Source organism: Trichosurus vulpecula, chromosome 5 (assembly GCF_011100635.1).
Source record: "Trichosurus vulpecula isolate mTriVul1 chromosome 5, mTriVul1.pri, whole genome shotgun sequence".
Classification (NCBI taxonomy): Eukaryota; Metazoa; Chordata; class Mammalia; order Diprotodontia; family Phalangeridae; genus Trichosurus; species Trichosurus vulpecula.
The window spans coordinates 252,785,253-252,857,341 of NC_050577.1; the positions used below are offsets into that span (position 1 = coordinate 252,785,253).

General features: G+C 37.4%; 1 protein-coding gene across 1 annotated transcript; it reads right to left on the minus strand.

Moving 5' to 3' along the window:
- Positions 1-11,205: 11,205 nt before the first annotated feature.
- On the minus strand, positions 11,206-54,258 carry CAND1 (cullin associated and neddylation dissociated 1). The gene is made up of 15 exons (XM_036759358.1): positions 53,364-54,258; positions 38,647-38,790; positions 36,347-36,501; positions 34,284-34,407; positions 31,140-31,396; positions 30,954-31,059; positions 30,278-30,423; positions 21,343-21,635; positions 19,601-19,742; positions 17,716-19,209; positions 16,777-16,872; positions 15,294-15,463; positions 15,037-15,201; positions 12,297-12,404; positions 11,206-11,770 (listed from the first exon to the last, which is right to left on the minus strand). The coding sequence occupies exons 1-15, from the start codon at positions 53,429-53,431 to the stop codon at positions 11,546-11,548; spliced, it is 3,693 nt and encodes a 1,230-aa protein (XP_036615253.1). The 5' UTR covers positions 53,432-54,258; the 3' UTR covers positions 11,206-11,545.
- Between the last annotated feature and the right edge of the window lie 17,831 nt (positions 54,259-72,089).

The following is a 72,089-nucleotide window of genomic DNA, read 5'->3' on the forward strand; positions in this document are numbered from 1 at the left end:
TATTAAAATAATATGAAATTATTGGAAAGATGTCACAGGAGAGAGAACTTTGATTAGCAACCCTCTGACTGTAAATAACAAGGGAGACATAAAACAGGGAAATCTACATTCATTAAAGGTGTTACCATAGTCATGGAGGAAGTACAGAATAGAGTCCAAATAAAGAACAGATTCCTTATTTTTTTTTAAATTAATTTAGAACAGATTCCTTATAGATGGTAGTAAGGGTCCTATTTTTGGGCAGCATTATATTGATTGCATTCAGTCCCAGAACATCATAGAACCTCCCATTTCCTTGTCTGTAAAGAGAGGGGAGATTAGGATAGATTAGGCTAAGGTCTCTTCTAGATCTATAATTCTATGATCCTGAGATTCATGATTCAATATAGTTGAAAAATCCAGGAAAAAATAAGTGGAGGAAAGCCATCTGTTGTTATTGTATAGCCTACAGAGCTAGTCTTATAACACTATATCACTCTGATAGATGCTGCAGGTAGACGATGAACCAGGTCCAGATTCTAATAGGAGAGAGCAGGCTACATCGCATTTGGGAAATTGTACAATGCTGATTGATAACCTCAAGCTTTTCCCTGAAACACGGTTCATCTTCTTAACATCAGAGCCTCTAAAGAATATGCTCCCTGATTACTCATGTAATACCTAGAAATCTAGATAAGAGCCACCACCCCACCCTCCCGCCCCAGCCCATCAAGTGGACCCCTGGTGGAGGGTTAACAAGACGTCATGGAATGAGGAACCATGAATGAGAATAAGACATAGTGTTAAGGAGTATGCATGGGTTGCAATCGGCACAACTGGAGATTAATACTCACATGGTTTACCTGGTGGACAACTGAAGTATCAAAATGTAGTCATAAACTTTACAAGCTGTAAGAAAAGACACTTTGATAAACAAATTTTCACTTTACATGATTTACTTACGAATGCAAACTCAAGGCATAAATTTTAAGATTAATAATCAGACCTCTATAGGGCAATAGTAGCTTTGAGCATCTAATTTTTATTTTCACAGGACTTAACCAATTTATAATTTTTTTTTCACTATTATCAGTTGCTACTAGGTTTTTGAATGTGATAAACATCTACTAGGACTAAATTAGGGGTAACTTGCTATTCCTTTAAATGTTAACTATATGCAGATTTCTTAATATTTTTTCATGCACAGGCTGACCATGTGAAACCCTTCTAAACGTCAAGGGTTACCAAGTGCCTACGCCACAGTATACTGGAAAGCACGGGGGGCTAGGAGGTAAGAAATCTTGTTTTCAAATTCCCACTCCCAATCTACTTGCTAATGTGAACTTGGGCAAATCACAGGCTGCATCTCAGATTTCTCATCTATAAAAAGAGGATGCTATTTGAACGGCCCATCTCAAACACTTGTGAAGAAAGCATTTTATAAAGCTTAAAATGCCACAGACTTGAGTTTACCTAATGCCAAATAAAAAATAAACTCCTTAGACTACTATTCAGGGCTTACTACAATATGGTCAACTTACAGAATCATAGATCATAGTATATTTAGGGTTGCAAGAGTCTTGAGAGAATTTTTATTTCTATTTATGAATCTTTAACAGAAGGCAACTGGAATGAAGTTACTTCCAAAGTCGCATTACAAGTAAGGGGCAGAAGTAAGACTAAAATTTGGGCCACTGGACTCTAAATCCAGTGGTTTAATGAAGCTCAATGTCATATAGTGAAAAGGCATTGTATTTAGCTTGGTACATAGAATCTTGACTCTGGTATGTAGTACTTATGTGACCGTAGGAAGTCACAACCTCTCAGGGTCTATTTCTTCTTGAAAAAACTGGAGCTTGGAGAGGGTTGGTTTGATGATCTCCAATATCCCTTCTACCTCTTAATCTATGGTCTGATGAGCTTTCCAGCACTAATTCACAGTACTCCGTATCATACAAACCTATATACTAGCCTATCTCACCCTGACATCTCACTTCTTTGGTTTTGTTCATACCGTCCTTCATGCCTGAAGTCTTCTTCAACCCCCATCTCTCCTGACTTTCTGTACTTTCTTCAAGGCCCAGCCTCCATTATGAAGCCTCCCCACCTAGAAATGATTATCTCAGCACCTAGGACGATACTGAAATTTGGAGAAGAAAGCAATACCGTAACGAAACATACCAAAGAGAGAGAGAATCTTCTCAGTTCAGTTTTCCAACACTAAGATATTATCTAACTGGTTTGGCAGCATTTCATAATACCATAGGCTTTCATTAGATTGTCTTTTAAAAGACAATCTGGTCATAGCAGCTGTTTTAACTTGTGTGTGACCACTTTCAGGCCCAGCCCTAACATATCAAGGGAGAAATTCAACAGCAATCCTGCACAATATCTGAAAGTACAAAATCAGTTGGTATTTGGTCTATTAAATCATCAACCTTCTTCCTCCAGTACGCCAGATTTCCTTGCTCATTAAAGCAGCAATAAGAGTGGCAAAATCCCATTGGTGAAAACTTTAAAACACCTAAAAATGTCTATTAGTTCTTATGCAAAGAATTGACATCTTGAGGGGGAACATTCCCAAAATACTCGGTTTATAACATTGCTTCTTAAGTAATAGGTAGGAGAACAGCAGGAAAAGTCACAAGCTCACAAGGAGACTGGTACCTATACTATACTCTAGTAGGAATATTCTCCACCCTAGGTTTTAAGTTACATGTAATGGGCTGTTTTAGGTCAGGTTTGTGTTGGACCTTTCTCCTAAACACCCTAGTTTCTATTACACTGCTCTACACACAGCAGATAATAAAAGCATGATCGTGACATGGAAATGATTGCCAGAAGCCATTACTTTGGCTTGAGACCAATATCACATACAATTCCAACTAAACATCTGTGTAAGTCTACAGTAGCTAAGAAATTTGAACTAGAAATGTTAATTATACTCCAGGGGGCTTAAGAGTTTAAAGCTCTTGATTCTGAAGAATCAAAAATCCAATAAAGTCAGGTTGGTACTTATTTTTCTTAACCATTTGCAGGGGAGTTGAAACAGCATCTTCCAAACCCATCAACGTCCCAATGGCTGTAAATTATTTTTCAGTCCATCAATCATTTATTAAGTACTTACTATGTGCAAGCCACTCTGCCAGGCACTCAGGGATACAAGCACAAAGAATGAAACAACTCCTACTGGGCCCATTTTAAAATACTTGGTAAATAAAGCATTCAGTTTCTAAGTTCAACATGGTGGGCTCCCCTAAGTTTCACGCTTCCCAACCTAATGTCACTATAACAGAAAAAAGGTTCCCAGAAGAAATAATTTCTATTAGTGTCTATCACCACGCTTCATAGTTATGTTTGATGTGGTTTGGGTGCTTAAAGCTTCTGAAAAGATCAACAGACCCTCGGATCAAAATTAGGAAAAAAAAAGCTGATGACTCATAAGACACACATGTAAGAGATTAACAGATATTTTCAGATCCCTACCACAAGAAATTCCCTTCAAAAACACTTTAACATATTTGCCATAGCCCTAAAGGAAAAGATGCTAAAGTTCAAATTCACATGGTTTAGGATTTAAAGAGTTATAATTTGGTATGCCTTCGATAGTATCATTGCTACGTAGATGACTTCCCCAGAGTTAAAAAAAACACAAAACTGCCCGTGTATTTTAGAAAGTAAATAGATTAACTATCTTTTATTGAGAAGGGAGTAGATTGTTAACAAGTCCACTTTTAGCATCTTCCTCAAAGGATTCCTTCCTCTCAGAATTGTTATTATTTTGTGAAATCTCTATTCCAAAGTATTCAAATTACTTCCCGTGTGCCTCCTTTATCTTCACACACTCGTGTGAGACTCAAAGAGAAATTACTGTCCCTATTTTATACCTGGAGAAATAGGAATGCAGTTTAAGACACTGACATGAGATCTTATGACCTAATAGCAGACTAAATTGAAGTTCAAAACCTTCCACAAAACTCTGCTGAATCTGCTTAGTGAAGAGGGGAAAAAATATAAAGCTATTAGTGCCTTAAAATGTCAGAAATTGGTATTTAAATAGATTGAATACTTATTACCTTCATGAATAAAAAGGTCCTATGTGTACACATACTCATTCTATACAGTAACACACATATAATGGTGTCTATCTACATATACCCCCTTTCTGCAACTCTCCCCCCACCCCAGGACAAATAGGCATGTTCAACTACCAATTTCAATTTTGTAAAAAGATCTATTTGCATTATTTTTTTTTAAAAAGAATTTCTTTTAATTTAGTTCAAAATTTGGGTTTGTTTCCTCATCAGTACAAGTTTCTTCCAGATCTCAATCTAGTATACCGGGGAACAACATGAGCAAAACAGCAGTTTCAGCATTAAACCACATTTTTATATGCTGCTCATCTTGCAATGAAAAAATGCAGTTAAGATATAGGATGGTACTGATATTAGAAAACCATGTAAATTACTTAATTTCAGTAGGCTTTAGCATTTAAACATGAAAGAGAAATCACTTCTAATAATCATCTTGTATTTTCCCAACTGATAGACACAATCTAAAGTAATGGATTTTGTTTATGAACTATGAGAAGTTAACCATGAGCTCATTTCTGGAGACCCACCCCCCCAAAAAGCTAATTCAGCCCAATATTGTCAGTAGCTTCAGCACATAAAATCTGGAATGATTTTTAAAATATCAGGGTGACTATAAGCTAGGATAGTTTGCTGGCTATAACTTCGATAACAATCGATAAAAAATGATTGTCATTGGAAAAACAGAGAGGAGAGCTATCATAGTTTTGTAAAAGCTATGCAAATTATTTTTAAAAGTTAAAAAAAATCGTGCGTGTGTGTTGTGTGCGCGTGTATGTGTTCAAGAACATAAGCTGTTACATTACAATCCTTAAAGCTGTTCAATGAGCTATTGATATGAAGTTAGTTATCTATTCTAATTTCAGATTTCTCAAACTGGGGTGAACTCAAAAATCCTATGAAGCATTTTTACTACATTGACTCCAATAAACAACAAATTGCTGACTGAGGTCCAAAGTGAAGGGATAAAACCATAAAAATCTGAAATATGTTCAGTACTCAAAGTACACCTTAAGACTTTATCAATAAGTCACCTAAGTAAGAATTCTTATAAACTCACTTTGGAAAATGTATTTTCTTTTCTGTGAACATAACAAATTTATATGCTGCTCCTTTGGAGGAAAACACTATCTAGATAATATAAAAAGGGTTACGCAAAATCATTCAGCTAAGGTGGTGAGGCCAAACATGTTCAAGAAATCCTAACTTGATAGAAAATATTGCTCCCTATTTTGAAAAGCAGAGGGAATATGAATTCACTTTATAGACCATGAGGTAAAATAGCCTCATTTTGTCCGTTTTGGAAAGCAATTAGCCTCAATGCATTCATTGATCAGATGTGATTAGAGGGCTTAGGGGTGATACAGGCCTCAGGCCTCTAGGCACAGAGGTGGTAAACAACAGGTGAGGAATGAGGCAAACATTTTCAGACAGGCTCGATGCATTGATTTGTCGTGCTTGACTGAGCTTGTTATAAGGGAGAGTTCTGAAGGAGGAAGAGTCGCTGGGAATTGAGTTATGTAAAAAAAGGATCAATAAAACATTGTTTTCAAAGACCACTCACACCATGTTGAATTTTTGCAACTTCTAGCATGAAAAGATCTTTACTAATTGATCAAAGTAGTCCATTGGCCAAAAAATCTTTTCTTGAGTAACTGTTGCTTCATTTTTAGGTTTACCTATGTTCAATATGCTTTTTTATCATTGATATCACTAAAGGGTAACAGCAAATGTCAAAACAAAATTTAATATTATGATGCCATCCGAGAGAGCTGCAACATTTGATCTGCTACAGGGCAACTTGAAAACTTTAATATTAAGCAAAAACCTAATTAAACAGAATATTTGAGATTTGAGGTATTCATTTAAATTTCCTATTAACTTTTTGAGAATTTTAATATTAAGCAATACCCTGATTAAACAGAGTATTTGAGACTTGGGGTAGTCAATTAAATTTTCTATTTGACTAAAATTTAAAAGAAAAGTCCTATTTCAAACTATTACTTAAAGTGCTTTTAAAAATGTTAATAGTTCACTTTCCTTTTTAAGTTAAATACAGTATAATAAACTAAGGATCTTAGGGTATTTCATAGCCATAGCAATCATTAATTATTATTATACAGCTCTATAAATGGTCTAGGGCATTGGGATAAATCTGTACAGATTGTAGATGTCTTTTCAATGTTGGTGGCTTGAAGAGGCCTCTGATGTTACATTTGCTTGTTGCTCGCCTTTATGGTAAGACAAGTGTAAAGTTAAAACATTATTAGCTAATCTTTTGTACTCAAAAACTGTCAAATTTTAATAACAAACTTATAGCCAAATTATTTAAGCAACTTTCAACCTCTATGAGTTAACACTATTTATAGGGACAACTGGGGGCAGCTAGGTGGCACAGTGAGTAGAGCACCAGCCCTGGAGTCAGGAGGACCGGAGTTCAAATATGACCTCAGACACTTGACACATGTACTAGCTGTGTGACCTTGGGCAAGTCACTTAACCCCAAATGCCCTGCCCAAAAAAACCAAATAAATAAATAAAATATAGGGACAACTATTTTATAGCTGTCTTTGGGTCAGAAGGATATAAATATGCAACAAGTATAAGAAGTCAAAATTATACCTGAGTTCTTACAAAACTTGCCATTTCAAATTTCCTATTTCTTAAACTAGCCATAAATGAAAAACAGCCTACCTGTCTACCCCAGTGAAAAATCCTACTAACCAAAGTTGGAAAATAAAACTTTGAATACTCTGCATCTTACGTTTTCTTTTGGCTTTCACAAGCAACCTAGTTATAGACTCGCTAAGTAAAATTGCGTGGAGTTCACTGAAATTAAAAGTTGAGGTAGGGATACCCAGGAGGGAAAGTAGCATAGAATCCTAAATCCCCAAGCTGTAAGAAGTCATAGAGAGCCTCTAGTTCAGCCTCTACCATCCATCTCATGAAACTAATATACAGCATCCAGATAAATGGTCTTCGAGCCTCTGCTTCAAAACCTCTAGTGATGGGAAACTCATGATTGCAGTCAGCCCATTTCAGCTTTGGACACCAACCGTTTGTGGGGACTCAATGAAGACTGTGTAAATACATGTCTGTTCTAAACTAGAACATTCACATAGCCCCATTTTTACTGCTCATAGGGAATAGGTTGACAGAGTTACTGGAAAACAGAACTTAAGTGGTAAAAATCACACATGCACTATCATTGAAATGGAGTTCACATGACAAACTACTTCTGCAGCCAAGTAGGTAATTCATGGAACAGCAACATGAAAAAGGGCAATGTTGGCCTTAAGAGTCGAGTCACTGACCTGAGTTCAAATCCTATCTCAAGATAATTATTAGCCGTGGAATCAAGGGCAAGTCACTTAACCCCCAGCATGTTTCTTTGTCTGTAAAAATGAGGGGGATAGACTCAATTGCTTCTAAGGTTCCTTCCAGCTCAAAATCTATGATCTTATAAACTACTTACAAGTGATTGCCTACAACTTATTGCTAACAACTAGTACAGCCTAAGCTTTCCTCATTCTCTTTGATCTTTTTAAAAATAAGATCTTTATATAATATTTACAGAACAATTCTCAGCTGTTGAGGATATATCTATCACTGGCTCATCTCATCAATGTTCTCAATAACTTTGATGAAGATTTATAGAAGGCATGCTTATCAAATTTGCAGATAATGTAAAGCCAGGAGCAACAGTTACTGTTAGAGAGCAGAATCAGCATCTGATTTCCAGAAAGATTGGCAAGGTGGACCAAATCTAACAAGGAAAAAGCTAAGGTTAAATATCAAGTGTTCCACTTCGATTAAGAAAATTAAGTCTAGGATGGGAAAAGGAAGGCTTAACAGTAACTAATTTTTTAAAGTGCTTTCTTACTTCACAACAAACTTATTAAGTTAAATAAACTAATGCCATTTTAGGGAACACAGAGGCATAGAATATTAAGACCAATAGTTTATCTTGTGCTGATCAGGCCAAAGACAGTAACCAGGACTTGAAATCACGTCACATGAGAAATGCAAGGAATTGGGTCAGCTTATCCTTAAAGCAAAATGGGGAGGGGTAGGAGTGGAGCAAGAGGATGGGGACATGACACTGTATGTACCACAAGACAGATGTCTTAAAATATATTTTAAGGGCTATCATCATTAGATTTAGACCTATTCTGTATATCTTCAAAACAGACTTGGAACAAAGGGTATGAGGTACAAGATTTTAGCTCAATATAAGGTATAATTTTCTAAAAAGCAAAGATGTCCCAAACTGGAAATAAGTGACCTCTACATTAGGAAAGAGGCTTAACTGAGGTTCTTTTCAACTCTTAAAATTGCATGTCTTACTTAGGGAGAAAGACTGCTAAGAGAGCTGATAAAGCAGAAGAAAATAGAGGTCTCCATTAGGCAAGTCACACTCTTTGGGCCTCAGTTTACATATATATATATAAATAAAGGATTTGTCCTAGAATTTCCAAGTTCCCTTGAGCATTAACTTCATGTAATTATAATATTTCATTGTAAAAGTTAAACTGGGAAAAGCTCATCAGCTCTTCAAAACATTTTCTACCAGCATTAGCAATTGGTCTTAAACAACCAACATGAAAGAATCAGTAATTTGGGTGAACAAAGAGATGGGGATAAAGACACAGAGACATGACATCTCCCTCTTTACAGATGTTCAGACCATTTCTTCACTCAAATCACTACCTGCTTTGAGAAGCCAAGTTAACAGCTATCGTTAATCCTTCTGGACTATAACTTCTATTAATGTAATCACGACAAAACTCCACAATGATGAAAACTGAATATGCCCCTCGGATTCATTAAAATGTGTAAATTTGCATAAAACACTCTGAAAAATGTGAAATGTTTAAATTCTACTTCCATGCCTCACTGCAATCTAAGGGTGACCGTGGGCTTCTCAGAGGCTATGTCGGCACAGAACACAGACGCTAGCAATCGTTGTACCAAAACAGAAAGGCTTCAAGTACAGGATGAGTGACAGACTATATGTTATTTGACCAAAGACTAGCATTGCTAAGATCCAAGAGGCTTGTCATCGAGCTGGCTGCAAGCTGATGGTTTTTTTGGCTGCAAGGTACTAATGAAGAAAACAACTTTAAGTCATAGCAAGGTTATAATCAACATCAGGAGAAGCACTCAAAAGGACAGAATCACAGGTGTCTGAAGTATTAAGTAAAAGATGGGACACAGCACTGATTGTAGCCTAACACATAGTCTGGCGGACTCCTCAGACTCCCCTTTACTTTAGTAATGAGGAAACCAGGGCCCAGGAAAATTAAGGTGACATGCCCCAGTCACATGGATAATTGGTGGCAGAGTCAGGCCTAGAACCCCTAACTAATGTTCTTTCCATAACACTATCTCTAGTTATGAAGGTAATCAGAAGTCTGATTCAGCACTTAGAGGCAAGAGTAGGGAGAAGGAGGGTGACTGTTTTCTCATTTCAGTGCAACATCAACCATTCCCTCTGGTATTAAAAAATAGAATTCCAGATATATCAGAAAAAGCAGTCTGCAAGTCTCAGAATAGAACACGTGTTCCCAAAGTTTAAAAAAAGAAACCCTTGAGATAAAGAAAAATCCAAGATGTGAAAATGCTTGGATTTAACTTTAGGTAATTAACAATGACATCCACAAAAATCCATGCATGTCAACCTCCTATTCAGTCCTAGAGCCTGCAGTATTATAATTTATTGTGAAACCAGAAAACCGAATACTTATATCCACAACATCTACACCTTGATAATGCATAGTACATAATATACTAACATCTCTAAATAAATTTCTAATTACACGTCTAAGCAAATTATGTTAAAAGAATATCAACTGCCACGTATAAAAATGGCAGACTTCATAAAATTGCATTTCAATGAATTAGTCGGCATCCTTAATAATAGCAATGTGTTGTGCATTATCTGCAAATCCCACATCAGAGCATCAAGCTGATGACTAATTACTACAATGTGCAGTTAATTAATACTACTGCATACGCAGATGTTTAAAGCAGTTAAGTTACACAGCAGGGAAAAGAATCCTAATTCACAGTTTCAAAAACAAAGGGTGCAGTTTTCAAATATCTTTGCTTCCCATTAAAATTGGTCATTTAGTGAACCTAAAGGCTGCCTCTTTCAGTAGATGGGAACTACTATATTTGAACAGCATTAGGAGATGCCATTAATTTTCAGAAGTCACCTTTATGTTACACAAGCACCACACATTTGTAGGAAGAGGCTACAGTGTGAAATGAGGATTACTTAAGTACATGTTTAAAATTAGTCAACTAAAGAGTTACTGCACAAGATTCCCCCCACCCCACCCCCAATTCTTACATTCAGGAAAAGCAACTAATGCTTACCAAATACAGTTTATACTCCATAAAGGAGGAAAAAACCAACCAAACAAACCTTATTGGCTAATAAGTCCTGGTAACCTGATACAGAATTACCTTAAAAGAAAATTTTTTAAAGTTCATGCCATAAAACTTAGAGAGACCCAAAAGGATGAAGAATATGGCTCAAGAACTTCTAGGTGAGAAAACAAACAAAATGGATTATGAGAAAAACTGAATACTTAAACAATTAAATTTAAAATAAAAGTAAACTTAGTATTAATAAAAAAAAGTAGCAAAAGATGAAGAGAGTAAGAACTTGATTTGCTGAAAAATCTGAAATTTCTCAAACTGACATTAAGAAAACCAATTTAATCCCCTCTCCAGAAATGTTTTCTGTGCAAAAATAAATATCTGAAAATTGCACTGATACAATACTTATTTAACTTGTATTATGAATAAACTGCACATGCTGCCTTACAGACAATATATATTTGTAAACTTGCTCATGCAAAATTAGTGTGTACAACAGGGGTATTATTTGTTAATCCCCACACTTAAAAAAAAAAGATATCTTCTTTATGTCTGTTTTTCTAAAAAGCCAAAACCCTCTGCGGTATAATAAATCTTACACAGAAATTCTTATCTGCCAGCCAAAAGAAATAAATTTATATTGTTGAAACAAAAACAATAAAAGTTATACAAAAACATGGTATTTGTCTTGAGGCTTTTCTGATTTTGTTTTAAAACAGTAAAAGAAGGAATTATAAAAGAAAGAAAATTCATGGTCACAAAATTTTAACATTTTAATCCTAAACATTACAGGGCAAATGGATACTGGAACCTAATTCCATACTCCATAAATTCTAACTTTATTTCCATTTTAAATGTGGCTCAAACCACTAAAACATTAGTAGTTTTACAACCTTTGGATTATGGAAATACATATTTTTGAAATAAAAGCTACAAAAGCAACAATGGAAGAAAGCCAAACTGTCTCCATGAAAGAAAATAAAAGTGGAACATTGTGAAGTTTTAGATACTTCTCTTTCCATTTTTTATGATTAACCTGTCAATTCAGTGCATCGTTCAATGTAATGGTCCCCGTGTTGAATAAACATCTAACTAGTGTCCATTGATTCCAAGTTAGTGGAGGATGAATCTTTCTGGATACTTTCAAAGATGGCTGCCAGCTCTGGGTTAGAGCTGATTTGTGACTGGAATTCGCTCATCAGCGGACTCTTCTCCGCTTCTGGAATGGTTAGGAGCGCTGCTACCGCCCTCATGGCAGATCGCTTTAGCTCATCTTGTTTTTCAAACTCCTGCTTCACCGAGTTTGCCTTTACCTGCACCAGGGAGCAAAGGGAAGAAATAAAACATAATCAATTTCTTCAGGTTCAATATCTAGAGATATTTTTTGGATGGCTTATAAAATTCTGGATAATAATCTAGCCTACAAGATATGTAACCTCCAACTCCAGGCCTTGCCATCTGCCACGCTCCTCTACCCTGCCTAAGTTCTGTCATCTGACATATACTACTTAATGCTGCCCAGAGGGCTTTCCTCTGCCCTCTACAGACAAACTTTCTTTCATATAATGCCTCCCCCAATTAGAAGATGAGTTCCCTGAGAGCAAAGAGTTTGTCCCTTCTTTTTTTGACCCATAATGCTTAGTGCATGGTACACAATGAATGCCAAACAAATGTTTTTTTCATTCATTCACTCGTTTAATTAGGCAAAACATTTTGAGACTCAACTTGATAAGGAAATCTGAATTAGATTTTCCTACCTTCGATAAATCTGGATAATTAGAAAGCCTAAAAGCACCACCAAGTTCAATTTAAGTCATATTTGCTATCCTAAATATTTACCTTAGTTGTACATGTGGCACGTAATGGCTCAACGAGTCGGTCCAATCTCTGCAGTACTGCACTTGGACAAAGAGTAGACAGTCTTACCAGCATTAAAAATGTAAGCATCTATTAGGAACAAAAATAGACAAAAGTTGAGTTTAGTACAATTTTCTGAATTGGGGCTGCACTGTAAGGAAGTTCTAGATGTTCTTGTTAGAAATGACTAGACATTAAGTGTAATCCTTAGTAAATACCATAACCATCCTTCTTCTTGGGCTTTTAGTTGTTATAAAATAGGAATAGGAAAATATGCAGGCCACGGGGCCCAAAAATCTTTCCTTTTTTTTCTTTGAGGGTCTCAACTTATTAAGATCCTGATATGTCTCTGCCAATAAGAGGATCTCCCTTTTCTACTGAAAATAGTGAGAGGTAAATGGCTAACAATATACCACTACTTGCCCAGTTAGCCAAAGGCCCTAACTGAATATAACAAATAAGAAATATACAACTCTGCTTTGCTAATAATTTGATTCTAGAATCTAGTTTTGCTATCAATTTTGTAAGCCATGGCTAAATAATGGAAAAAAAATCATTCAGTTTTCTTAAACTACTATCCTTATGGGTTGGGAATCATTGCCATTAAAACTTCATTTTTTTCACCAGAGGTTTTTATTAGACTAAAAGAATGCTCTTAATCTAAGTACCTTAATTATGGATGAAAGACTTTATTTTCCTAAAGTAAACATTTTAAAGTTTTTTTTAAAATAATTGCTAAGAATTTAAGTCATGTAAAAGTTAAACACAGGCAAATTCTGATAATTTTTAATACTAATTAGAGATATACCTGCAAAACTATCCACCTCTTTCACATAGATGGGAATCATCCAATAACTAATATTTTGGAACAAAAAAGAACTTAGCGTCTTCAAAATCACATCTAATGAAAATAGCCAAAATTTCTGATACGAACGCTTAAAGAATATCTATTATGTACATGAAATCCTATGTTAAGGAAGCAAAAAAATAAAAATCTGGGCCCTTAAATTTAAGACTTTATGGCTTAAATGGGAAATTAGGACACATACACAATATTAACTACTAACACAAGGTAGCATGTGACGTGACAAATGAATGGAGTGATACCGCCAATAGTACTTAGTTGGTTGTCCTTCGTACTTAACGAGAACCAAAGTGACATCACTATGTCAGGGTCAAGGTTCAGCGTGTTTGACTGTGGATGATCAGAAGAGTATGAAGTCAGAAGGCTCTAGTTCAGGTCAGTCACAAATAGTCCATGTGAACATTGGGAATGGATATGTCTCTACATTTGCCTATTTCACGTCTCTTTTGAACTACTGCAATTCTACTTTGTGCATGGCACACAGAGCCTTCTTGGATGTGGACACACCACGCTGGGTGGTCCTGTGCCAGGGTCTCCCATGTTTCCCAATTGATTCCAAAGTTCACAATCATCTGTGAACACAAAGTCACGCACCAACTTTCTCTCCACTTTAGCCTTGGCTTGTAGCTTTTTTCCAGTTAAATAATTTACCACTGATGCTGCTTTCACTGAAAGTATTATTCTAAAAAGTAGAACATGCAAAAGTTTTTGTACATTTTTTGTGTTTGGCCACAGGGCAGGATCCCTGCTTACTGCAGTAAGCAGGCCAGGCTTTGGTGAAACAATCAACTTTTAGAGCACCTTTTCAATCCCCTTCCTCATACCAGGTGGTGAGTAGTGTGGTCCTTAAAAAAAGGCTGCTCGGACACTCAGGGGACTGTCAAATCCACTGCCACGTCAGTCCAGTTAGGAGATGACTCTATGATCTGGGCCACCTGCATGCAGGACTGTGACTACAGCTCTCAGTGCATCCACACCTGCTGCTTTGTCACTTGCTTGTCACCACAGGACTTTGAGGTAGATAAAAATGGTATGGGTGATGCCTTTTGACTTATTGTATAAATTGGATTTAACTGAGGCAGAGTTGCATGAAGTCATCACCCTCACTCTTTTCCAGTCATTCAAGTCCAACAGGCAAGACAACAGTCGAGATGACCAACGATGGCCCAGGACGCAGTGGGTAACCTTGGCATCTCTGATGTGTGACCAAGCTCTAAAAATGCCTGCTTTGGCCATCTTAATGGCCACTGGCACAAACTGTTCTCATCTGCCCATTCCACAAAGGGAAGTTTTCACATGCTTGGGTTAGGCACCCCACTGATTCACCGATGGGTTTAAGGTCCCTCAGTTACCCTTAATTTGGTCTAGCCAGAATGTGGACACTGCACATGCTACAGCTTCTTAGAGTCACAGGTGAGAGCTGAGTGAATCAGGTGGACACTAAAGGTGGCAAGCAGCCCTTACACCAGGGGTGCTAATATTTGCTGAACACCTATACACCTCAACCACCACTACTATACTAATTCAGAATAGGAAGAGATCACTGTGCATTTCAGTGGCGGAGGACATTGGTTCTACAGAGAGTACGACAAATGTCCATACATCACACAAACATTGGCGGTCTGCTTCTTCTAAAACACAATTAACAGTCGCTTGTGTCTGTGTTAGTATTACCACACACTAACTATACACAGCATGCTATGCCTACACACGCAGGAGCATTAATGCTTACACAGCCAACTGTGACCAGTAATTCTACTTTTCCATTAAACTGCTAACATATACTTTATTAAGTCATTTTAGTACTTCTCAAAGACTTTCTGCAAGATATTTTATAAGGATACATAAATATCTCACCTTAATATCATAATGGTCCTTCAAACCATCTTCGACGTGGTTTAAGAATTCAAAGATATCTAATCTATCAAGACAACTGTCTAGAAGTGTATACATACACTCAAAAGCTGCCTTTCTTATATCCAATCCATCATCAACAGTATGCTTAAATGGTCCCATTTCTACCTGTTAATAAGACAGAAAATTTGAGTATATATGTGAGTGCTTGTATAGTCAACTTAAACAAGCTTATTTAAGTATAATTTAACTTAACTTACCTCTCTTATAAGTTCCTTTCTAACTTTTGTCTCATTGTAAAGATGTGGAAGAACAGTATCTAAAAGATCCCTTATTAAGGATGGTTTGTTATGCGCTGCTGAATTAAATGTTACCAGGGCTACTCGTCTTACATTTAAATCAGGGTCTTCTAAAGTTTTTAAGAAGTCACCTATAAGTATTGAAAAAAAAGCCACTTAAAAAACAAAACAGACTGAAAACTTTACAATTATCTCATATTTCTAAATATGTTTCCTTTGATAATTACTCTTCCCAAACTTTATATCTAAGAGGAGGCTGTCATGAAACTATAAGTTTTAAAATGTGGAGAGAAAATGAGCGAAAGAGGAAAAAGGAATGCGGGTGGGGGAGACTGTGGACTACAAATTGGGAATTTTAGCAATTTCTTTATCCCTGTGTAGAAGCTGAATAACTTCCTTTTATGGTCTCCCATAGAAATCCTAACTCCCTTTACAGATGCACAGACACATAAATGTTGGAGTCAAAAAGCACAAAGTCTACAAACTTGAGAAGAATGATCTTCCCATCAGCATTTATCACAAACAAAGGTCTAGAAGAGACTATTGCTTTACTGGTCAGTTTTGCTTCATTATTCTTCTTTGTCACAATTGTAAATGACTATTTTATAAAACAACAAACAGCATCAATTTTAAAAAGATTAAGAAAGGACAGGAAACACTAAGGTGGTAAATCAATTGGATTAATCACTAAAAGCATGAAATCTGGAAAAGACATTAAATAGGTTCTTGAACAGTTTCCCCAGAAGATTTTCTTCTTTTAAAAAAAGAAAAGAAAAAGAAACAAGAATCACATTATTTGTCAGTATTTTATACAACTGAAACAACCATTTAAAGAAACATTATCTTAGAGCTGCAGGATGAATTTCAGATGAATCCAGTCCAAGGTAGGAAACTTAAGTTCAGAAATTTATGTGTCTTGCTCAAGTGTACACATTTAGTTAGTATCAGAGCTGGAATTAGAACCCAGATCTCTCTATAGACAATTAAAGAGCCCATACTATACAATATACCAAGTGTAGCATCAAATCTATGTGTCTTTCAGAGCACAGGTAAATTACACTGCATTTACTAAATTACTGTTTTCTACATCCTAAGAGAATTCATTCATCTCTAAAGAGTAACTGTAATTTACTCCATAAATAATTAAGTTCTTTGTTCAACAGATAAACAATGGAAGAATCTTATTTTTGTTTCCTCTTCACCTCCGTTAAAATCTTGCTAGTTTAGTAATAAGTGAAAAGAAGAAAATTGTAAGTTTACAGATTTAATTTTAGACCCACTACACTATATATCATATGGCCTCTGAAGCTGGATGTTGGAAGTTAATTAAACCAGGTTTCTAATCCCAACTCTGATACTACTTGTGTGACCTTAAACAAGATATCAAGTCCAAATATTTCCAAAATCCAAGTTAATCAGAGAGATAATCTTTGTGCATATTTACCTATGCAATTCTTTAGTAGTGGATCTATGGGCTGTGGATGGTCAGAAATAGTAAACTTCACAGCTGTAACCACTGAACTTCGGGCATAAGATGAGCCTGATAAAGAACAATAATTTATCCATAATTATTTTCAAGTTGATATAGTCAACCAAACTTTTTACTTCTTTAATTTGTATTTGGCATTGGCACTCTTTCTTCCCCCCCACTATTCTTAGGATAATGAAGACTCAAAATTTACTGACCGGTTTATAACACAGAAAATGTACTTTTGACTTTATATTCTACAACAGGACAACTTTGTCCAATTAAAAAATTAAAAAGTAACTATTTCCATAATCATTAAACTAAACCAGGGGGAAATGAATCAGGAAAAAATACTTGCTTGGCTTGGAAACTTTAAGTTTAATTTTAAAAGAAAAAAAAACTCAACGATATTAGTATAATGGTTCAGACACATTCTAAGTATTTTCTCTTACCTAAAGATTTCAAAGCAGTCAAGAGCATCATCACCTGTATCAATTTTTACTTCTCTAAATGGGTTGAGATACTCAAGTAAATCTGAGGAACGACAGCACTCATTTCAGAGAAAACACTTTATCTAGGACTATTAGGACTTTAAGTTTTTATAACCATATGTACTTAATAGTATTAAAGAGTAGCCTCATATATATTATTAATCCAAATGGATGACTTTCATTGTCCTCACTTATTACTATATATCTTTCTCAGTGATAAGTAACAGAAATCAGAAGTTTGGGCGACTTCATGAATTAAAATTATATTTAGTCAAATTAGTCTCTTACTGCTTCTCAGTATCCCAAGCCTCACATGCCAAGATTTTTTTTATACTTAATTAAAATATTTCACATATAGAATAATTAACGACTACCCACAGCAAAAGACATGTTCCTTTTACTCCGAAAAAGCTTGTGTACCTACCTGATACTAAGTACCCTTTAAGCCGTGGAAGCAGAGTTTCTGGATCAATTAAAGTGAGTTTGCCCAAGCATTCAGCAACAACGTTCCTGGTTCCTTCTTCTGCACACTCACAGTGTTTCAGCAGTAAGGTCCAGATGTTCTCAACATATGGTTTAAGGCCTACCACTGATGCAGAGCTAATAATTTCCTTCAAAGAATGAAGTAGAAGATACTGCCTCTTAGGCTGACTGGTTATTTCTTGTAAGACAAATGGCAGATATTCAGGAAGATTGCCAACACTAATGCTACCCAATGCATAGGATGCTGCTGATTTGACTTCTTCACTAGGAGATGAGAAGGCTTCTAATATTACAGATTTAAGTTCAAGTTGCCCACTTAAGTCAATGTGATGCCCAACTTCCCCAAGGGAAAGAAGAGCTAAGAGACGAATGGAATCAGTAGACCTTGAGTTCTTGACATCTTGAATAAATTGACCTACTACAGCTGGTCCCTCTTTAGGGCATGCTCGAGTAAGGGCAGCTACACATTTGGCAATGGAATAATAAGACTGCTTGTGAGTAAGTGCTGTGCTTTGAGCATAAACTGGGCCTGTCAACATACGTAACAAATCCATGTACCCTAAATTATTTGTTCCAGTTACAACCAAAGCTTGGAAAAATTCTAACATGGCGCTAAGTGCTCCTCCCTGCAGCAAAGGTGATCTCACAAGCCCGATAAGTTCATTGAGTATGGACCCGCTTATCTTTGAAAGGGAAGAGGGGTACACTTTAGCAAGTGTAGTCAGAAAGCTGATGGCCATCTGTGATACATGCATATCACTTTCACTGATAAGAGGTGGAAGCTCATCCAGGACTGCATCAATCATGGCAGCTGTCAAGCTGTCACTATAGTTTTTAATTAGGATGTCTAGAGCTGAAAGGGTACCCAGTTTCAAAGCTCGCTGGTTTTTCCTAAGAAACGAAGCAAGAATAGGTACCCCTTCTCCCAGGACAGGTCTTAAATCTATCTTCAAGGGGGACCCAGCAATCAGTGTCAAAGCCTTCACTGTTGTTAACCTGGTAATTTCATTCTTTAGTCTCTCCAAGAAAATCTGAAGTGTACTAGGCAGATCACTACCTAGATTGTCTCCAAGGCTGCAAATGATTTGTCCCATACAGGAGATAGCCCTCTCTTTGACTTCCTGATCAATGTCAGCTGCTTTTAACCGTTTGATGGTACAGGTAAATAAATCTTTGATGTAGGGAGTTGCATCAAATGAAGAAGGTTGATCTAAAGGACGAATAACTTTGACGAGCTGCTGGGTAACAAGAAGTGCCTCAGATGTGATCTTGTAGAATGGATCCCCAACACAAGCCACCACGGGAGGAACCAGTGCCTGAACATGAGGATGGAAGACTTGAGGAGAGTGGTTACAGAGTATTACATACAGGCATGACAAAGCATCTATCTTCAGATTAGATGAGCTGGATTTGTCATTCAATGAGAAAATTATTCCTAAAATGTTAACAAAGAAAACCCAGAATCATTATAATGCATTTTGTTTGGTGGGAAATACCTCAAGAGGTATCTGAATTGTTCAAATGGTTAAATAACTGAATTGTTCAAATTTCTTCCCTAGTTATAGTTTGCACAAACATCCATAAACAAAGATAAACATAAAAACTTAAGTTCTTTCCACTTCAGCTATATGCCAATCTAATTTTTCTTAAAAACAAATTACTGTGTTCAGAACAATCATTTAAGAAACTGAAGTTATGAATCTCATTTTACAGTTACAACTGTTTTCACTTTTCATTTTGGAGGAAACATTTTAAAACTAAAGATATTAAATTTGTAAGAAAAATCATCACAACTTCTAACATCAACTCTTTGTTACTTTTCCTACCTGGTACAAGTACAGGAATGTGCTGTGTGAGTGCCCCAGGTAATACATTTACCAGCTCAGTTAACATGTTAAAACAACACTGTCGAGTCTTCACACTTTTCTCCTTCATCTGTTTGTGAAGAGCTTTAACAATGTTGGGAACCTGTAATTACCAAAAACCACCATTAGCTGGTTTAGTCACTAGGATTTCCTCAGTGTAATTATCACAAATTACTAGGGAAAGGGCCAATGTGCAGGCCAGAATGCATCTTTTATTTGTTTCTTCAGTTAAAACTCTTTCACCATTTATCTCCAACTCAATTTCTTTGCTACAAAAATTTTCGGGAAGTTTCACACTTTATAATCACATTTAGCATTTTAAAAAAATATTAGTATTGGCTAGTTTTATATGAAAGAAATTTTGCCTACATTAAAATTCTTGGCTAATTCATTTCTGTACAAAAACAAAAGTCTCTTGGAACTAATCAACTTAGAAATCCAAGAAATATACTGTTTAATCTCTCAAGATTATCAAAACTGCTATGTAGTGAATAATTTTTAAATGACTCAAAGGAACATAAGAAACATGTTTAAAAGAGCACTGCTTTTATTTTAATTGGAGAATGTTCTAGCAGAATATTGTGAATAATAATGGTACTGACAAATATGGTTGAAGAAAAGGCTATTTCTGGTCATTTTGTAGTTTTCTAAAGGTTACACACAAATCTTTCCCTTCTGCTCTGCTTTGTAAGTATTGTGCCAAGGAAATAAAAACCACTCATTCAAACACACACCCCCAATCGTAAATGCTGACAGATGAAACCCAAGCCGAGAATACTTGTCACCAAGTTCCTAGCGTATAGATACCAGCCAGCTATCCAAAACAGGATCTGTTAATAAATATTCATTGTGAACAGCTAGGTAATGAAGTTTCTAAAAAATTCCTTAAAATAACCATCAGGCAAATGCACAATAGCAAGACAAAGGTGGGAAAATGGAGCCTCTCCCCAGTTCTCTGAAGAACCATCAAAATTGCTTCAGATTTCAGGAGGAAAAATATAGTTATAACTGTATTCCCTAAAGGTAGTAAGCACTGCACAGTAGATAGCATGCTGGACTTGGAATCAGAAATCCTGGGTTTAGATCCTGCCTCTGTGTGACACTGGTTAAGTCATAATCATTACCTAAAGCGTCTCAGGCCATTTAAGGGCATTAACACCACAAGTGAAAGTCTCCAAAGCACAATTCTATGCGTACCATCAGATGTATCACATCACTTTAATTTTGAACTCTCTGCTTCCCTGGTGTATTTTTCAATGAGTTTTCAATGCTAGAACATTTATGTACACTACAAAAAATATATAATTTTAAAATTATATGGACAATGCTAGAACTCCACGGTGAAAATGTAATGCAAAATCCTAATAGTTATAATAGCCAAATGAAATTTAAAGAGGAAGATTAAAGCTATTATTGACCAGTTAAGCTTTTCTTCCACATTAATTAATAAGTAGGTGGTAAGCCAACATGTTCTAAATCAGCATTAACATTTTCTGTAAAATATTTCTGTGGCCAGATGGCAAAGTACATGCATATTATGATCATTATGAAACAGATGATTCACAATCAAATTGAGATTTTCTATAATATTAGTAAACAACTTAAGTGGCCAACTTAAATTTGTGTGCATATAAGAACGATAAATAAAAGAACATTTAATGACAATCAGAAACTCTTTTCTAAAATTTAATTATTTAACCAACCTGACTCTGAAGCATCGTCAAAGGCGTCTCTCCTTGTTCCATTGCATCAGGATCACAAAGCCAACTCTGTACAGGACGAGTTTGCTTCAAGAGGGAAAGATATGCATGGAACACGTCTGCTTTTACATTCTCTTCACGTTCTTTAAATCTGGCTATCAAGGCTGGAGACACAGTCTTGTAGAACTCTGGAAGCATTTCATGTCGTGTGCTAACTACAGCATCTAAGCATTTAGCTCCTGCACGCCTCACTTTCCAGCTCATGTCATCATCGTCACTGTATTCATCATCACTCCCTGAAGATAAAGTTTTTTAAAAAATAGATTAAAAAAACCCCCCACCAATTTCAGTAGTGAAAATGAATTGAGATTCTTCACAATTGAAATGGGTATTCTAAGTTGCCATTAACTTACCCAGCAATTATAAAACAAAACTTAAGGAAATAACCAATAATACTTAAAAGACACGTAACTATAACACAATATCTAAGTAAACCTACTTCTTAAATCTACTTCTATGGAACTAACATGACTGTGTTCAAGTATATGCACAGAAATCACATTTTTTCCTGACGTTAGAATTCTCCAGATATATTAATTTAATATTCATCCCCCTGATGTTTTAAGGTATCATTTAATTTATACGGAAATCATTCTGAGTCCACATTCTTACTTCCCTGTCTTATTAACAGAACATATGAAATCACCCTAGCACTAGCTCATTTGGTGGTCATTAGCCTCTTGCACATAATCTACAGATCCCTCCATAAATACTGCCATCACCCAAGTTCAGGACTTTATCCTTCTGAACTACTGTAATACTTTTCCTTAAACAGCTTCCTCTCTTCAATCCACCTTTCACAGAGATGCTCTAACCATGCCACTTCCCTCCTAAAAATCCTTTCATGGAAAATATATTCCATTGTCTGGAATTTAGGGCCTTCCACCATCTGTACTCTAATCAGACCAAATGCGGAATATCATGTTCAGTTCTAGAACCTACAGTGTATGAGTTGAAGAAGAGAGGACACAGAGGAGGAAGCAATGGGCTTGCAGCCAAAAGACCTCAAGTCCACATCCTTCCTTAGAAGTTTACTGGCTCTGTGACTCTGGATAATAAAAATTGTTGTTTGTTCTTGAGTCGTTGCAGTTGTGTCCGACTCTTCATGACCCCATTCGGAGTTTACCTGGCAAAGATACCGGAGTGGTCTGTCATTTCCTTCTCCAGTTCATTTTACAGATGAGGCAACTGAGGCGAACAGGGTTAACTAGGGTCACACAGCTAGTATCTGATGACAAATCTGAACTCTAGTCTTCATGACTCCAGACCTGGTGCTCTATTTATTATGCCAACTACCTGCCCCATGGTACAAGCATTTATTAAGTGAAAATGAACTGAGATTTGTGCCAAGCACTGTACAAAGCGCTTTCCAATGATCCCTGTGATTCTCACAACCACCTTGGGAGGGTAGGTGCTGTTATTATCCCCATTTTACGATGAGTCAAACAGAGGTCAAGCCAAACAGGGTTACACAGCTTGTGAGTGTTAGAGGCTGGATTCGAACTTGGTTCTTCCTGCCTCCCCCACCCTCCTATCCACTCTGCAAGACATCTGACCTCTCTGGGCCTTAGTTCCGCCTGTGAAATTTAGGCGCAGGAAGTCAGTAGACTCTAAAATCTTTTCCAGCTTTAAATCCGTGGTCCTACATTTGGCCTGGAGAAAAGAAGAGTCGATGGGGACAAAATAGAAGTATTTGGACTTTCAGGGCTTATTCTGTTTGGCCTCAATGGGTGGATGCTTTAAAGAAGAAAACTTAAGTCTTGATGTCAGGAAAATGTTCCACCATTGAGTTATTCAAAGGGAGATGGGCCACAACAATGGCCCATCCTAATGGTATTTGGTTCTACCTTACTGAAGAACAGTTAGGGCTAGGTGACCACTTGTCACCAATACTATAGTAGGGATTCCTTAAAGGTACTGCTACTGGGGGCCCCCTTTCGATTCTCAAATCCCACGATTCCTTTTCTGGCCTAATATTTTGTATCACTCTTTTCAATGTACTATACATTTAAAAACATATTCGATGGCTAGCTGTTCCCGGAACTCAGCACAGAATCACAAGATGTGAGACTCAAATACACCTTGCCCAAAGTCATTTAGTCCAAATCCTCTTATCACTTTAAGTGAATGCCTTTCGTTTTTCACACAGCCATCATTTTCTGATCAAACTGTACATGCCCCAATAAACCCTTCTTTGTAACAAAGAAAAATCATTCTGATCACCTCTACAAACAATATTCAGCACTTACAGGTGCTATAAGCTGTAGAAACTTAATGTTTAACTTTCAGAAGCTGGTGGACTGTGTCCCAAAATACATATTATGGAATAAAATTACTGCTATATATGTCTATCATACACTGACATTCGTTTTAAAGATCTTTTCCATCATTTTGTTGCTGGCTTGTTCTGATTCCCCTCTCCTGCCCTTCTCTTCCTCTTATCTTCAATCTTTTATTTTCCTTTTAAATTTTACTGTTGCCTTTTCTTTTGACATTCCCACTACTGCTGAATCTTTCTTTATAATGAAAAAAAAAAAGCAACATGAAGGCAAAAGGCAACGGATACCAACCACCTGCAACAGCATATACTGCATTCCATATCCAGCCTCCCCACCCCGTGGGGAAGGTGTGTTTTTTGGCAATTCTCCAGGACTACTGTGTAGCTGACAATTCAGAATTTATGTCACAGCACTCACTCTCTGTGTACTGTGTTTAGTTCTGCTTTCTTCATACTGTAGCACTTCAGCATCCAAGTCTTCCCATGTTTCTCTACATTCTTCCTATCTGCTGTTGCTCACAATGCAATAATAACCTATCTTATTAATATGCTACAATTTGTCAGCTATTCTTTAACAGGTTTCCACCCATGTTTTTCTACCATAAACGATGGTGTGTGTGAGAGAGTGATGGGCCCCTTTAGAAGTCTGATATATAGAACTCTTCTCAGAATGTTTTTAAAAGCTAGCAATGTTTTAAAATGATGGTAAAAGCATATGTTCTGCTGAACTACTTCACTTGTAGTTCCTAATGAATAAAGAGTTCATCCTCCAGTAATTCATCCCCATGGTTCTCCAGTTTATCTAACTCTGCTTCCGGGTCTTGGTTACTTAGGCAGTTGCACTTTTTAATTTTGCAACCAATACTACTAGAAGGTAAGCTCTTTGCAAGTACGCATCATTTCACTCTTTGTATTTATATCCCCAGTGCCGGGTGCATAATAGACACTTAATATTTATTGACTGATAACACATAATTTTAATGATTACTGCTTTTTAACAGTATGAGATTCATTCATTCAAAGCTCCCATGCCTTTTCCCCCTTGGTTCTATAAAGGAAACCCTTATAAATGCAACTGGTATAATGTAGTCTATGAATTACTTTATTATTATTTGGCATAGCCTTCCATGAAGAAATTTCTCTCCTTTATGTGTTCACATATGTGACACAGTGAAAAAAATGTACTTGGGAGTGAGAAAAACCTGAGTTCAAATGCAGCCTCAGACCCTCACTAGCTGTATGATCCTGAGGAAGCAAATGACACTCTCCTTCAGTTTCTCATCTGTAAAATGAGGATAAGAGCACTTAGCCCAGATTTGCTATAAGAACAAAGAAAGGATAATATTTGTACAATGCTTTGCAAACCTCGAATGTCTATAAAAATGACTATTTTTCCTGTAAAAAGCATTGAAGTAGTATTGAGTCCTGAATATTTCCTGTGAGGCTGATTCCCAAACATTCTAATGCATTATGCATTTTCTCTACTCTTTCCTCTTTACTTTTGTTAGTGTTCTTGAGAAATCCTAATGGATTTGTGGGTTTATTTTATATTGGTTTTCTGTTGCATTATAGAAGCTTTTGGTGTTCTAGGTTTTTGTTTTTCTGATTCTCTCCTGTTTTCTAAATAAATAATGTAATGCCTTTAATTTCTCTTACATTCTTGCTATGGCCAGAGTTTCTACAACACATGCCAAATAAAAATGTAGAAAAACTAAATCTTCATTTAGTGCAAAGCCTTTCACTGTTTCTTCATTGCAAAGAATGCTAACTTGTTTTAGATATGTAGACAGTCTTTGTAGAAAAGGTGAAGATATGCTGTTTGTCATGTTAAAGGAGGCCTTTCCATGTCTGAGATTTTGGGGTCACATAAACACAACTGCCTCATTACTTATCTTTCTCTTCAGTTCTATAACCAGCGCTGATTTTTGTTTATCCTAGTTGGAAAACTGATCAAACTCATGATATAATATATAATCTCTAGGTCTGCAACTATTTCCGACCTTGTTCACTGCTCAGGGGCCCTGTCTTTACTTCATTCTTCTTAAAAGCTTAGGTTGTCTTGTTCCAGATGTTTTCAGAAAGGTAGCCTAGGCCTAGATGTAACCAACCATTTCCTATCCCTTCAGAATTGAACCATCTCTCTTTTTGCATCTTGAAACTCATTTTATTGTATTTTGTCTATTACACTCCAGTATCTAGGTACTTAAGAAATTATGGCCTCCTTTGTTTTAAAATTTTAAACGTGTATTAAGCTCTCTAAAGCAGAGATGAGGTTGATGTCTTATTCATGTCAATAAATACTACTAAAACAATATACACTCTTACTTTTTAAAATTTATTTTTCTTGGGGTTTCTGTGGGTTCTTTCTTTTGCAGCATTTCTAATATGGAAATATATTTTGCATGACTTCACATATACAACTAAAGAGCATGTTGCTTGCCTTCTCAAGGGATGGGGGCCAGGAGGGAAAGAATTTGGAACTCAAAATTATTTTAAGTGAATATTAAGAATTATTTTTTATAATTGAGAACTATTTAGCAAAATAAAATAAAAAGCTTATGCTCCCTACTTCAATGTTACAATCCATAACATTTAATCACAAAAGTTTTATCTGAAGTCTACTTTTCTGTTTTTTTTAATTTGTTTGTTTTGCAGGAGGAAGGCAGGGCAATTGGGGTTAAGTGACTTGCCCAATGTCACACAGCTAATAAATGCGTCAAGTGTCTGAGGCCGGATTTAAACTCAGGTACTCCTGACTCCAGGGCCGGTGCCCCCGAAGCCTACCTTTTTGCCCTGCATTTATGTGCAGTACTTATTTCCCTTGCATACATGTGTTGTTGTTCAGTTGTGTCTGACTCTTCCCCACTAGGGTTTTCTTGGCAAGGATAACAGAATGGTTTGCCATTTCCTTCTCCTGTATATAAATGTGGGGTTTTATAATTCTCATCTCTTAGGATGACTTACACATTTTGGCTTTCTACTATCGTCTGAATAATATGATGCAAAAATTTAATGTATACATGTAAACATTTGTTTTTAAACTCAGGGCCAAGATAATTTTCCCCATCCCTACCATGGAGAAAAACAAAATTAAGAAGAAAAAGAAAACTTAGTACAAAGGATTGGATTCAATATATACTCCAATTCTGCTAAGACAAGAGAGTGAAAACTCATTCGTGAACTCTCGCCAACCTTTGGAATAGTCAGCTCTATAGGTAAAGAAGTCTGACCTTTTAGTACAAATGTACAGATCTGACCAAGCCCCACAAAACTAAGGGGCATAGCTCAAAATTAAAGTGCCAGCCAACCCCTCCAAAATCATAATTTCACCAGATCAATTCTTTACAAACAAGTTAAACATACTAGCCACATGAGTGGCAAACTACGCAGACCAAGGTTTAGATCAAAGATCTACGTACAGGTACTATGCTAAGAGTTACACCAGCGCATATTAACTTGAATACAGTCAAACCAGCAACAAAGCTATCTGTCTAATCAGACGCAAACTTCCCCAAAGACAATTTTCTTTTCAAAGAAGGCTTATTCTAGTTTCATGAGTTAAGCATGAGGAATATGAATTTGCCAAGGCAAATCTATACTTGTGAATAACTCTTGAAGCAAGCACCATGCATCTACTACCAGCAGTCCCAAGCATCAGCAAAGTTCATCATTCCTGCTTGATGATCTGCTACTACAGGAAGTTAGAGACAAAAGCCAGAATAGGACCTCATCTTGAGGATATACCTATGCTCTGGTGAAGCATTTTTCATCATTTTGAGTGTCAGGGCTGTGGTTTCTTTCAGTCTATCCGCAGTATCAGCACATGTTAGTCCCACCAGGCAATACTGGGTTGGCATATAGGTCCTTTCAATTCTTAACATCACATTTTACAATAAAAATTCTAAGCCGTCACATAAATGCCACTCAAAAAAGGGGAGCTAGTAGGGGCCTTATGGATACCTGAACCCCTCTCTCATTGCCAACGGTGACCAAATGACCATCAAGAAGTTCACAACCTCTTCTCCAAAAACGAAGCAACAGCAGCCATTTCCTGCTTCAAGTCCAACACAATGTGCTTCTCACAGGCCTCACAATGTCCTGCAGAGCCATGCTGGTGATAGTGTGACCAATATTGGAATCTTTATAAGGCTGTCTGCAAGGCCGATGCAAGCAGGCACAGGAAAGGACATGACCCTCAGAGATGGGCACAGCATGGATGAAGCGAGAATCCATAATATACTAATGATACAGAAGCAACAAAGCTTTCAGCCCATAGAGGGCTAGTAAATTAAAAGCTTCAAATGTCTGCCACCTTCTTTCTAGGGGGTTTAGGGCAGCAACCATAAGCAGGATAGGTTGCTTTCAGGGGTTACAAGGTATGCCATATTTTTTCATATCATCCTATAGTTGGTGGCAATACCATGAATAGGAAAGCTCCAAATCAGTACAGCCAAGAAGCAGCATGCTTCTCTGAGCTTCATTCATCACTCACATAGATATCCTTCTGTCCCGCACCCACCATGAACCTCTGGCGTCTTAGGTGCCCAGCAGGTGTAATACAACTCCAAAAGCTTCATTCCCAGACAATACTGCTTTGCACGTCAGAGGAATCCTTGGTAAGAACTGGCACCACACAAACCCCACACCAAATCTTGCCCAGGCCAGAGCAGAGAAACCAGGTCTTCCTGCTATCCAGCACTCCATATCCTAACCCTGAACCCAGCCTAAAAGCAGAGCACAAATAGATACTGGGCCTCTAGATATCCAGCCACGTGTCTCTTGGCCTTGCCCCACAACCCTGGGAGGCCTAGCTTAGGACCACATTTTAGAATGTTTAATCAGATCAACTCTAAGCTAAGGCCTTGAGCACATTTACCATTTTACTGCAGAGAAGGATGTGACACTCTCCTGCTCTCCATCTAGTAAACTTTCTCCTTCAGTCACTATCTTTGTGATCTGAAACAGAAGGCTCTCTAGACAAAAACAAACCAAAAAAGCCTTGCCTGTTAATCCTCCCTACTCCATCATCTCAAACCTGCTAGCCCCTCCATTTCTTCCCTCCCTTTTCACTGTGCCCACAGAAATCTATTGTTAACAAGCAGTCATTCATATTAGGCCTCCTCCTTTTACAGATTCTCTGCAATTCAGTAAACCTAGTTCCCCTTAAGATACTACATAGATTCCTAGTCCTTTTCTCTAGTACTTGATGATGGACCTTCTGTGATCATCCCTCAGCAGTACCTCTTCTGTAGAATCCGCTCTATTCAGCTATCACTCTATCCAGATCCTGGTGGCAATTACCCCAACCGGTGCCCCCAGGTCAATCTCTTTCCTTTCAAGTAGTTCCTAACTTAGAAGCCCAATCCTTTGCCCTTAGAGGTCAATATCATGCTAAAGAGGGATAAACCTTCAATTTACTTCAGCTGCACAGAGATGAACTGAATTTTGATCTTATCACCCACAAATATTCTACAACCAAAACCCAGTGAATTTTTCTATCTAAAAATAATCATGTATCCTTCCATCTTTCCCTCTTCTGCAAATATCTGGACCTTACAAACAAACCCAGCTCACCCACATCCTTAAGAGAACTTTCATTTGTCCCCACTATCTCCTCAAACTATTTCCCCATACTTCTTACTTTTCAAAGGAAAACAACTAGAAAAGATATCTATATTCAATTATTTCTAACTAAAATTAAAAATTAAATACACTGACTGGCTTGAAAAGGCATACAAAATTTGGCCTGTTTATAGTCACTTAATAGCACAACTAAACAAACTGAATATTAAAAAATAAAGTTTTTAGAATTTTAAGCACTAATCAAATCATTCAAAAATCACACTGATCACATATTTATACTGGTTGCAAGGTGTTCCAAAAGTCTTGGTGCAGTTCAAAGCTCTAATAGTTTCAAGCTAACAGCTTCTAACAGCTCTAGTAACTGCAAACTGCACCAAGATTTTGGAACACCCCGCATACTCCCCACACTAACGAATGGTTGTGTGAGTGTAGGGAGTGCCTCATTCATCTTTTTTAACTCTTCTTGTGCCTAATATAGAGATGCTGAATTGAGCAGTTTAGAGCCAAAAATGATAAGTTTATTGTTTGTTGTCCAACATTAAGTCTCCTTCAGCATTGTGACTAACACTCAAGACCCAAGGAGGTCATAAACACTCCTCCTTTCAACAAATGCTCACTCTCCTAAATATAATCTGAATCTCCAAAAAAGGGGTAGAGAACTGAAAAGTGGTCATTATCTGGAGCAAAAAAACTGAAGCCCGTCCATCATGAACTTCCATTATGTGTTCAAATACCAGTCATTTCTACTATTCCTCTACTAGCAGAAGCAGTAACTCTATGTGTGGAAAATAGAGCTATTAAGAGGGGCAGCCTAAAGAGCTCTATCGATAATCAGGTAATCTTTTCATTACTAATGGAGGTTTATCAAGGTCAAATGACACAATGTTCTTTCAAAATAAAAATAAAATTATACGCTGATTTCTTTTAAGATACAAGTTTTCATGAATAATTTGGGAATAAAGCAGTTCAATTTTGAATGAGAAGACCAGTAACCTAAAAATATTAATTTGAGAATACCTTGATCATCATCATCACAGCCATCTGCATCCATAGCATTTTCATCTTCATCTTCATCATCATAATTATAATTGGGATCATAGGTAAGATATTTAAGACAAATATTTATAATTGTTGAAACATGGGGATAAACTTCCTTAGGACATCTATAAATAAAATTTGCCATTATATTAGAAGCAAGTAATCAACTTGAATAGGACATTTTTTTTTTTAGCAAAATACAGGATATATTTTTTTAAAAACATGACTTAAATTCTCAAGTCAATTTCCTCACAGACATATATTAACAGTGCCCAGGGGCAGCTAGGTGGAGCAGTGAATAGAGCACTGGCCCTGGAGTCAGGAGGAGCTGAGTTCAAATCCGACCTCAGACACTTGACACACTTACTAGCTGTTTGATCTTGGGCAAGTCACTTAATACCAATTGCCTTGCCTTCCCCCCCTCCAAAAAAAAAATTAACAGTGCCCAAATAGTAACTTGTTTGATCTCTCTGGAGACAGAGACTACATACGATCATTGTGCTGGTCATGACATTACATTACTAATTCATCTATATCTCTCTCTCCATTTATAGGCAAGCTCCTTATCAGATGATTCTAACCTTAATAATGTTATTATTTAATATTAAAATTAATATTTAAAAATGGCAAAAACAAATCTATCCGAAATACTTACCTTCTCACAAAAGATTCAAAGGCTTGAATGCAATATTCTCGTAATTCATCGTCATCTACATTACAAAATTTTACTACCAAGGGAATTATCTTCTCAAGATATTCACCTAACAAAGAAAATTTAATTTAGTGATATGCATGTGCACAGATTTAAAAACATACAAAATCTTAACATCAAATTCCTTACCTATTCTATGACCTGCTTGCCTACTAATAGCAGCAATACATTGTATGTAGGTCCTTGTTGTTGACATGGAATCATTTTTTGATAGCTCTGATAATAGATGCTCAATGAGATCAACAAAAACTATATTTCCACAGCTCATAACCAGGTGGCCAAGTGCAATGATAGTTCTCTTCCTCACTGCAAGCCTGGGGCTGGTCAACTGGGGGAGCAGACATGTCAAAATTGACGGATGGAAATTAACAAGAAGTCCTCCTTGCCTTAAAACAAAACGAGAAGACAACAAATGAATTCATAACAACCAACTGCTTATCAATCAATGAAGAATGTTTGACTTCTTCAGTTTTACCCCAACCAAATCAGATCTTTAAAATGAGTTGCCAACTTGTCGTAAATACAAAGAAGAAAGAACCAGTTGTAGAGGAAGGAATCATTGACTTTGTCTGTTTCTCTTTCACTATTACATGCAAACTGGAGAATGGAGCACCTTTTTTAATTCAAATCGTAAAAGGTGGTAGGGGCTTCTAGCCTAGCACTCTCCTTTACCCCAAGAAGAATTTTCAGACACTCCAAACCACCCATGAAGCCTCTCTGACAGAATCGCAACCTCCCAAATCTACACATTCCCCTTCTTAACAATTCTAATTATTAGGAAGTTTTTCCTTGTGGTGAAGTCAAAGCTGCCATATTTCTTTGAAGTAGCATGGTGCTATGAAAAAGCTGTGGGTTTCAGAGTCAGACCTTTGGTTGTCTTTCATCAAAACCTGTGTGATACTGGATCAGTCAATTTCTCAAGGTCGGTTTCTCCATGTGTAAAATGGCACTAGAGAAGATAACCACTAAGGTTCCTTCCAGTTTAAACCTAGGATACGTCCCCAAAGCCAAGTAGAACCCATTTTCTTCACGACATCCTTTCCAATATTTGAAAGGAACATTCATTTGTCTTCCTACCCAATCCCCAAGTTTCCTCTTTTCCAGATTCAATCGCCTTGTCATGCTTCTTTCCTTCTACCTCTCTGTTTCAAGACTAAGGCAGAGGATGCCGAAGAGCATCCCTCTAAGGTGCTGCCTCAGCTCTCTCCCCTCTCGTGGTGGTCTCATCTACTCTCACAGCCTTGATCATCAGCAACATGTAAACTGTATACGTGAATGTCCAATCTGCAACTGTAGGAAACATTAGATTATAACAAAACCTCTGTGGCTAATTCCCTAATCTCTACCCCCACCCTCAACCTCTCTAGGGGTCCAGGCCCAATTGCCTGGATACCCCATAAGCACCTCCAATTCAACATAAGACCAAACTGAACTTAGCACCTTCACCTCTAATCCCACCCCCCGTACCCATCAACTAAGCTCAAAATCATGGCATCATTACTACACTATTGACTCTTTCACCTTCACCAAATATTAACTACTACTACATCCATTCTCTTTTCCATTCAAACTTCAAATACTTTAGTTCAAATTCTCATTCCTTCTCACCTGAACTATTGTAATTAAGTCTAGCTGACCCTGCCTCCAGTTTAGCCTACACTCTGAATAAACTCTTAACAGTGTTACTTATATATTATTTCAAATGCACTACTCTAATCAAGTCAACCTTCTATTCAAAAACCTTCCATATCGTTATTCTGGCATTCAATGTCATCCTCTCCTTTATAATCTGGTTTCAACTGACATTATCTAGTCATACTATGTACTTTCCCTCATACATTCAAAGGCCAAGTCAAATTAAACTGTTCATTGTCCCTTGTTCCTCTCTTGACTTTTCTCATGCCTTTGCTCACATTCCCAATACCTGAAATGGACTCCTTTTCATTTTCACCTCATCTAGCATCTAGCACCTTCCTCATAGGTAGGAGCTTAATCAGCATCTACTAAACTGAATGATCTCTGCCTGCCTTCTCTGACTTCTTCCATTACCCTCACAAATAAAAGTGCTCATTCCCTCATTTTTTTCCTAACACGTTGGTTAGACCTCTTCCTTCTAGCTATCTGTATTGTCTTTTACCATTTATTTTTATATTTGTCACATCTCTCTTATTGGGCTATAAAAGTTTCTTGGGGGCACAACCTCTTATTTCACCTTTGTGTTTTCAATGCCTTGTACACAATTAAACTTTGCTGAACTGAATTGCTCCTCACATGGTTGCTATTCTCTTTACCACTACTGTTACTCACATCTTGTCAAGGTCCTTCTAAACTGTGGCACCCAGAATTGGAAAGAAATAGATGTGTGGCTCAATGATGTCAGTAGCCTTCTACTCACGTAACTTAAAAAAGTTTTAGCTGTTTTGACTGCATGAGCTTGAAGAGTTGGCTAAAGTTGCCTAAGGCTTCATACAAACTGTTTTCTGACCATGTTTCATTCACTCTGCTATTTTAATTCAAATCTACGAATATTATCTGTTATATTTCATCTTTTTAAATATAACCACACAGTTCATTCTCTCAAGATCATTTTGGACCATGATCATCATATAATGTGTCAAAAGAAGAAAATGAGTTCAAATTGTACCTCTGTTGATCACTACCTGTATGACCTTAAGGGGGTCACTTTCTTCATCTGTAAAGTGAAGGGGTTAGATTAGCTGGCTTTGAGTACACTTGTAGTTTTAAAATTATGATCCTATTCTTCCTAACTTTGGGACATGTACATAACTAACAAGAACACTATCTGTTTGTCCAAGTCACTGACTAAAAACAATACTGAAAAAAACAGGCCCAAGGAAAGAGTCATTTGGCACTCTCGCAAAGACCTCCCACCAGGGTGACATTCTCCTAATGACCAAGCTTTATTAATCAGCTAATGAGATCTCCTAGACATTCTTCCCAAGAGGCCCATTCTATTGCCTTTGATTATCTCTAAAGTTAGAAACGCAGAGGCTTAGGGTAAAAAAAGCATATCCCTGCAATACTAGGCATCATCAAATGAAACACAAGTATGCTTAACACAACCACTGTGGTCATGAAAAGAGATTTACGATGAACTTAAGATTTAAGTCCAAAGAACTATTTTGTAAGTTTTCTATGAACAATTTATTCCCATAATCCAAAGTTTTTTAAAGAACAGTAAGTTGTAAAAATATGGATTATGGTTAAAGGTACGTGGCATTATATACTATATACGTGAGGAGCCATAATTACCTGCTCAACATATCAGCCATAATATCCAAGGCTTCTAACTGAACAGAGACATCTTCCTGCTTCGCTATAGCACTTGTAAGACGTCCTGTGATCTTTTTACAAACATTAGCTGCTAACGCGGAGCCTTGTAAAGACAAGAAAACAGTAGTCATATTTAAATGAAAATGCATAAACATTAAATTTATCCCAGGTTTCAGTTACCTACAGTTATTTAAAATATTATATTATAACCAATAAAGACAACATTACAACTTCTTGGTTTGACCTCAGGAACTGAGTGAACCACTCACTCCAAGAAAGAAAAATGATCAACTAACAAATACATTTTTTTTTAAATCAATGAGACAGATGCCACTTACATATCCTGGGTAGGAGTGGCATGGTAAACAGAGAAGTATGTTTCCATATATCTTAAAAGGGAAGAGGGAGAGAGATTCAGAACCATCCTGTAGATTTGCAGTAACACTAGCCATTATTATCTTCTACTTGACTCCTTAGTCCCCCCTCCTTCCAAGTTCCTGGACTCGAAGCTCAAAGTGATATAAAAAGCAATTTTATCAAACAGTTGAAGTAACTACTAACCGTAACAAAATCCCAGGAATTTTAGAGGCTTCCAGAGACGATACCCACGAAGAGTTCTGCCTCTTATCTCTGAACTACCTGAGAGTATGCATACATAATCTGACCCTGTATATCCCACTATATCCCACTTTTTGCACTAAAAATGAATGAAATCAACAGTACCATTGCCTCTGGAAATGACAGGTCAATGGACTCCCCTAAAGATCCTTCTGCCATCCCAGTGATTTCTGGTCCATCTAGCCACTGTTCCCCTATGTGTTGTTTCTCCACATTACAATATAAGCTCCTTACAAACAGGGCCTGTCTCACTTTTGTATTTGTATCCCATTCATCTGGCACACAATAAGTACTAAATAAATGCCTTTTCATTCATTCCAACTCAATCTTTAAAAGAAAGCATTAGAAATGATCCACTGTCAATAGGTGTCACATGATTTTAAAAGATTTTTAAATTGGCTTAGCATTACTGACTTTATTATAAAAAGATTAATTCCCAGCAGATTACTTACTTAAGGTGTCACTATAATTGAAAAATAGGTAATTTCTTTTAAAATAGGAAAACAAAAAGAAAGAAGTAATTACCAATAGATGACATCCAACTAGCCAAATTAGGTGTTTTTTATAGTAAAGTCTACACAGAACCAAAAGTCCACAAAAAGTGTTAAAGGGAGGAAAATGAGGAAGAAAAATATATCTGACATAACATGAAACAATAAAGTTATTTCTGGCTATCAATAGGATGCTATTATCTCTTCAAAATAATGTCATTAATCCAAATTTCTCAATGGAATAGGTTCAATAAAATGAGACACTAACTTTTACCATACTGATTTTTGTAAATAATTGCTATCAAGATCACTGAGGTTCTAAAACTTGCAATGATATCTAATATTCTTCAAAAGACTAGAAACTGATTAGCTTCATTAATTACAACCGCTTAGTCCTTAATTCCAAGGCAAGATTTTTCAGCAAAGGCTCTATTTTAATTATAGCCATTAGTAAATGGAACAATGCTTGTTTTTCTCAGATACACTTAAATTCTAAAAATCTAACATTTCAGACAAGTGAACTAGGCTATGCACAAAGTTTAATATACTACCACTAATGAACTATCAGTTCTAATCAAGGCAGAAGACTCCCCTTATACAATTAATACTGGTAATATAAAGCTAAATAATACTTATGTTTCTTAAATTTTTCTTCCCTTAATATTGAAGTCAGCTTAAGTTTAGTCTTACTAAAATTAAACCCTGGCCAAATGCACAAAAGATCACAAATACTATTAAACCAGTATTTAAAAACCATATTCAGTAATAATAGTTTATATCTGCAAAAGTAAAACTCATCAAGAAATCCTATAATTGCTAAACATGCTAAAAATAGCTAAACAAATTTCAGCATTTTATCTATTCAAAGGGATACTTAAGGAGAATAGCTATGAATAAAAGCAATTACAAAAGAAATTAGACTAATTTTCTTACCACTGGAAGCAGGAGGAAGTTCTCCAATTACCGTTTTAAGGCCAATGCTTGATATATCTCGTAGTTGTTCCTTATCAGAGAGCATATTAGTACACAGAGTATCTACAATTGTCTCCACTTGGTATTCTTTCACTTTACTCACCAAAGGGCCAAGACTGTAATGTTGGGAGGGGGAAAAAAGGTTAAAAAAAACTACTAGTAAACAAAACTAGAAAAAAATTATGAAATACCTAGAACTTTAAATAGGTAATGTTCAAATATCAATACATTTGTGACTTTTTCCTTTCCTAAGAATAAAAATTTTACCCACATATGATAAGTAAAACGTTATAGCAATACTGTGAAATAAAATTTAAAAATAATAAAACAGTACTGATAAAAAGAGGTAGGGTGATATAGAGAATATAGAGTTGACCTCAAAGTCAAGAAAACCTGAGTTCAGGTCTTAGCTCTGACATACACTGGCTATGTGCCCATGGGCACGTCACTTAATCTATCAGTGCTCCAGATAACTCCAGATTACTTATGTAAGGATAAGGTGCAGAAAAGATGTATTGGTGGAGAAGTTCTTCACTTGGGAGGTCCCTATACAGATGAAATCATACATCCAGAACAAATATTTAACATGTAATATACACACATGTGTATATTTGTGCATGTATGTGTACAGATACAGAAAAATATGTATACTGTATATAAATGTATATAACCATACATGCATACACACACACATTTTCATTACAATAGTCATGTACCCCATTTGTAAAAAGTTAAGCATATATCCCCAGGGTATGGGGCCTTTTTCAATAAAACTCATTTTCAGTGAAAATAGAAGCAATAAAATATTTAATTCAGAATTAGAGAATTTTAGAATTTGTTTACTCATTTTACAGTTAAGGAAACAGGCCTGTGTGGTAGAAATGCTTCTGTTTCACCCCTAAAAAGATTACAAAAATTTAAAATGAGTTGTAAAAATGTTCATGAGTAAAATGTATAAGAAAAGGTGTTTATGTTATTTCCAATTAGGCTTGATTCTTCCAAAATGATTTCTAAAAACCATGCAATAAGATTAAAGAAAACTATTTATAGTGTTATAACAAAATTTTTAATAAAGACAAACAATAAAGTCAAACCTAAAAGACCAAGATGCCATTTATGCCTCCAGGGAGAGAAGTGTATTTGTCTACTAAGAAGTAAAATGATAATCTTAATGTAAAAGATGAATTGTGTAATAAGCCAATCGAAAACAGAAACATCAGGAATGATAGCACCACTAGTTCTGACCACAAAACAAATATGCAATGCTGAAAATGAATTTTCAAACATCACAGAAAAACTCCACTTTACATGTTCAGCCCAGGATTACAGTCTGAGAGTCTGGCAAGCACATCCAAAAGGTTCAATAGCGAGAAAACTTTTTGCATAACAAAGTATGCACTCTCTTTTTTCCCCTACACTTCACATTCTTCCACCTTCCATGAAATATTAAAAAAGAATATTGGAAATATGCCAGCTCCAGAAATCAGAAAAGAAAAATAGGAAGAGGTTATCTTTAATTAGGCAAAACAGGTGAGGAGTCCCCACAACTGAATAAAATAGAAACCGGTGATAATGGTAGCCCCAAAACTGGATTCATTAAACAGTTTCACGTGAAAAAAATTAATCCAAAAAGTTCATGTTACTTCATGCTTGACACTCTCCAGAAAATATTTTACTATAAAATACCCACGGTTTCAAGTTTTTGCCTGCCTCTCAAATTGAACCGACTCAGGTAAACTAGTCTAACAGTATTTCAAAAACAAAACCATCAAGGATTAACAGTCATTTGAATGAACTATACGCTGAATTTATTACACATTCAATAACATATATTAAATTCTAGGCCCCCCCCCCCCAAAATGTTCCCCATAGGTTCAATTTTTTCAGGCCAAAAAAAAAAAATTAGGTAATCTGCCTGAGGTCATACATTTAACAAATGAAAAAACTCTGACTAAAATGTAAGTCTAACCTCCAGGTCATTGAATTTTTCAAATGGTAGGCCCCCTTTAGATACTTCTAGGAGTTGCCTCCCTAACTTCTAATTACTATTTAAAGAAACATCAAATATATGTTCAACTGAAAATTGATGAAGTAGAACCAAGTTACCAACATACATAGAATCAAAATAAAAAAATTATTAATTCTTAGTAAGAAACTTGCTTAGCAAATAAAATACTAGAACAGCTTCTACGAGATAAATTACTTGTCAGTAATTACAAAACACTTGTTTATGGAGGAAAGGGGAAAGTGAATAAACTTACCATTTGACAGCTAAGTTTTGCACCTCTCCATTTTTATCTTCCAGCAATTTCAAAATCATTTTCACTACTTTTCTTTCACTATCATCATCCAACTTGATGGAATCTTTCTGTAGCTCTGTCATCAAATCATTTGTTGCCATAAACCTATCCAAAAAAAAATCCAACTGTGATAATAATACAGATGTTAACAAATACAATAATTTAACCTAGGGGAAAAAAAAACTCTGCAATTTCTATTTTGTTTAAAAACACAATTTTAAAGAAAGCATATTATTGTCATTTCTGAACAGATTAATAAAATATCTCATGTTTTAACCTCACACAACAAGCCATGGCAAAAGACATCTACGTTCCACTAATTAAGTGAAGTGGATCTTGCCCTTCCAAGCTACTGCCAAAAGCTACATAGGCTTCCACTTAATTACATGTTTTATGGTCAAGGGCCTAAAATACACATACAAGTCTTAAACATACAATAAAAATATTTTGACATTTGTTTAATAATAAATAAGTTTTCATGTAATTTTATAAAACAACCATAACACTATTACTATTAATGATAGGTGAGTTTGTTTTTATATCAAAATTTCCCAAAACATGGTATCACTGATATCGCTCCTCATAATTATTTTTCAACTAGACATCAGTATTTTGTCATTCTAAAGGAAAAAAACAAAAACAAATGAAAAAACAACCCTTTCTCACAGGATGTTATAAATGATAGTCAAATTTATATTGGTTTATCCAATAACCAAGTCCTTATTCACACTCAAGACAAAATGTAGTATTTTCAGATTCAAATGCTCATTTCATGTTATTATGACAAGTCTATTTTAACCATTCCTGATTATATGGAGAAAGATCCAAACATGTTATATTTGTTCATGGCAGATATGTTCCTTATTCATTAACATTTAAAAATATCCAGCTCTTTTAAAATAAAATGTAAATTGCTACAATTAAGTGATAGATAAGGAGGTTTTTCATTTGGAGGGCAGATTTTTAAACAGTAGGAACATATAAAAATATTATTTTGTAAATTATCCATAGCTAAAAATGTAGTCATTTTATATCGTTCTGGATCAAACTATAAAATTCAAGGATCTTAATTTTAAGTATGTCGTATAAAAGTATCTACCAAATACTATATTTTCAGGAGTAAATTTATGCTATTATCTAAGGTGAAACAAATTCATTTTAACCTTAAGAAAATTGGCAATTGCTTCTCTTAGCTCAAATGGCCTTCAGGATGCTTTGACATAATCAAGTCTAAGTGTTGCAATAATTTCACTGCTCTTTAATCTGCCCCCAGATCACACAATTTTTGCCAAAAGCCTTCCTTTTAAAAAGTAAGGTTGATTACTTTAACAGCCTAAAAAAAAACTGCCTACTTTCTCATTCATATTTCTCCGTAAGTATGAGTTGTGAAGCATGTAAATTGCATGGAGGGGTCCACATTTTTAGCTAGTGCTTGAAAATCTGCATTTTGTCCTGCCACCATTTGAGCTGTTGGCAAGGTCTAAAAGAATTTTCCTACGTTAACTTTCTCTTGATATAGTATTGCAAAGTAATAGTTTTTGTAACATGTTTCAACATATTGTACATAATCAAATGAGCATTTTCAAACCCCAAAGATTTTAGTTTCTCAACCGATCACAAGCCTACAGATGAGCCCCACCATATCATCTGCAAATGGAACCAAAGCTGATTTGCATATGCCTTTACAAGCATCGTTTGTACCCTATCAATAGCCAGTTACAGGTAGGACCAAAGTTTCTCCTATTGAGGCTTTTTGTACTAGGCCATTATTTAAGTAAGCTCATGTAATGAAAAAAATCTTTTTGTTACTGATAGGATTCCTGAAAAAAATTTGTGTATGAAGGCACTAGTTTTCTCTGGATAAATTCTCATATTGCTAAATATTCTGAACATACATTTTTAAGATGTCATTTCAAAGTGAGAATTCATGTGAACTGCAGCTAAAGCAATCATACACACGAAGCAAATTGATCTTTCCTCTTCATCAATAACAGTACTTGGGAATCCCAATCATACAAAGAGTGGATGGCATTTTATAGATCTGGACTTTTATTTTTTCACTCTGTAATACTGCTACTTAAATGTTTCTAGTCTTTGCTTGCATCAACTGCTTGGGTGGATTTCCTCTTCAAATTGATTATACATTAATCCATCACAAACATTATTTCCTTTATAAGAAATATAAGACAACAAATTCAAAACTTGAGCTTTTCAAAATTATTATCTATAACCACTGCATTTCAATTTTTTAAGCTGCAGGTTTTTTTTTAAAATAAGTTTATCATATTTACCATCATATTGACATATTTTGACTGGATGATTCTGGGGATTTTAGCTTCCTTGTTCAGAGGGAAGCGTTAGCTAAAGTCCAGCACCAGAGTGACAGGTTAGTGAGTGAAGAGGAGACACAATGAAGAGGTGTTGTAAGTATAGAAACTACAAGATATGATAACATACTGGCTATGTGTAGTGAGAGTGAGGAGAAAGGTATAACAAGAAGGATAGTGATACTCAACAATAACAAGAAAGTTGGGAAGAGGAGAATCTGAAGAAGTTGTACTGGAAAGTATCTACAAATTTTGGTATTAATTCAGTATTTAGGTATTTTTAATTGAATAATAAAGTCAAAATATAATACAGCAAGCTCAAGAAAAGTTCAAGATGCTCATTGCTACGGCCATTAAAAATGTCCTTGTATGCCCATCTATTGGGGAGTGGATGAACAAGTTGGGGTATGTAATTGTGATGGAATATTATTGTACTATAAGAAAGGAAAAACAGGATGGCTTCAGAAAAACCTGGGAAGACTTATATGAATTGATGCAAAGTGAAGTGAGCAGAACCAGGAGAACACTGTACCCAATTAACAGCAGCATTGTACACTGATCAACTGAATGACTAACCTATTCTCAGCAATACAATGATATGACATTTCCAAATTTTTCATTCATAATGAAAAATGCTATCCACCTTTCCATAGAAAGAACTGATGTGAGTCTGAATGCAGATCAAATTTTTTCTTTATTTTTTTCATTTAAGTTTTTGTCTCATTTCTTTCTCAACATGGCTAATATGTAAACGTTTTGTATGATTGCACATGTATAATCTGTATCATACTGCCTTCTCAAAGAGGGAAGGGAGAGAGTGAATTTGGAACTCAAAATTGTAAAATATATATGTAATTAGAAGAAAAATTAAGTTATTTTAATGTCCTTGCATAAACCAATGATATACTCTGAACCATTAATTTCTTTTAAGAAAGTTGTAACACAACTACCAAAAATTATTTCATAGAGCTAGGAAAAATAATAGCAAAATTCGTCTGGAAGAACAAAAAGTCCAGAATATCAACGGAATTATTGAAAAGAAATGCTAGGGAAGGTGGCCTAGCCATACCAGTTCTTAAACTGTATTATAAAGCAGCAATCGCCAAAACTACTTGGTACTGGCTAAGAAATAGAGTAGATCAGCGGAAGAGGTTAGGTACACAAGACACAGTAGTAAATGATTATAGTAATCTACTGTTTGATAAACCCAAAGATCCCAGCTTCCGGGATGAGAACTCACTATTTGACAAAAACTGCTGGGAAAACTGGAAAACAGTATGGCAGAAATTGGGCATAGATTAGTACCTCACACCATATACCAAAATAAAGTCAAAATAAGTTCATGATTTAGGAATAAAGGCTGATACCATAAGCAATTTGGGAGAGCAAGGAATAGTTCGCCTGTCAGGTGTACGGGAATGGGAACAATTCATGACACAAGAGATAGAGAGCATGACAAAACGCAAAATGGTTAATTTTGATTATGTTAAATGGAAAAGTTTTTGTACAAACAAAGCCAATGCAACAAAGATTAGGAGGGAAGCAGAAAATTGGGAAAGCATCTTTACAACCAGCTAGGCCTCATATCTAAAATATACAGGGAACTGAGTCAAATTTATAGGAATACAAGTCATTCCCCAACTGAGAAATGGCCAAAGGATATGAACAGGCAGTTTTCAGAAGAAGAAATTAAAGATATCTACAATCATATTAAAAAATGCTCTAAATCACTATTGATGAGAGAAATGCAAATCAAAACAGCTCTTAGGTACCACATCTCTCCTGTCAGATTGGCTAAAATAACAAAACAAGAAAATGATAAATGCTGGAGAGGATATGGGAAAATTGCAACACTTACATTGTTGGTGGAGCTGTGAACTGACCCAGCCGTTCTGGAGAGCAATTTGGAACTATACCCAAAGGGCTATAAAAATGTGCATACCCTTTGACCCAACAATATCACTTCTAAGGCTGTGTTTCAAAGAGATCACACAAGTGGGAAATGGACCGGTATGCACAAAAATATTTATAGCAGCTCTTTTTGTGGTAGCAAAGTATTGGTAATCAAGGGGATGCCATCAATTGGGGAATGGCTAAACAAGTTGTGGTATATGAATGTAATGGAATACTACTGTGCTATAAAAAATGATGAACAGGAAGACTTCAGAAAAACCTAAAAAAACTTATATGAACTGATGCTGAGTGAAGTGAGCAAAACCAGAACATTATATACAGTAACAGCCAGTATGTGATGACTTTGATAGACTTAGCTCTTCTCAGCACTGCAAAGATCTAAAACAATTCCAAAGGACTCATGATAGAAAATGCTATCCACATCCAGAAAAAGAAATATGGAGTCTGAATGCAGATTGAAGCAGGTTATTTTCTTTTTCTGTTTTATTTTGTTTTATGTTCTTCTCATGGTTACCCCCATTCGTTCTGATTCTTCTATACAACATGACTAATGTGAAAATGTTTAATAGGAATGTACATGTAAAGCCTATATCAGATTGCATGCCGTCTTGGGGAAGGGAAGAAAATTTAAAACTTATGGACACGAATGTTGAAAACTAAAAATAAATTAAGTTTTTTTAAAAAAGCTAGATTGTAAAAAATTATACCACCAGCCCAAAAGCTCCCCTAGAAGTAGATTCAAATGCAAGTTGAACAAAAAAAAAAATTCTATTTCAGGTATTCTCAAAAGTATACACTAGTCCTTTTCAACCTCCTCATCTGTCCCTCTTAGCATTCATCCAATTACCTCAGGAAATCTCCCTCCCTCCGTTTAATCTGTGAGGTGAAACACAATCCTAATCATGGTTGATAAGCCTAACAGTAGTAATGCTAGAGATATGCCTATGAAGGAAAAAGTCATAAATCAACACAAGCCTCCTATGTCAAATCAAACAACAAGCATTTATTAAGATCGTACTATGAACTGGGTACTCTGCTAAGCACTTAGGGAAATGACTTTTTTTTTTTAAGTCCCTACCCTCAAAGGGTTTATATTTTAAAAAAGGAAAGAATATATAAATAAATACATAGATAAATACAGGGCAGGTAAGATAGCTTTTATTAGGTCCAGGCACTATCAAGCTGGGGGAGGAAAGGGTTCCTGCAAGAGATAGTGCCTCAGCTGAGGCTTAAAAGAAGCAAGAGATTCTGAGCATTCCAGGTATAGGAGAGAGCCAGTACAAAGACATGGAGCCAGAAATGCAGCATCATGCCTAAGAAAAAAACAAGCAGGAAAGTCTGGCTATAGTTATCAGAGGGGACTAATTTGTTAAAATGTTGGAAAAAATAGGAAGGGATATACCCTCTAATTACTGCACTTCTCCCAAGTACCAATATTCAAGGTAAAATATTTTTGAATTGTTTTTCTGTCCTGTATAAACAATATTGCCTAAGTCTTGTTCTCCCATTTTCTGTTGTGCACACACATGAATTTCAGCTACCTAATGGGTTCAATCCACTTTGGTCCTACTACAGAACATTATCACCCTATTATTTTTTTCACTACAATAATTCCTCCAACTATTTACAAAGGCATGGGAAGAGGAAGGAAAGAGGTTTATGATAAAACCATGAATCTTTCGGAAGTATGGCTTAAAAAGAAGGGGGAGAGGGGATTGTGGGTTAACCACATATACACAACTATTTATAACATTTTCCCCAAGGGAAAATACGGCCAATTTGTAGATGTACTTTTGGTGTACAACCTTTTTACGAGGTGTCCCAAAACGTATTAAGCTAACTTAAAACTGCACTAAAATTTTTTGGGACACTTGTGTAAGTGAGGTCACGAAGTTTACAAAGAAAACTCTCAACTTGAATCTAAAGACATTAACAAATTCTCCTCCCCTCTTCTTGCTGTTCACGAAAGGATCTCCCCAGGAACCTAAATGTATATGTTCTTTTATCAGATAGCATTCTACTACCCACCTCCCTGGCCTTTGCATAGACTGTCTCCCAAGCCAGGATTCTCCCTGGGCCTCTTGGAACCTCTAACATATCTTCAAGACTTAGACCAAGTGATATCCTTCAAGAAGCTTTTCAGGATTCCCAATATTGTTAGCTCCTACCAGTATTCCGTATTCCCTCAGTAGAACGTATACCCCTTGAGTACAGGTGCTATGTCACTTCTGGATTTGTATTCCCAGCACCAAGCAATGTACCTGGCATATAATATATACTTGATAAATAGTTGTTGATTTATTAAATTATTAACTCATCAAGAAAATTAGTGTTCATAATATGAATGTTTTAGACAAGTTAGCAGTTACAGCACTGAGGTTTGCAAAGCACTATTATTATACCTTATTTGATATTTAGTATTCAAATATACGTGATCACCAATTATATAATACGTATTATGCTAGATACTAGATTATGTTAGACACTACTAATATCTTACCTAACAGAAATTTCCTAAAATCATCATTTCAGTTTTTCATTTCAATATCCAACCTTGTCCCTTCTTAGTTACTAACTTTGGTTTATTTAGGTCTTTATTAACAAAAAGTTTAAAGAAAGGAAGGGCTTTCCATTTAGTTATACAAAAGGGTCTCAAAGCAATACAGGCTTCCCCTCAGTAAAGGTCTTTGAGCAAAAGCTAGATAACCACTTGTTGGTTATGTTGAATAGGATTCTTTTTTTTTTCAGGTCCCCTTTGAAATGGATGACATCTGAGGTCTCCTCCAACTCAGTAACTGCTGTACAAGCAACAGCTAGCACCATTCAGACTGGATTATAGCTTCTTAAAAAACATACTGAAACAATCCTCAGGACTTAAATGGTCCAGGGAGCTAAGGCTCAAACCACTGAGGCCACCTTCCTCATGTTTGACGGACCAAAAAAAAAAAAAAAACAAAACAGGCCATAAAAGAGTTAGGAGCACCTTCCTCAAGCTATCTACATTCAGAATTCTGATAGTAGTATCAATATGGTCAACAAAGGCTAGAAAACTGTGCCCAAATGAAGCAACACTGCATCCTCCCTAAATACCCGTCTTCAGGCTATGGCTAAGTAAAATTCCTTTTGTTAACTCTTCAGCTGTCTACCACATGTCAATTTTATTGCAACTAGCGGACAAGCCTGAGTCATGCCTGGCCTACAACTACGGAGGGAACTGGAGCAGTAAGTAGTGGTAGGAATTGAGTGAACCATCTTGTGGTTCTCCATCTTGTGACTCAATTCTAGAGCTAGCTCAGCTCCTTTTCTATTCAATTTTGGGTCTAAGCCCTATTTCTGTCCTGTGAGAAAATTTTATTCCTTGTTTGTACCTAGCCCCACGTGGCTAGGAAACTAGGCCACCTATTCCTGCTGCTTAGAGACCCTTAAGCAAGGCCCTAGGTTATAATGAAGAGCAAGTCAGACCCAAAGACTGATACAAGGAGTTTTCTCACTATTATACATCTCAAGCAACACATATGTATTATCTGAAAACTGGCCCTGTACTGATTAATCAATTATTGTTTCTGTGTTCCTCTGATTGTTTATAGACACTTGGGGGAAGTGAGAGCTCTCTTCTTCTGATTTTAGGGAACTGTACCAAGTCACTCTCCAACCTGGAAAGTCCCTGATCTTTCATCCAGATTACCTAATGGTGTATTGTTTCCTTTTAACTAACTGGCCTTATTTGATTGTTTATGATGTGTAAAAAACTGTCTTCCCCTTTATTGGGGGTCCAGACCAAGCTGAGGAGGCTTGGTCCCAATTTATTATGCAATCAGCATACACTGCTTAATAAACTGATATGCTCAGAAGCTCAAACCTTTGTTCCCTCAGTCATTTCATCTTTTACCTGCCACACTATGACTAACTAGACAGTGAGATACTTAGTCAAACACTTCTACTTCTGGTTTCTATTAATTTGTTACTCAATATAATCTCTGCCCAACCAGGCCAGCCCTTCTCTACAAGTCCTATATACTTAATTACCCAAACAGAAAATAAATGAACCTTGTTATTTAGATTTTAACCCTCATTAAACTCTGACTCCAGTGTCTCATAGCATGTAAATCTCCACAGGTTAAGACTAGAGAAGTAGATTTCAATCTCTGGCAGGGCTTACACCAGGATAGAAAAGGCTTCCAGTACAGGTCTAGCAATGAACTGCTGTATCTGTCTTCCAAGGACTAGTCCGGTAAAATTTGGACAGGCTTATCATCATAAAGTTGGCCAGTAAAAGATGATTTTTTTTCCTGGCAAAAGGAGACAGATTTTGAAGTCACATGTCCCTGACATGAAGTATCTGATTTTAACAAATTCATTTATACCAAACCATTAGCCATATCTGGAAAAATGTGTATTTTTAAGCCCTTTGTCCCCAAACTTGGAATGAAAATGTAATTTCTTTGAAAGGTAAGGGAGCATCAAAACTAAGTAGCAAAGAGTTTGTTGCTGTTGGCTTTATGGGGAGGGAGGAGGAGCTGTGCAGTGGGGCTTCCTTTGCCAATGAAATTATTTATTACCTTAGGAGGACCCTAAATATTAAATTCTTTTAGTCGTACGAATTAAAGCTGAAAGGGGACTGAGAGAACATCTAGTTCAATCCCCTCATTTTACAGATAACTAAACCAAGGCCCAGGAAGGATAAGTGACGTACTCAAGAACACACCGATCATTTTAGGGTGTCTAGAAGTAGCTAAGTCAGAAGGTACTATGGTCAATCTCTTATTCCCCACATACCTCCACCGGCTTTCCAGGGAAAGGTAGGCCCTTACTACAGATGAGCTGGCATTAAATGTATCTTTTAACTGTAGTCACTAAACCAGGATACCAGCTGAACATGTGTTCTCTAAACTGTCCAGTCTCCCACTCCCTTAAACCTAACATTTCTCATCTATTACTGTACCCTAAGAATCTTGTGCATCCAATAACTTTCAATATAACTGGTTTCCTCTGTAACCCTATGTAGTGTAGGCATTTAAAAACATTACTGTTAGAAGGGGGTCTGTCCATTAGGTTTTACCAGACTGAAAAGGGATCCATCATAAAAAAAAAAAAGGTTAATAATAGTTGCTCTACAAAAATCTAATATTAAATTACAGGGTACTGGGAATCATACAACCTAGGTTGATGTCTGGTCTTGGACAAACAAGGCGCTTTCTTCACATTTCACTTTCCCTCTCTGCAGAACGTCTACATGATAGAAAGTTCTATGCTTATGTCAGATATTTTCATTTATTATCCCCTGAAAGTTCTGTTTCCCAATCCTCAGTTTATTTGTTTATATTTCTTCTACCTGAAATTCTTTCCTCCTTTACAAAATTATCTATCTTCAGGCCTGTGTTAAATCTCACTTGCTCCCACCCAGATGCCTTCCCTAAATTCCCTAGCTCAGAAAGATCTTTCCTTCTAATCAATCAATAGAGAACTTATTTTCTTTACTACTTTTTTGATACTTAATTTACATTACCTTGTAACTTAACTTTTCAGATATTTCCCCAAACTAGATTATAAACATCTTGGATTAAAAAAAAAAAAGTCCTTGAGGGCAGAGATTTTGTTTCTGTTTCACTAGCATCTACCATATAGTGATTAATAAACACATAACAGATCCATTGATTTAGAGCAGGGTCCTTACTTCATATGTTCTTGTTGTCTATTCCCCTCAGCACCTAGGACAGAGTCTTGCATACAGCAAGAAAATGTTGAGGAGCTATCTGAAGTTTAAGTTCCTTCATTTAAACTAAAGGGTCAACATAGTCAAAATGCCTCCCTTGGGAAGAAGGGGAAGGATCTAAAAAACAATTTTGTTTCCTAAAATACTATGAACATATTCAAGTTTGGAATTTTTCACTAAACTAAAATTTCAGTTTCGCTATCTGAACACTATAATATACCACTTCTTTAATTGCCTCAACCAAAAAAAATAAACTTTCATTCACACAAAGATTTTTCATAATGTGGCTTATTCAAAATAAATTTTGCTTTAACCTCACTGAGAAAAATTACACTGACTAAAGTCCTTTGTGAGCACTGTCACTATCTCTGCTTATCCTTCTTCCTGGACAGAGCATTAGTCCAGCAGAAGACTGAAGAATCTACTTTACTAGCACCCAGAGTCCAAAGATGCTATAAAGCACAATGACTGCCAGCTTAGCGAAAAGATGGCATTATGCTGGACTGATGCTCTGCAGGTATTTATTCAGCACCTATCAGGTACCCAACATTATGGAGCCAGCATAGGATATCATGAAATATGAGAGAAAGGGGAAAAACATAAGAGTGCTTGTCTTACATTTCCTACTAGACTGTAAATTCCCTAAGGGTAGGAACTGTGTCTTCTCATTTTGGTATTTCCAGTGCATTAAAGACATAGCCACTTCAATATTTGTTAAACTGAAGAATTGTAAGGGGATGGAGAGAGGAGGTGTCAAACAAAGGTAAGTAACTTAGACAACTTTCCAAGTATTTCTTAATTATACTTGTAAGTACTATATTCTTAAGAGTACCCATAGTCATTTGCCAACACCAAGTATAAACGACTGCTGTAGGACCCAGTCCGCTGCTCTTTTGTGCAGGTAGTTTGCAGTAGCATATTTGTTCTGGATCATAAAACCGGTACAAAAGTTTTAAAGTCAGCTAAATTTTTTAGCTGAAAAATATAAACAAAGAAGTTGGGGAGAGAGGAAGTCCAGTGTTGCCATAAAGCAATAGATCCTAACTTCAATCCCAGGCCAAGTTACCAAGAAGCTACAGGAAGGTATCAAGCTATCCTCTTGAAAGAAATTTTAAGGAGCAAAGCAAATTGGCTAATGCACTTCTTGAAGTGCAGCATTAAGAAGCAGCTACAGCTTACTTGCTGCCTGCTACTACCCTCTCAAAAGTTCTTCTCTCCCCCTTCCATCCCCCCCCCCCCCCCAGCATCCTTAGCCTATGCCCGATCTGCAGCGAGTACAAGGAAGACTGAGAAATCCAAGAAGACACCAAACAGGTGCCCTCAACTGTCTTCACCTAGTGGTGTTTTCTGGTGCACTAAGGCTTCTTTTTAAGTGGTAAAATAAACAAATAAATAGACGGGAACAGCAAGAACTGAGGACACTTTCATAGTGAAATACTAGCTGCCTCAATGAAATTGCTTCCTTCACTAGGTGACAGGACCCAGGATATTGATCTCTGCTTTAAAGTTATTCCCAAAGAACTAGGCTTCCTTATCTCTCTTATGCGGTTCAACACTGGTTTGATGAGGGCAAAATAAAGTTTAAAAAAAAGCTTTCCTCGAAAGAACCTTGTGGAATTGGTGGGCTAAGTATTATTATCCTCATTTTACAAAGGAGATAAAAATGATGATCAATTTGCATGCAATATATTCACTGCCTCATTCATTAGAAAGTTACTGAGCAATACTATATGCAAGATTATGCTGCTAGGCAAAAACCATGAACCAGCCTGTTCAACAAGTATCTCTATAAGATATAAGAAGTCTACCTTAAACCACTTTAAAGGACTTTAAAGGAAGATGATAAAATGTAAAGAAAAATGGATTAAACAGATGCTGTTTTTAAAACTACTTTGAACCCCACTCAATAGTTTTACATTTTTTCTTATTTATTTCCTATTATTATTATGTGCTGTACAATTTGTAGTATTTGATGCTCATATTTTGTCTACTATGGTCCAGGGGTGTGCTGGTAAATGTCTAATAACCAGTTCTAAAAGTACAGGCCACATTTTTAAGTCTAACTAATCTGCATTATTAACATTTTCTCCATCACTTTTTAAAGTCTAGACAATCAAAAAAGAAACAAAAAAAAACCCAACAAATTAAAGCCTTGATATTTGTAACTTGCCAATTTCTGAGGTATAAATGCTCACAATGAAAATCTAAAAGATTATGCCAGTTAGAGCTGACTCCAATATACTCTTGATGTCTACAGTCCAAATTGAATTTAGCATGAAAATTCACAGAATTTTTGAGTTGAAAAGGAACATGAAATTCAATAAACTTATTTCATGGAATGATGGAAAGAGCATGGGTCTAGAGTCAGAACCTGACTCAGAGTTCTGAACCTGCATTCAAATTCTGCTGATGCTTATCCCTGTGTGACCTTGAGCAAATTACTTAACTTTTCTGGGGCCTCAGTTTCATTACGGGTAAATGGAGGGGATAAGATTGGATGGGACTGTCTCTTAAGTCCCATACTCTCATTAATATTAAAACTACAGACATTACATATTCCTAAAATATTTTGGATAAAAAACTTTATCAGATAACTGGATAATTAAATGAGGATATATGAAACAGAAGAAAAGTAAAAATCTTAAATTAAGCCAAATTACCAGAATATTTAGGTATTCAGGAATGTTTGGAAATTCATCAAGTCTTTTTTCCGTATGTCTATCATGCTCAGTAATCTTAATTTAAATAATTTCCCCAAACAATGTTCTGGGAAATATTAGACAGCAAGCAGATCTTACTTATCGAAGTATTCCCCCAAAATAGGTTGTCTCCAAATGATTTCAAGACACTGGAACTTAAATAAAATGGTTACTAAGCATCTACTAGGTGTAAGGGCCTATGGCATACAAATCTGTTTACTTTCCTCCAAGACAGTCTTAATTGCTTAAAGATTTTTTTTAAGGTAAAGAAAACACATAAAAAAATTGCAAATTACTTGTTTTACTTTCATTTAGAATAATACCTGTAAAACACACTTAAAATTTTTCCACAGTGTTTTACCATATGCTTCAGGATTAGAGGTAGATCTCTCCACCACCACCACAAGCAATACTAAAATCTGGAACTCAATACCACCAGAAGTGGGTATTTTACTGAACAATTTGAGAAAGAAGGCAAATCTAAAAATCGCACCATGCACTTGCTCAATATGCAAAAGTTTCAAAATTAAAATACTTAAGCTTCAGTGACAAGTTGGGAACCAAGGAAAAGTTCAAAGAATATGAACAATTTTTTGGTTTTAAAAGCCTAACAATTTACATTTTGACCTATAATTATTATAAATGAGGTTTTCAGAAAAAGAAAATCAATCCAAAAGTGAATGACCCTCAGGATTAGTCAAAAGCTGAATCTTGCATATGGGACATAATGTTCCTGGTGGAACAAAATTACTTTAAAAAAAAAAATCTGGTCAAAATGTCCCAGAACCAGAGTTTCAATCTACTAGGTTGTCTTAAGATCATAAGAATAAGAGCTTAATTAAATTAGATTCAAATTCTTTTTCTCAGGACTTTCTCGTTTCACGAAATAAAAACACTGCTTCTGTTTCTGGCAAGGCTCGTACATTTTAACGGGGGTGGCGGGAGAAGAAATAATACACAAAGAACATGAGCTTCTTCAAACTCATAACATTCACTGAACGCAGGATATCCAGACACACAAGTCTTATCTCAAAAAGCTTCATACCATAAAACTTAAGTACCAAAGAGATCAAAATAATATTTTTTTCCCTTTAGCACATAGTCTGTATTCAATGAGTAAATGCTTGATTTTATACTAGGATCTACTATTAGACATAAGAAAGGGCGATGGCTACAAGGTACAGCAAGGTGTCAAGATCTCGTTCTCAGGTGGTGTAAATGGAGGGAAAGTCTGTCGCCTTTACTTGAACGGGGTCGACTCAGTCCACGAGCGTTTATGAGGCCTTTATTAGAACATGCTAGAGATTCCAACTCGGGATAGGGACACAAGTAGCAAAACATTAAAAAAATTTAAAGCGCGATCCCTGCTTTCAAGGAGCTCACATTCTGATGCGGGAGACCACATGCAAACAGGCCCTTGCAGAATAAACAGGCGCAGGGTTAAAGGATCCAGCTCCAAGTCCTTCCTGCGGGTCCCAGATCTCCAAGCCGCCCCCCGTCCCGCCGGCCTCCGACTCAGGAGTGACGCCGCGCTGTGATTTGGACGAAGGTTCGGAGCAATTAAGGACTGAGAACCACCAACACCCCGCTCCCTAATATTTAATGTAGGGGGGAAAGGACGCAGGCGGGAAAAAAAAGACACCCCACCACCACCACCAACATGCTTCTTCTGGGCAAGTTTCCAGCACCCCCGCCCCCAGCGCCCCCAACCCTCCAATGAATCCAACCGTTCCCTGCGCCCGGCCGCGCTCCTTGCTCCCTTCCCGAGGAGGGGCCCCCGGGAACAGGGCGGCCTAGGGCCTCGGGAAAGGCCGAGCCTCCAGGGATTGCCCCGAGCGGACTGCCGGCCGGCCCGACCTTCCCCCGCCCCGCCCCCCCTCACCCCGGCTCCGGCGATAGATCGCAGCTCCGGGGCGCGCCCGGGCCGGGGCCTCGCGGCGGGGAAGGGGCAGGGCAGGGCCCGGAACAGGGAGGGAGGCAGCGGCGCTGCAGGGGTGGGGCCCCGCGCGGATCTCGCGGCCTCACCTGAAGTCCTTGTCGCTGGATGTCATCTTCTCCAGCAGATTGGAGATGTGGTACGAGGCGCTCGCCATGTTGACGGCCTCGGTCCGGGCGACCCGCCGATGCCGAGACTCCTCCTCCTCCTCCCCTGCTCTAGCGCCGGAGCTCGCGGCCCGGCCCGCTCCCGCTCCCGGCGCTGCGGCGGCGGTGATGAGGGAGGCGCCTACAAGGGCTGCCCCCTCCCCGGCGGAGCGCGGGCCTGTCCCGGGAGGAGCAGAGAAAGCGGCGCGGCCCGCCTAACGACAGCGCTGCTCGCGAGGGGCCGGTCTCATGGGCGGCGGGGAGGGGGTGGGGGAGCGGGAAGTCCGGCGAGGGCCTCTCCCGGGAGCCAGACGGTCCTACCCTGGCCTCTCGCTAGCTCCCTTCCTCCCTGAGGCAAGCGGCCAAATCCCGCCTCCTGCACTCCGGGGGCGACGGCGACCGCGGCTCCCGCTGCGTACTTAAGTACCAAAGGAGTACGGAAACCCGGGGTCAAGGGTCACGGAGGCTCCGACGAGCGCGCCCCCGCAGCGGCCCGGATGGGTGGCTATCCAATTGGCCCAGGGGCGTGTCAGTCTGCGCGGGGACGGCCGTGCGTAAGGCGTGACTGGGACGGACAGAGGGGTGTTCTCTCGAGACTTCCAAGCGACGGTTAAAGGGCGCGGGGATGCAGATTAGAGAGGTATGGGCTAGGAAACGGTAAAGGATGGGTTTGAGCGTCATGCGCATAATTGGGAGTAGCAGTGTGGGATTTTAGACACGGAGAAAAAGATAAAGCCCCCGGGCTGTGTTAATGAAGGAATCTAGCCTAAGTTTAGAGTCAGGGCTTTGGTGTGGGACGCGTGGCCTGCGGCATCTTCAAGTGCAGCCGCGCGAAGACTACGAATCCCATCATGCCCTGTAGACGTCATATGCGGACACGACCTGATTGGCTGCTGCCGCTGTCAGCTTCTAGCTCTCCCGCCCCTCATCCTCCCTTTCCTTCTCGGACGGAGGAATGAATGCCGGGATTCGTGGGTTGGCCCAAGACGCGGGGACCTCTGGGTGCTGAAACTGGCGAAGTTCTGACGAATCACTTCTGGCCGTGAACGAAAATTGATTCTGCCAGGGTCGCCCTCTGGCTTCTGTACACGTGCCCAGGCGGGGCGGCCATGCTTTTTCCGCCCTGTAAGGGACTGTACTTGTGTTATCCAACCCAAACCAACCTGCGTCTCCTCAGCGCCTTACAGTGTTCCACGGTGCTCAGCGTACAAAGACCGGTGGTTCCTTCCCTCGACGAGCTTAACGTTTCTACTGGGGATGATGTGGGCTGAGAGAAAAAAAAAAAAACTTTTCCCTGCCCCCCATTTATGGAGACGTAGGGACATCCTTCATAAACCAGGAACATTCGGCTTTATTTTGTTGATTCCCGTCTCCCCGAGCACCATGCCCCTCCCCCCAAACCAAAGGCACAATAAAGCTACTTGTGCCAAAAGATTAGGAAGACCACTGAGGTGTTAACTGAGGCCTAGGAAAACGAGCGCAATGAATTGTCCCCGTTTTTAGCACGGTTTAGTTTGTTGGGTCTGCATGGAGGCACTTTCCTGGCCCTTCTGCTCATCAAATAAACCACTAATTTATTGAATGCTAGATTTCTAACCATTCAAAATCTCTCATCTATTTTCCATTTGTAGGATGATTACTCTTTGGAATTTTGCTGCGAGTTAATGACTAATATAGGTGAATTTTGACCTTGCAAGTTCCATTGCTGGGTTTAGGTTTCAGTTTAGTAAACGTTTGTGAAGGCCTACTATGTGAGAGGTATTAGGCTTGGTGCTGGGGAAGGGAAGATGGCTATGACAAGGCATTGTGATGACTGTGGGAAAAGGGCTCTGCCTGAATGACCTTGGAAATGTCACTTAATTTCCCTGGACCTCAATTTTCCCATCCCATGAGAGTTGGATCATGTCTAACAGATCAGATAATCTTTAGGTCCCTTCCAGCTCTAAATTTTAGAATTCTAGAAATCCCTGTTCTCAGGGGAGTGAGGGTGAAAGATATATACCCATCTTGTATTTTCCTTTTCTACCACCCCTCTAGTTCAGCCCCTGTTTACTTCATGGACAGACCACAGCCTACAAACTGGACTCTCCACTTTCAGTCTCCCTGTTCCAACCCATCCTGTATCCTACTGCCAGATTAATCTTCTTAAAATAAAACTTTTAGTATGTTACTGCTATTTGGAACTTTTGGTGGTTCCCCCATTGTTCAAGGCTTGAAACTATACTTAACCTGGAACTACAATGTGTAGAGCCTTAAACGCCAGGCTTTTTCCTGTTACTTAAGTTACTTAAATTCACCATTTAAGCTAGACTAGGCCTATGAACTTGCTTTAAGTATTTTCTCCTCTGAATTAGAATAGGCAAGGAAGAAACAAAGCTATCAGTCTTTACAGATGATACTACAGTATACTTAAAGAGTCCTAAAGAGTCAACTAAAAAATGACTTGAAATAATGAACAACTCTAGCAAAAGTTGCAGGATATAAAGTAAACCTGCATAAATTATCGGCATTTCTACATATTATTAACAAAGCCCAGCAGCAAGAGATAGAGATATTCCATTTAAAGCAACTGTAGACAACATAAAATACTTGGGAGTCTACTTGCCAAGACAAATCCAGGAACTATATGAACACAATTACAAAACACTTTTCACACCAAATCAGATGGAAGTAGTTGGAAAAATATCTGATGCTCATGAATAGGCTGACATAATATAATAAAAATGAAAATTCTACCTAAACTAACTTATTCAGTGCCATACCATCTAACTACCAAAAAATCATTTTATAGATCTGGAAAAAATAATAACAAAATTCATCTGGAAGAATAAAAGTTCCAGAATATGAAGGGAAATATTGAAAAATGCCAGGGAAGGTAGCCTTGCCATGCCAGACCTAAAATTAGTGGCAGCAGCCATCAAAACTACTTGATACTGGCTAAGAAAAACAGAGATGGATCAGTGAAATAGGCTAGGTACATAAGACACAAGAGTCAATGGCTATACTAATCTACTGTTTGATAAACCCAAAGACTCCAGCTTCTCATCATTTAATAAAAACTGTTGGGAAAACTGGAAAATAGCATGATAGAAATTAGGCATAGACTAACGTCTTACACCTTACACCAAGACAAGGTCAAAATGAGTATATGAGTTAGACATAAAGAGTGAGACTACAAGCAAATTAGGAGAGGAAGGAATAGTTTACATGTTAAACCTATACAGAATGGAAGAATTTATTACCAAACAAGAGATAGAAACTATTATAAAATGCAAAATGGATAATTTTGATTACATTAAATTGAAAAGTTTTTGCACAAACAAAGCCAATGCAACCAAGATTAGAAGGGAAAGAGAAAACTGAGAAACAGTTTTTACACCCAGTGTCTCAGATAAAGGGCTCATTTCTAAAATATTAGAGAATTAAGTCAAATTTATAAGAATACAAGTCATTCTCTAATTGATAAATGGTCAAAGGATATGAACAGGCAGTTTTCAGATGAAATTAAAGCCATTTATGGTCATATGAAAAAATGCTCTAAATCACTATTGATTAGAGAAATGCAAATTAAAATAACTCTGAGGTACCACATCATACCTATCAGATTGGCTAATATGAAAAAACAGTATTTTCTCCTCTGGGCTTTTTTACATAATGTTCCTCTTTCTTGGAAAACCTACTAATCATAGTATCACAAGTTTAAAGCCAAAAAGGAAACCTTAAAAACCATCTCATTCAATCCTCTCATTTTACGAATTAGGATACAGGCTCAGAGAGGGCAAGAGACTTGCCTGTGGTCACACAGCTATAGGAGGTAGAATTTGAACACAAGGCTTCCTGACTCCGACTACAGAATCCTATCCACCACACCAAGTTCTCTCTCTTTTTCACTTACCTAACTCCCTACCCATCCTTCCAGGCTTAGTTAATGCTGCCTCCTCTGAGAAGATTTTCCATCAGTAACTAGACCACTGAAGGTCACAGTGAACTCTCCACTAAAGTGCTTCAGTATTATTTTCTATAGCACATATAATTGACAGTATCTTTGTGTTGTTATCAGTCTATGAATTAATCTTCCCAGGAGACTAAAATGTTCTTGGGAGCAGGCTACACAGAATATACAATAGTGGAATCATATCACTTTAGAGTTTGAAAAGACTGGATAATTCCTCTAGTCAAACTCAATTTACAATAGTAAATTTAAGATTTCAAGCATTTGTGGTTTTAATAGTATAAATGATCCCACCACTGGCAAAGCTTATATAGCTTTTGAGAGTCCCTGTGGACAAAAAAACTCATCATCCTATGAAGTATCTGGTGTTGAACCTCTTCAAATTTAGGGAAGCTGATTGTTAGGCAACAGAAATAAAGTCTGTCACCAGGCCAGTAAGTGAAGGCTTTCCAATGTGCTGGTGCCTGCCACAGTTTGCTCTACATTGGCATGGCCTTCCAAAAATCAGGGTCACCTCCATGCCATGATGAGATCTAATAATCATCAATTATTGTCCTTCATGCTTCGTAGAGGACCAAAATAGCATCACTGTGTTGGAGTGAAGACACGGTGTGCCCAACCATGGCTGATCAGACCAGTACAGGCTCAAAAGGCCCTGCTACAGGTCAGGCACAAATGATCCATAGGAACACTGGGAATGGAGATATCTTTAAAGTTTTGCATCTCACATTGCTTTTGAGCTACTGCAATTCTGCTTTGCTCACAGAATACAGCACCTTCTTTGATTCTGGCATACCATGCTGGACAGTCTGTGCCAGTGTCTCCTTTGTCTCAAAATGGATTCCAAAGTTCTTCAGAAAGACCTTGAGACTGTCCTCGTATGGCTTCCTCTGACCTCCATATGAGTGTTTGCCTTATGGTTCTCTGTACAATAGTTGTTTAGGCAGACAGGACATTTGGCATTCAAACAACGTGGCTAGCCCGTCAGAGTTGCTCCCTGCAGTAGAGTTTGAATGCCTGACCTCAGTGTCCAATGTTTCCGGGTAATCTTCAGAATCTTCCTAAGACAATTCAAATGGAAGCAATTCTGTTTTCAGGCATGGTGTTGGTAGACTTTCCAGGTTTCACTGGCATACAATGATGAGGTCAGCACAATGGCTCTGTAGACATTCAGTTTGGTAGGCTGCCTCTTCTTCTCACACTTGCCTTCAAAGCCTCCCAAACATTGAGCTAACTCTGGCAATGCATACAGCCACCTCAACATCTATGTGTACATCCCTGGAAAGTATACTGCCGAGATAAGTGAATTTATCCAGAGTATTCAAAATTCCTCCCTTTCCTGTAACCAATGATCAGAAGTATAGATGGTGTGGTGGTGGCCAGTAAAGAACCTCTGTTTTCTTAGTGTTAATTGTTAGGCCAAAATTAGCACAAGCAGCAGAGAATCAATTCATACTTTGTTGCATCTCAGCCTCAGAGGCTGCATTGAATGAACATCTAATAATGTGACTACCCTGAAGGCATTTTACAGAATGCCTTTGAAAATATTTATTAATTATTTTCTTGGGGGTTCTTAACCATAAAAGCTTGTGACTTTGGAAAATATAAATACAAACTAAAGATATTTTACTTATCACCTACAGCCAATACCTTATTCAATAGAATAGTTTCAAAAACAGCTCCCTATTTGAACATGATAGATCCTCAACTCCTATTTTGAAATGTCTCTGTATTCCTTCACTACGATTATATTTGTTGATCGATGTTGTCATGTCATTTACAATAATGTTATATGTGGTAGTCTTGTCACCTCAATTGATTTTCAAGTTCATCGTAGGGAGTGACCAGATCCTATACTTATCTTCCAAACAGTTACTACACTGTCAATCACATAGCAGGTACACAATAAATACATTTCGACTGACTGATTTGCGGCTAACCTAGCGGTTGACAAATTTCAGGAACCGGGTAATAGTAACAATTTCATTACAGCCCCTACATTGTCAACGACATCTAGCTCAATACTGTACTATAAAAGTATGCTTTGTTCTTCCCGCTCATTTACTATGACAATAATTTAAAGAGGAGTCCGCAGTATCATATTCGTAGGCCCTAGTAAATGCCTATCTGGTAGACCCTTGAACTTCTCATCTGCCCCGTCCTACAGCTCAGGCTTAAGCTATAATTACAAAATCAGAGTTGGAAAGACCCTACCTGATGAAGAATTCTCTTTATGATACACCTGGCAGATAACCATCCAAGTTTTTTCTTAAAGACCTCTAGTAAGGGGGAACCTCCTACCCCCTGAGGCAATCTATTCCACTTTTGGTTAGCTGTATTTGTTAAGAAGTGTTCCCTTATGTCAAGTAAAGTCTAGCTTTTTTACAACTTGCTACAAGTTCTGAGGACAACAAATAAGTAAGGAAGAAGGTCACTAGCCAACAGTGCTTTTGTCTAGTACATTTGTGATTTAGGAAATACTCTATCCTCAACTCCCTTTTAAGCCTTTCCAAAAATACTTTCAGAGCTTATTGTGGTGAACCTTTGGCAAACTAATTTGAATGTCTAAGGTGGGAAACTAATTTTCTATAGTGGCTTGCTTCATTTCTTTGTGTATTTCTTGAAAACTATAAAATTTATCTGGCTTCTAAATTTTGAGATTGGTTTCTAGATTCAAAGTACATTTGTCAAGTCCTTAATTAAACAAGTAGAGGCTTTAACTACATGTGTACTCCTGTTAAATTTCTTGCTCCCAATGACTTTCCATTGATCTAAACCTGCAAAACTTCAACTGCCTTGACCTGTTTTCTCAACTCCTGCTCCAGGGCTACTGGGCCTCACTAAAGAAAATCACAAACAGTTAAGCTTGAAGGCTTTCCAATTTGCTAGTACCTGCCACAGCTTGCCCTGCTCTGGCAGAGCATTCAAAAAACTAGGGTCACGTCTATGCCATGATGAGATCTAATAAGATGACTGTACTCAAGGCATTTTACAGAATGCCTTTGAAAATATTTATTGATTATTTTCTTGGGGGTTCTTAACTATAACATCTTAAAACTTTGGAAAATATAAATACAAATTAAAGATATTTTACTTATTACCTCAACTAATACCTTATTTAATAGAAAAGGGTAGTTGTGACTACCCATTGAAAAATGTTGTATAACCTTACTGCTGATATACAATCCTTTTCTGTGTTTATGGGTCCCCTATCTCATGTTGCATGGTTTTCTAATACACCAATAGTCTGTTCTGTAAAGACTGGAATAAGAGAACTTGTTTCCTGAGAGAACTGAGTTTAACCCTTGTCTTACAAAGAAAATTGAATATAATTCTTAAGAAAAGACTTTAATTGGTATCCTGAGATAACTGAATGTTGGGACTCTTAAGTTCCTGGGAATGCCAGGACTTAAATTCCAAAATTTAAAAATCACAGTACTGAAGAATTTGAAGAGACCTCAGAGGCTTTATAGTCAAACCTACATATGAAAAGAATCCCCACTATAGCATAATTGACACGTGGTTGTTCAGCCTCTGCTTGTAGATAGCCAAGAAGGGGGAAGCCACCATCTTATTAGGGAGCCCACTCCACTTTTAAACAGCTATAATGGTTAGGAAGCTTTTCTTGATATCGAGTCTAAATTTGCTTCTTTACAACTTCCATCCATTGCTCCTGTTTCTGCCCTCTCAGGGGCAAACAGAGCAAAAGTAATTCCTATTTCACATAGCAGCTCTTTGGACACTTGAATACAACTATCGTAAACTTCCTAAGCCTTATTTTTTTTTTTTCAAAATAAACCTCTCCAGTTCCTTCAACCAATCTTCACATGACATGGACTCAAGGTCCTTACCATCCTTGTTGTTCTTCACTGGACACTCTCCAGCTTATCAACGTCCTTCAGAAACCATGGTGCCCAGAACTGAATACCATAATTAGTAGACATTTAGAAAAAGAGGCAGTGGTCACAAAGAGTAAATGTGGCTTTATTAAAAAATGGAATAAGCCAAAGTCACTTCACTTTTTCACATTTCACTGGGAATTGAAAAGAATGACCTAAATATGTTTTAGACTTAGGAATTTGCTAAATGGTCAGACCCAAAAAGTAGTCATTAATGACTCAGGTCAACTTGAGGGTGATCTTTACTGGATGGCCTAAGCAATCTATACTTCACCCTCTGCTATTTAATTAATGGTTTAAGAAAGGCATAGATGACACCTTTATCAAATTTCCATAAGGGTTAGGTAACACACATGATGATCAGGACTGAAAAAGAACTCAATGCACTAAAATATTGGGCCAAATTTGACTATATGAAATTTAAGAGGGATAAATATAGTCTTATACTTAGGTTAAAAAGTTTTCACAGGTACAAGATGGGAAAGGCATGAGTAGACAGCAATATACCACAAAAAAACTCAGGGTTTTATTGGACTGCATGTACAATATGAGTCCATAATTTGATAGAAAAGGCAAAAAATATTTTTTCATCTGATCTAAGGCTGCATCAAGAAAAGTATAGTGTCCAGACTAAGGCAATAATAGTTCCATTGTTCTATGCCCTAGTTATTATACCATACATGAAGCACTGTATTCAGTTCTAAATGTTAACATTTCAGGAAAGTAAGTAGTAAGCTAGACAGCAGAAAGCAGGGATATTTAAACTGGAGAAGCAGCAAAGCAGTGATAGGGTAGTTGTCTTTAAGTAATTGAAGTTTTATTATACATAGGAGGGATTAGACTTGTTCTGTTTGGCCTCAGGGGCCAAAATGAGGAGAAAAGAGTGGAAATTACAAAAAGGTACATTTAAATTATGTAAGGAAAATCATCCTGGCAATTAGAGTTTTTAAAAAGGGGTTTGGTCTACTATATCAAGATATATGTCAACACATCTGGGAATTCAAAAGTAATAGATTATTATTGACAAAAATATGAAAGATTTAATTGAACAGAACACCAAATGGAGATTGTAAGCAATCCACTTTAAGAAAAAGAAATTGAACTAGCTCTGAAGGCACTATAGAAGAAAAAAGTCATGGTCTAAATGGATTTACAGGACAATTCTATCAAACTTTCAAAAAAACAGCATCTATACTACACAAATTATTCTCAATGTTTGAAAAATAAAGCGCTCTACCAAACTGCTTTTATGAGACAAATATAGTCCTAATACCCAAACCAGGGAAGGATAAACTAAAGATAGAAAGCTATAGGCCAATATCATTAATGAATAATCACAACAATGGATAATTAATTTTTTAAAATTATATCGTGGCAATAAGACCATAGCAATATATAAAAAAAATCACTAAATGTAATCAAGTTGAGTATACCAGGAATTCAGGGATGATCTGTCATTAGGAAAACAAAATAATAATCACAATAGCACTTACTATGTGCCAGGCACTGTGCTAAACACTTTTCAATTTTTATCTCATTTGATCCTCACAATAATCCTGAAAGGTAGGTGCTATTATTATCCCCATGTTACAGATGAGGAAACTGAGATAGAATATTATGTTTCAGAAACAGAGTCAGAATGCAGATCAGTTTGACTGGACTGTGAAGTACAGGGAGGAGTATAATCTACAATGCATCTGGAAAGATAAGTTAAAGTCAGCTTGTGAAGGGCTTTAAAAACTAAATATAGAAGTTTTTATTTTATCCTAAAGGCAATGAGAAACCTGTGGAGTTTCCTGAATAGGGAAATAACATGTTCAAACCTGCACTTAGGGAAAATCACTGACATGAAGAACAGAGAGATCTGAGACAGGCAGACTAATTAGGAGGCCATTGCAATTATCTAGACAAGAAGAGAAGAAGTTCTGAACTAAAGTAACCACTATGTAAGTAATGATAAGATTTGGTGTATAAGAAATATTTGGAGGTAGAAATAGCAATATTTGGTAACTTATATGGTTGAATATGTCCATTTAAGAGGAGTGGCTAAATAAGTTGTGATATGAAAATAATGGAATACTACTGTGCTGTAAAAAAATTATGAATATGACAATACCATTAGAATCATGGAAAGACCAAACTTCTCAGATAGGTGAAATCTGAAATAACTGAGGAAACAAAGTTCAAACTTCTGAACGTATCTGTTTATTAAGCAATACGTAACCAATTGTATAACAAATCAGGACCAGGTCTCCTCAACTTGGCGTTGGATTCCAAATACAGGGGGAGACAGATTTTTATGCATTAAAAGAAAACAACAGGCTCTAAACCAGGATACAAGATTAGGTAATCTGATTTCTAATTAGAGGAAAAATTAGGGGACAGCGAGCCTTGGAAGGGGGAGAGCAAGCAGGAACAATTTCCTGAAATCAGAAAAAGAGATACCTCACTGCCTCCAAGTATCTGTATTCAATCAAAGGAACATGGAAACAATAGCTGAATGATCAATATGGAGCTACTTTTCAGACAAGACATATCAAGATATATACTTGTCAGAAAACTCCTTGCATCAGTCTTCAGATCTGACTGGGTTTCTGGTCAGCATAAGTCCTAGATCCTTAATTGAGGGTCTCTAAGCAATGAGTAGAGGTGGTCCAGCTTCCCAATCATATAGGGCTAGATTTGAACAATGTAATAAAGTTTTCTCACAATTCCCACAATTGAAGAAAGTTTTCTAACAAGACAGAAATTGGGCTAGACCCACAATTGAATAGAATGGGAACTGAGCTAGAATTAGAATTGTCACAAGATGGAGTCAGTATGGTTTACTCAAATCACACAATTCCCTCAGTTTCCCCCTTTGATTCATGGGAAAGAAGCCAGCCCTCTCCCCCCATGGATCACTTATAAGGTTTTTAATGTGCTCATGCTCACCATCAACATTATGTACCAAGAAAAGACCACTGAGAAGCATCTTCTCGAAGAGCTTAGTATATCAGCTAACACAGATTCTAAGAACAATAATGATGATATATGCAAACCTTGTTAAATAGACTCTAGAGGTAAACTAAGTCAGGCTACAGCTCAAACTACTTAAGAGGGTTCACAATGGACTTATTTGGAGAGGAAACATTTACGTGTCACCGGGGTAACCAAGAAAATTCAGCAAACACCATGATGATGATGACCATTGATATTAAATAATACCAAGTCTCCTTGTATTCTAGTAATCCACTCCCGATATCCGTTTATCATCACATTTTATCTTGAGCCCCAGATGTCTCATATAGTCAACTGGTCCTTGGAAATATCTTTTGCTGAACATTCTGGAATAGGCTTATTCTCAGGACAGCTCTGAAGAGGGTTCTGCTTCTCTAGTTCCAAATCAGTTGTAGAGGTTCCTAGATTATTCTGGTAAAATATACCAGTAACAAGACTTAAGACAATTTAGTACGATCTCTTTAAATTTAATTTTTCAATAACTATAATTATATTATTTTATTATAATTCTAATATATGTTTATATATTATATTATATATTTATTATATTATTCTATTAATTCTATTCCATTCTATTATAATTATATTAATTTCAATAACTAGTTCATGTGGTGAAAACAACCTCAAGCCTAATGCTTTTGATCCTGTTACCAACAGCACTATAAGAAGAACATAAAATTAGCAGCCTATGATTCACATGAGACTTTAGAGAATTTCAATTTTTATCCACTACCTGTAAAGTAAGCAGAAACAGGAAAACAATATACACAATGACTACAATAATATAGAATGGAAGAATGACAATACAACAATAAAAAGTGAATGCTTTAAAATTATAATGGCCAAGTGTGATAGGGACAACATCTACCCCTCAAAGGTTAAGCAATGAAACTTGAGAATTAATTGGTCATAGAGACTAAGGCTGGAACTGTGGATATGGCTTCTTAGTGACCTAAGTATTAAAGCCCAGCACACAAGAGTTCAGGCTCCCCAGGCTTGACAAACCCTGCAGACAGAAGGAACCATCATAGCAAATCCAGGGGCGTGGGGAAGCCATGTCCAACTGAACCAGTGCTGTATCTTTGCTGAGTACCTTGGAATCCTAGATGATATGTGAGTATCTCATTTTGTTCTAGTTCTGAGCCTAAACAATAGGACTGGCCTGAGTGAGGTCTGGCTTAGAATAGCAAGCTTGACCCTAAAGGAAAGATAGAAAAGGAAAGCTTTGCCCTCTCTTCTCTGGGATATTATAAGAGTATAACACTGCATCTAATGTTAGACCTTTTCAACATGTTGATTAGTTTTGTTGAACTGTTTTTCTTTCTTCATTTTTATCCTTTGTCATAAGGGATGGCTCTCTAGAGGGGGAAAGATATATTGGGAAATGTAGGGAATGTAAAAACAAAATATGCCATTACAGTTTTTTTTAAATTTAAGTGTTGTGGTCTGTCACTGTCAGTAGTGAGTTCTCCCCAATGCTGTACTTATAAATATTTAACAACTGCCTCTCCGGGGAGAAAAATGCATGACACACTTTTAAGTTTGATCTGCATTGTGAGCATTTTCTCCATCACTTTCTTAAGCCTAAACAATCAACAAAACAATAAATCAAGCCCTGATCTGTAGTGTGGGTCAATTTCCAAGGTGTAAATGCTCACACTAAAAATTTAACAGTCCGGCTCTAACAAGCTGGTACAAGCTGACTCCAGCACACCCCTGGTTCCCCCTCCCTGGATGTTGTCAAGCAAAGACAGAGAGGGGATGACCACTTTTCAGGTATGTTGTATGGAGGGATGCTTTTCCAAGCATAAATTGAACTAGGTGGCCTCTGAGATCCCTTCCTTCTCTGATATTCTATGACTCTGAATCTGTTCCAAATCTTTACTTCTCTTTTCTCCCTCCTAATCTTACCTCAGCATCTACCCTAAAGCTGATGACCTAGTATCTGGTGTAATTTCCTATTAAGGTCATCCAATCTCAACTCCCTTGGCCCCTCTGCTACGTTCTCCAGGATTTCTTACATTTCCTCTCTTTCCTTCAGATCACAGAAGAGTTTTAGAAGCAGTTTATCTCCAGATAAAACAGTCTTTGGAATGGCTAAGGTTCAAGAAGGGAATCAAAAGGCTTTCCATGGGTATCATCCACATGAACTCAGCCATTGACAGCTGACAAAAACATGTCAAACAAATGGCTGAATCATGTGGATTTGTTCATGGAAATATAAGTTAATCATGCCAATTCAAAGCCATGTCATCACTACCAGAAATTAAAGATTTGCTGATTTAGGCCTAACTCAGGCCAGTCCAATAGTTCTGGCTAAGGATATAATAGAGCAGGTAGCGCAGTGGATAGATTCACTGGAATAAAGGGGAATATCCAGCCTGGAGTCAGGAAGACTCATCTTCCTAAGTTCAAATCTGGCTTCAGACACTTACTAGATATATGACCTGGGGCAAGTCCCTTAACCCTGTTTACCTCAGTTTCCTTAACTATTAAATGAGCTGGAGAAGGAAATGGCAAACCACTCTAGTATCTTTGCCAGGAAACCCCACAACCAAAGCCAAGACACAACCAAAAAGTAGACACAACAAAGATATAATATGCAATTCAGGTGGATAAGGTTCTCTTCTTTCCTCTCTTCCATGCTGGTGGCACACAGTCAGAAAGGCATACATTGGCAGTGGGAATTCCACCAGACCTGAGGGGTATCAACTCAGTTCCCCAGCTCACTTATATCTTGTCCAGTCTAGGTAAAACAGATGCTTCTCCTACCACAGAAGAATGTTCAACACCTAACTACTGGCTGCAAAAATTTAATATTAATTGAAAATGTAGCAAAACCTGACCAGTTAGCTAGCTTACTATCTTTCATGGATTGACAGACCAAAAAATCCTCATACCACAAATACAGACCTCAAGATATTCTTCAGAAATCAACCAACAAATGTTACTGGAAACAGCCCTATCACAGACTGAACTGATGCCTACAATTGCCTGGACATAACACTGATCTATTAAAATTTTAAAATGATGTTTAATAGATGTCACAAAACCAGATACCTTTAATCTGCAAGCTGCATGGAATGAAAAACTTTCAAAATACAGATGCCTACCAGAAGAAATCAACATCAGGTGGGAATAGAATAACATCCTTCCTCCATTAGATTGTAACTCCTCGAGAGCAGTGACTTTCTTTTTCTTATTTATATCCCTAGTGCTTAGGCCAATGCCTGGCACATAACATGTGTGTTTAGTAAACATTTATTGACAGACCAACTGACTGATTTCCCCTTCTCTCTATTCACCTGGCCACCATCTGGAGTACCTTTTTGCTTAGACTATCAGAATAGCTTCCTAATAGGCCTCCATACATTCAGTCTCTTTTCTCTCTAATACATCCATCCTCTGAGATGATATTCCTAAAACACAAGTCGGACTATGTCATTCTCTTGCTCATTAGCCTTCAATGGCTACATATTGCCTCTCAGATAAAATACGCACCCATGTTGCAGCATTGAAAGCCTTTGTAATCTGGCCCCAACTATTCTTTTCACTCTCATTTCACATTATTCCCCTTTATTCCAGTCAAACCAATCTATTTGTAACTCCTCATCTCCTGTCCCTGCGCCTTTGCCCGAGATGGCCCCCATACTTGGATTGCTATCCCTCTTCATCTCCACCTCTTGGAGTCTATAGCTCCCTTTGAGGCTCAGTTCAGGTGCTATCCCACCATGCTAGTACTTCTCTCACCAACTTACCTTGTATGCATTTATCTGGGTATATGTTAAATCCTCCATCCCACCCCTATCATGTCCCCAGGAGAATGTATCACCCTTGAGAAGCAAGACTTGTTTCATTCCTCTTTGTGTGGCACTGCTTTGGTCTGTCTGAGACATCCCAGGTAACATTTGAGGTGCTGTGGTGGCAGTGGAGCCTGAATTGGCTTGTTTGCTACTTTCTGTGAGCCTATTGAAAGACTTTCCCATTAAGTCAGAAGGACATGTCAATAGATGTAAACTTTACTGGGTCCTTCAAGATATTCTTAAATTCTGGTTCTTCTAGTTAACCAGTATGGGAGTATAGCTTATAATTTTGCCCACCAGATGGCTCTATCCTGGATCACCAGTACAATGGTCCCTTCACTGATGATTCTACGTGACTGGTTAAATAGCCCAATCCCAGTAAGCTTCATGGCCTCAAAGAGCTGGGGAGAGAAATCCCTAATGACCAGGTTCTGAATGAATCTAAGATATCACATGGCTCAGGATTATTAAAATACATAAACTTTTATGGGTCACCTCACCCCTGCATCTAGGAAATTGTCTGCTCTCTGTCAGCCAACAATAACATCCATGACACTCAGACAAATGATATTTGGTATGATCTATGTTTATTAAACAGAATAAAATTGTATAAAAACTGTCAAGTGTTCCCCTCTCATGGAACAGCTTCATTTAATTGTTTCCCAAAACAAATTCTTCTCTTACTGAGTCCTCCTAGCTTTCTAGAGTGGGAGAAGGATTAAGGGAAGAAGTCGCATGTCTGGGACATCAAAGTCTTAATAGTAAGGCAAGGGCAGTACAGGGAGAAAGGTCAATCTCCCAACCTCCTCCTATTCAACACTTGCACTCAGTAAGAGTAATAGTTGGCAAATCCCAATACTTTAGAATTTTCCTCAGCAACAGTGTCTCTTGCAATCTAGGCTTGGAGTTTAGTCTCAGGTCTGACCTTTCACATGCTGTTCCACATCATCACAGGGTCATTGCTACCCACAGACCAAGAAGTCTGCTTCTCAACACCTGGTGTTCCTCACCCAATAGCAGTGAGTCTCTCTGGCATGAAAAGCCCAGGAGCCTGATTCCCAAAGGTCAAAGCTTCATGATGGGCAAAGAACCTCAGTCCTTTTGCCATGGCTCTCTTCGTTCTTATATCCAATGCTTGAATCAAACATTGGACCGGAAGTCTTTCTCAGGATAAAAGAAGGAAAAAACCAAAAAGATAAAGAAAGAGTGAAGGACCAGTGTGAATAGTCACCAGCAAAATTTCTCTTATCCTTCACACAGCTTCATCCCTGAGCCAAGTACACTCCTGGGAGGTTCCATTTTCTATGTCCTCCTGATTCATTTTCCCCAGTGGGAATCCTTCAGGTCTCACAGAAATGAAATGCATTGCAGAAGTATCCCTAGCATGTGCCATAGTGTCTTTCACATATACAGTAGGGACTTGGTAAACGTTTGTTTAATTGAATTGAATTTCAAAGGAGAAAAGTTATTTTGCTGACTACCCCCTCACTCCACCCAGTTATTCTCAAAAAGGGAAGTAAAACCCAAGTTCCAAATTCCTTCAATAATACCTTGGATTGTTCTATACTAATCCATCAATCAGTCAGCAAACATTATTAAGCACCTAATATGTGCCAAGCCATTTTTTACTTTTCTAGAGAAATTGTTGTTCCATGTCATTCCATTTTATTCTGTTTAATAAACATAGATCGTTGGTCCACGAACAATCATTTTTATGATGACTGAGGCAAAGACTCCTAGGTGGCACCAGCACCGGGCTTGGAGTCAGAAGATATGAGTTTTAATCCTACCTTAGACACCTACTTTAACTCCTATCTGCCTCAGTGTCCTCAACTATAAAATGAATGGAAGAATAGTATCTACCTACCAAGGATGTTGTGAGAATGAAATAGATAATACTTGCGGGGCACTGAGCACAGTCCCTGGCCCATAGTAGGTGCTTAATAAATGGATTGTTTTGTTCCTTCCAGAATACAATGACTTTTAATAGTAAATACCTAACATCACCTAAAAAACTTTAAACTCAGAAAAAGGAGCCCAAAGACTCAGTCACCTTAAGTCACTTGCTGAAGATGACCCAGGAGCAAGCAGCAGACCTCCTAGATCTAAGTCGTTTGTACTTTGAATTATGCCAAGGTGCCTCTCATATGATCTTGAATGGGTTCAGTGTTTCAAGGGCACCAGCCTAAGAGCAAAAGATATAATTACCTCAGTTATACAGGTCTTGTTTATCCCATTTAGGACTATCCAGCCCCAACTCTTCCAACTCTATCAGTTAGGGCTTCCATTGTCCATTCACACTTCCACTAGAAGAGAGGAAAAGGAAATGAAAGGGAAAATCAGAATCATTCACCTTTTTGAATAATTGGGCTTGAGTGCCCCTGCTATGTTAGTGGCCACATGTGGGTGGAGAAGGAGGACAAAAAGAAGGTTTGAGGGTTTATTATTCATGACTGCAACAATTTATGAATCTTGATCTCTCGTTTTGCTGTTTTTTCCTCTAGATTTGAGATTTCATTGAAATAGGAAAATGTCAGTGAAGAAACCCCCTCTGACGATACAAATAGCTATTCAGCAATTTATAACCTTAGAGGGCTGCCTAGGGCATGGAGAGGTGACCCAGGGTCACATATCTAGTATATGTTCAAAAGTCAGTCTAGAACCTAGACCTCCTGATTTTGAAGCAAATTCTGTCCTACCATTCCAGGCTACTTCTGTACACCCCATGTGACCGTGAATAATACTGAGTTAGCTCCACTGACATTTATTCTGTATTGTGGATTAAACCAAGCCTGAGGTACAATAATGAGATTATTTGACAACCATTGAATGAATGCTTCCCCTTCCACTCAGGCTGAAAAGGTAGAATTTTGTCTATTCATAAATTTCATGAAAATTGAGTCAATAGAAACAGAGAATCAGAAGGCAGAGTTGTACTTACTCAGAGAGTTATTAATATCTGAAATATAATTAGGTCTTTGTTGAATGTCAAATCTGATATGGTAATAAGGGAGGGAAAGGGCAGCCCTGATTTGTGTTTCTATGTAGATGGCTTCTCTCTCAAATGCAGATGACACTAAATGCTTCCTGTTACAGATAATTTGTCAGGACTGAATTCAGTTTAGCTGCAAAAGGAAGTGAGGGCTGGACAAGTCTAATCTTGGAGATTTATTTCCAATCGATGAGAAGGAATTCTAGAAGTTTAACGTTGCCATAACATGCGTCTCCTTGACACAACTGTTAGATGCTCTGAGTTTTTAGAGATCCTCATCTAAATCATCTTTAATTAGTCTTCTGTGAAAGACTGCATTATTTTAACTTCAGAAATATATTTGCAGGATGTTAGAGAGAATTCAAAATATTTTTAAGCTTTTCCCACTCTCTAACTTTGACCATTATAGTGACTCTGCCCATCATTTAATATAGAGAATGCATGGTATTTTCTGATACAAATTCACAGGTGCACTATCTGTGATTTTCAGATAACCCAAAACAAAACCTTCCAAATAGAAAGGCTGTTACCAGTTTCCCCAGAAAGTGCTAGTATAAGTTAAATGCCATAATTTGGTTCAATTAGGGGTTTCAGTCCAAATCTTTTTGTCACGTCATTTAGGGAAATATTTTGCTTAGTGGACAAGTGAAGGCTGTGATTCTTCAAATGGGCCTGAAAAGAGACACACAAATATCATAAGCCCATAGCATCAGGGTTTGAAAGAAATTAGGCCAGGAGTAAAATCAGGCTGAGGGAAAGTATCTTCAGGAAAATTGAGAATATAGCACTGTGATTCATTAGGCTATAGACATTCCAAGCAATTAGATGAATCATCGTTATCACCACTGATATCTGGTGGAAGAACTGTTGGGAATGTTGCTTCCTTAAAAAATTTTTGCATTTTGTGCTGATTTTTGAAAGTCTATGTTTGTTGCTTGCCTAAAGATGTCATTTCAAGGAATATGCTTATTTTTAAAGTAATTCAAGTCAAGAAAAAAATATCTTGGCATTTGAGGGTGGGAA

What these genes read in the sequence shown, in the direction of transcription:
- CAND1 (XM_036759358.1), bottom strand. Translation starts at nt 53,431, where the DNA reads ATGGCGAGCGCCTCGTACCACATCTCCAATCTGCTGGAGAAGATGACA. An exon ending in CTGTGATGATGATGATCAAG is followed by an intron (nt 21,636 to 30,277) that starts GTATTCTCAAAT and finishes CTTTATCTTCAG; the next exon opens with GGAGTGATGATGAATACAGT. An exon ending in ACTACTAAAGAATTGCATAG is followed by an intron (nt 15,464 to 16,776) that starts GTAAATATGCAC and finishes CAATACTTATAG; the next exon opens with GTGACTTCTTAAAAACTTTA.